Raw genomic sequence first — 72089 nt, forward strand, 5'->3', positions numbered from 1 at the left:
GTGATTCCATTTAAAAAATCACATCTTCAGTTTATTACTTACCCCCAAATGAAAGGTGGGTGTGGTGTGGTTGAGGAATGCTTATTTACATGCCTTCAACAATTTCATCTTCAGCATGAAGAATATATTCAACATATGCATAATGAGTATGTGTTTTCATTACTTACACATCTTGATAGCATACTAATTTTCCTATTTTAATTAGGTAAGGCAATAAATATTTTTTATATGGGAAGAAAGTGAGCTTTGTTTAGCTACTTTCCCAAGGTATGAAAGATAGCACTGCATTTTTTGTTGTTGTTGTTGAGATTTCAAATGGCTATGTTGCTGTGTTTCTTATTCTGAAACTCTTTAAACCCCCAGATACAAGTGGAACAATATAGAAGCATAAATTTTCCTCATGAAATATGTTAACATATATTTATTTAAAAACCTCTCCCCTCCCCTCACTTTTTGGTACTGTGACTGTTTTCTGGTCTTAATTTCAATTTCTACCTTTGCAATATAGTCAGACCTGTTCTCAAAATGTAAATGTGATCATGTTATTTCTTTACTTAAAAATCCTACAATGGTTTATCATTGCCAAATTAAATTCATACTCCCTCTGTCTTAAGGCATTCACATCCATTTTTTCATCATCTGCTCTTCCCATTTACTACTTAGTTTGAGGTATTAAGTGTCTCACAGTCCCCCAATCAAGGGTTTATTGGGATTATTTCCTTTACCCAACAAAGATTTTAGGACCACCTTTGCTTCACCACATAAGCAATAAATAAAAAATAAAATTACCCCTTTTATTTTTTATTTATTTTAAAAATAAATTAATTTATTGAATCACCGTGAGAACAGTTATAAAGCATTCGGGTTTAAGTCTGTCATATAATGATGAAACAGCTGTCCCTTCACCAGTGCACATTTTCCACCACCAAAACCCCCACTATATCCCCATCCCACACCCTTCCCTTACATGTGTGGCAAATGATTTCCACATTATTCTCTCTACTTTGATTACATTCAATATTTTGACACCAGATCCATCTTATTTCCCCCCAACACTCAGACCTGCTGAAAAGGCAACATTAGACAATTTGTTTTCTATTGCTGATCATGAATAGCATATACCGAGCACGGCCGCATGATTTTGGAATTCTGAAATTTTAATAATTAAACCTAGGGGGATTTCTACGAAAAGCCGCAGGGTTCCGAGATCCATGCGTGTGTCTCTGGGATCATGGCCATTAAGCAGCTTAATCAGTACCTGGAGGGGCCCTTCCTGGGCAGTGACTCGGGCGGCTGCTGGGGTGGTAGAGGACAAGGGCGGGGCCTCTGGAAGAGGGCGCTCCCGAGCAGCCAGGGGGAATAGGTGTACTCCTTTTATTTTTTGTGGCCACATTTCAAATTTGTTGTTTGTGTCGCTGTACTGAACTTGTGTTTATTCCTGTATCCGCGGCCCAGCCTCACCTCTCAGTAAGGCATACCTCAACGTACACGATGTATCAAGCCTCCTACTCAGTCAACGAATGCAGTGACCTGAGGCTGCTGAAGCACAGGAAGGAATGGAAAGCTAAAGAGGACGCTCTTTTGATACTGTCTGCATAGTCCGGGACGTATGAATGGCAGGACGTGAGGGAGCGTCTTAGCCGCAGGCGCACACCTCCTGGGAAGACCCAACAAGCATGCCTGACCTTCTGAGGTAATAACATTATCTGGTGGGGAAGGCTCCTGAGGGGACAGTGTTAAATTTGGAAGCCAAGGCAGTTTCCCGCTGGGGGAGGACCTATGAACGTGTCTCGCAGGCTTTCAAGCAATTCTATCTCGACACCTATCCTCTGGCATCGCCTTCACCGTGGACAGAGAAACCGGCTGTGAGAATTCCGCATGCTCAACTTCACGAACCATTATTCAAGTCGGCTCCAGCCGCCTTCGAAGCTCGTCCTTACCGCGCCTCCGCGCCGCAGCTTCTGAGGCTTCCCCAGCGAGTGTGCGCAGTGCGCCGGCGCGGCCGCGGGCTCCCGGCTCAGGGGCTTGTTCCCGGCAGCTTACTGGCCGGTTGCACGGCGGTGGGCGGAGCGTAGAGAGGCAGGGGGCGGGTCCGATTCGCGGCGGTGGGTGGAGCGGGGAGAGGAAGGGGCGGACCCGGGCTGAATAGCGGTGGGCGGAGCGGGGAGAAGAGGTCGGGGCCGGCCGCGGCAGTGGGCGGAGTGGGAAGAAGGGGGCGGGTCCGTTTAGCGGCGGTGGGCGGAGCGGGGAGAGGAAGGGGCGGGCCCGGCCTGCGTGTGGTGGGCGGAGTGGGGGGGGAGAAGAGGTCGGGGCCGGCCGCGGCAGTGGGCGGAGCGGGGAGAAGGAGGCGTGGCCGGTTCGTGGCGGTGGGCGGAGCGGGGGAGGAAGGGGCGGGCCCGGGCTGCTTGGCGGTGGGCGGGGCGGGGAGAGGGGGCGGGGCTGGCTGCGGCGGTGGGCGGAGCGGGGAGCGGAAGGGGCGGGCCCGGCGGCGGACGAGGAGGATCCTGCTGCACCCGCGGTCGCGCGTTAGCTCTACCTCCGGTTCGCCCGGGCGGCCCTGGCGGGCGCCGCGGCGTTCCGGAGCAGGGGCGATGCGGCGCTATCTTCGCCTCGTGGTGTTGTGTCTCGCCTGCGGCTTCTGCTCGCTCCTCTATGCCTTCAGCCAACTCGTCGTGTCCCCGGAGGAAGGGGCGGACGGCGGCGGCGGGAAGCCGCAGGCCGCACAAGCTTCCTGGCTCCCGGGCGCCGGACGCGGCGCCGCGAGAGGGGCGGACGCCCTGAGCCCCGCGTCGCCTCCCGGCCTCTCCCACAGGTACGGGCAGTTCCAGCGGGGAGCTCGCCGCCACCCTCGCGCCCCCGCCGCGCCCCCGCGCGCCCCGCGCCGCCTCCTCACGCCCCCTCACGCCGGCCGCCGGGTTCCCCTGTCTCCCGCGGCCTGAGCGCACCCCCAGCCTCCGCTTTTGTGCTGCTTCTCCGGGCGGCCCCTGTTCGCTCGCTTTCACACTTGTAGCTTCATCTGCTGCTTGGCTGGGCAGCGTTGGTGATTAGCGGCGACCGCGGAAGGTGTCCCGCGGTCTCTGTGGGGACGTCCTGTCTCCGTGAGCCCAGGAGAGAGACTTGACTTTGTCAGATTGGCACCCTAGTTCCGTTTCCTTCTGCCCCCTGAATGGGTACAAACGACTTTTTTTCATTATTAGTCAGGTGATTAAATCCGAGCAGAACAGGTACGAGGGGTGTGAATTCTTATTTTTGGAACAGTCCGTTCTAAAACTTACAGAAGTTAAGGAAAACGAGCGGCATTTAACATGCTCATGTTCTCTGTGAGTGAGGATGGTCATTAATACGAAACGACCCAGCATACTGACAGTACCCTGACACGGATCACTGCCCGGATTGTCATCAACGTTAGGTTTAACTGGCAAAAAGAATTCAGGGCATTAATAATGAATGCTGAACAAAATCGGAGAGTGTTTCCCAGGTCTTTTTGAAAATTAGGCTCTTCTCTTTGTGGGTGTTTCTAGGAACAGCTAGCTGTTGGGTAACGTTGGTAAGGAAAAAGTAGCGTCAGGAGGAGTAGGGAATGTGGGTAAAATGTAGGCTGGATAATGAGCCTTTTGAGAGTTGCTGGTCATTCCCCAAATGCCCAAATGCGGAGGGAACCTTTACAAAGGGAGCTGCATGGGGAAGCCAGGTCTGTCTGTCTTCAAGGAGATGATTTTTTTTTTTTTCCCTCCTGCTTTTTGGGTCACACTGGACAATGCACAGGGGTTACTCCTGGTTCATGCACTCAGGAATTGCTCTTGGCGGTGCTTGGGGGACTATATGGGATGCTGGGAATGGAACCCGGGTCAGCCTTGTGCAAGGCAAACGCCCTACCTGCTGTACTATCCCTCCAGCCCCTCACAAGATGATTTGATTACAGTAGGAAAAGTGCTCTGATATCATACTATAGAAGAACGAATTTCAGAGCTAGATTTGTCACTTCTGGAAGAGGTCATGACTGAACAGCCAGAACGAAACTGTTAGTGACCTACTGTGTCATGTGATTAAAGTTATGGCAAATACTTTTTTGTATTGGATAGAATTATAAAGAATTTTAATCAAATTGTAAGATTTTAATCAGAATGTTGGAAGACTGGTTATACTTTTCAGTTGTATAGAGTAACATCCACTTTAAGTGTTTTTGTCTCAGGTACTTTGTTTTTGACAGATTTTTATAGATTGTATTTTCTTACCCAGCTAACTTTAGCAAAATTGTGTCATTTGAAAATGTGTTCATTCTCCTCCACCCCCCCCCCCCCCCCCCCGCTGGAACAAATAGCACAGTGGGTAGGGTGTTCGCCTTGCACGCACCCAACCCGGGTTCGATTCCCAGCATCCCATATGATTCCCTGAGCACCACCAGAAGTAATTCCTGAGTGCAAAGCCAGGGGTAATCCCTGTGCATCGCTGGGTGTGACCCAAAAAGAAAAAAAAGAAAATGCGTCCATTTTTAATATTTCATAGTTATTTCAGAAATTTTTAGATGTGTCAGGTCAATTAAAAATATTTGTATATTACAGGTCTACAGGTCTTTAGAGTATCATAACTTCTCATTTAATTTTGCTTTATATACTATTTCTTTTTTAGTAGGGGTGAACCCAGCAGTAATTGTGGGCTTAGGGGTCACTTTGATGGTGCTCGGAGGGCAGGGTCATCAGGAATGCTGCAAGGAGGGAAACATGGTATTAGAAATGAGCTCTATCACATGCAAAGTATGTGCTCCAACCCCTTATTCTAAATGAAGAATGTATCTAAGTTAAACTGAAATTCTTTGTGAAAATGTGTTGGAATTTTATGGTATGTGCTTCTATAAGAAATCTGGGCAGAAGAGTTACATGGAAAAACCAGAGTATTACACATACCATATCATTTTATTTAAGGAGATTAAGACATTAGGACTATTATACTCAGGTAAGTATAATCTTAAGAGATCTCAGGTTATACTCAGTGGGTTCCATTGATCTTTTTTTTTTTTTTTTTTTGCTTTTTGGGTCACACCTGGCGATGCACAGGGGTTACTCCTGGCTCTGTACTCAGGAATTACCCCTGGCGGTGCTCAGGGAACCATATGGGATGCTGGGAATCGAACCCGGGTCGACTGTGTGCAAGGCAAACGTCCTACCCGCTGTGCTATTGCTCCAGCCCCTGATCATTTTTTTTTTTTAATATTCACCGTATGGAACTCCATGGCCCAAAATATTTTGAAAGAAATCTTTTAATTTATTTTTTTTCTTTTACTTAAAACAATTTTTTAAATTATATATCAGTGAGATAGACCATTACAAGACTGTTCATAATTCGATTTCAGTCATACAGTGATCCAGCTCCCATCTCTCCACCAGTGTACGTTTCCCACCACTATTCCCCAACCCCCCACCCCCTACCCCCAGCCTCCCTCTATGGGAGGCACTTTCCTTCTTGCTCTCTCTCTCCATTTCCTTTTATGCATTATGGCTTGCAATACAGGTGCTAAGAGGTCATGGTATTTGTTCAGGGCATTCGGTATTTTTATCGGGATGGTAAGGCTGGAGTAGCTTTTCAATTGGGTGGCAGCTTTGGGGTGTGGAATGACTGCCAAGGCTTCTAGAGGTACAGGGAGGTGCGGGGAGGTAGTCCATCCAAACCTGAGAAAGCTTGGAGATTTCAGTTACAAAATCCGCATACCTGAAATTTTCAGCAGATTATATTTTGGTAAGGTTTGTCCTGAGACGGTGGAGTCAGGCCAGGAGTTTGACAGCGATTTTGGATTGTGGAAGCAAGTGGCTGCCAGAGGCTCTGCTCGGGTGGGCACAGGCCAACCTGCCTCCCCTCTGATTTACCCTGGTCTGTCCAGCCATGTATGGGTCTGAGCTTAACTGCAGCTTTTTATCTCTTAAGAGGTTTATTTATGGGTCGTTGAAGCAAGGCCAGTAGTAGAGCTTATAGGGTGGTGCTAGAGTTGGTTTGTGGGGGTGACTGCCAGTGCTTCTGTGAGTATTGGGAAGCGGGAGGGAGGTAGCGCACCTTTAACTCTGAGAAAACCTGGCGATTTCAGTTACAAAACCCGCATACCAGAATTTTCAGCAGATTATATCTTGATGAGGTCTGTCCTGAGACAGTGGAGTCAGGCCGGGAGTATGGCGGCAACTTTGGATTGTGAAAACAAGTGGCTGCTGGGGGGTGTCTGCGTGGGCAGACCACCAGACCAGTCTGCCCCTCACCGATTTACGCCAATCTGTTTAGCCATGTGCTGGCCCAAGATTAACTGGCTTTTGATTTCTTTCAAGTTTTATCTATGGGTCTTTGAAATAAGGTCAATAAATGAAATTGTATAGCTGAGCCAGAGGTGATTTGTGGGCATGACTCTCACATACCTAACTTTTGGCTATTTAATTTCTTGGTAAACTTGGTCCCAAGTTGTTGGGTCTGGCCAAACGCACAGCTGCAATTTTGGGGTTTCAGGAAGCCTGAAGGCACCATTAGGCTGCTGATGTAGTTGCCTCACAGGTACAGGTTGACATGTTGGCGGCATCATACCCCCATTTTAATAGTTTCAAAGTAAAAAACTCTTATAAGTTCTCTTATGTTGAATACATTAGGTATTTAGAAAATGCTTAGGGTGGTTTTTTTGTTTTTGTTTTTGGCCACTCCTGGCAGTGCTCAGTGATTATACCTGACTCTGTACTCAGGGATCACTCCTTGTAATGCTTGGGGGATCATATGGGATGCCAGGATTCGAACCTGGTTGGGGGGGAGGCGGGATGGCTGCGTGCAAAGGCAAGCTGCTTGTTTGCTGTACTATTTCAGCCATCCAGAATTGCACAGGTTTTTGTGTCAAACAAATCTGTGTTTTCATTCAGGCTCTGCTGTAAAATCCTGCCCACCTCTCCGCTTGTTTCCTCAGCTGTCAGATATACATCATTAGCTAACTTCTCTAGTTGCCAGTGATTACAGTCTATCGATACTGATAATTAGCAGGGGCTGTAGAGATGACTCAGTGATGTGCTGGGACCTGGGTTTGAACCCTGGCATCACATTTCTCACCACCCTCCCCAACCCCAACATCACTAGGGTTAGCCCTGGAGGCCCCCAATCACTGGGTGCCACAAAAGCTCAAACCCTAGTATTGACCTGGCTGCCACCTGGCCAGGGACTGCTGGTCCTTCCTGAGGACTGCTTGGGAATTATCCCTTCCTCAAGACAAACAAACAAACCTAACTTGAACAAAATGGATATTTACAGGCTATAATTAGCAGAATTAATTAGAATTCTGAGTGAAGAAAGTTGAGAAAACATGCTCAGGAAATTTCCAGGGATCATGAGTACTGCATAGTCATTCACTGTAGACCGGTTTTGTTCTTGGGGTCTTCCGGCTATTCACAGAGTGTTGTTTCCTCTTGATCTCAAATAGGAAATTCTTGAGAAAAGCCCTTGTGAAATTGCTTTGTCCATCCTTGGAATGGAGGCCTTTGTTGTGTCTGCTTTTGAATCACTTGCACTTTCATAATGTAGAATAACAGTGATTGCTGTGGAAGAAGAGGAATGCCGCAGAGGAGAGGAATGCCAGGTGGGCTGTTGGTATCCACAAAGTCTCTCAAGCTATTCAGTATGGAAGGACTCTTTCAGGGTAGTGGGTATGAAGCAGTTGTTACCAGACATCAGTTTTGTTTTTTTTTTCTGTAGAAAGAGTTCCACCTTTCTATGATGTTAGCTATTCATTATGATAAAACTGACATAACTTACCTTGAATATTAATAGTGATTATTAGGTTTTGATCTTTGTGGCTATCTAGTAGTGTCAATGTATAATTAACTCAAGGGGTTGCTTGGCTTGCATATGACTGACCCAGATTTGATCCCTGGCACCCCCTATGGTCATGTGGTCCCTCAAGCACTGCCAGGAGTGATCTCTGAGCACAGAGCTGAGTAAACCCTGTGCATCACCAGATTTGGCTCCAAAACCATAAAAAGAAAGAACTCAAGTTTAAAGAGTGGAAAGAGAATGCCTTTTGGTGACACTGCCTTTAATTTTGTCTGCATTATCTGTTCAATCCCTTCTTGCTTCTTTCCTGCCCTCTGCTTTTCTCTCCTTGCCACAGCTGGCAGTGTTCGGGGGCTTCTCCTGGCTCAGTGCTGAGGATTGTTGTGCATGGAATTGAATTCAGACCTCTCACCTGCACATCATGCACTTGTCTCTCTGACCCCGTTAAAGCTTTTTGTTTTGTTTTTCATGTAGCTTTTTATTTAAGTTCATAAGTACAGAAAAATTTATGCATTAAGTAAATAGTACAACGCATTTTCACAGTGTGAGCTGCTTCTAAAGCAATACCGCAATACGCTGATCAGCAAGGGCGCCATCTCTTCGTTACCTGTCATGCTCCCTTACCACATTGGAAATGACTAGCCTGACTTCTAACTCCATTGATTTTTTTTTTGTATTTTTTTTATTGAATCAGTGTGAGAAAAGTTACAAAGCTTTAAGTCTCAGTCATACAATGATCAAACACCCATCCCTTCACCAGTGCCATGTTCGACCACCAAGAATCCCAGTACACCCCCCAACCCCCGACACCCTGTCTGTGTGGCAGATTATTTTCCCACTGATTAATACAGAAGTTTAAATTTATGTCAATAGCAGTTAATTTCTTTAAGATTAATACAATTTTGGGAGGCCACAGATAGCCATGCTGGGGACTACTTATGGCTTGTGGGTGCTTGGGAGAATATGCACTGCAACAGATCACACCCAGGGATCCTATATGCAAAGCAGGTACTCTAGCCCTTGAAACCATCTCCCAGCCTTCAAGTGAAATAAACCGATAAACCTCTGGGAGAGGCTTTGATTATTAATTTTTTTTAAATTTTTTAAATGTTTTATTGCTATTGTAGTTGAGATCATATGTTTACAATAGTGTTAACATTTATGGTCTTGATGTACAGTTACTGCATATTTAATTATTATTGTAGTTCATGCAATCTGTTATCATTTTTATTTGGATTTTCTCAGTTTTCATTGAGATTTCTGAATTTACATATTACCTCAAACAGCTTTGAGAATTAGTATGGCTTAATTAGGGGAATCAATTAAAATGTCAGACAAGCATAGGTTCAAATCTTAACTCAGGTCACTTGTTAAGTGAATTAAGTCTCTTAGAAACACAATATCCTCATTATTTACTAATTACAATGATATCTGCTTCACCAGTAAGCTGAAATTATTAAAAGAGTTACTCAATGCCAAATGTGTGAGTGAGACACAGGATATTATTACTCTTTTCTCTGTCTCTACTGTCACTGCATCTGCCACCCACTTACCCCTGCTTCTACACGGATTATTCTTTCAAGGTGTTTCCGTATAGTTTCAAAGAATATATTTTCTCATTTCAGAGCTTTGTATCCATAGAGGCCAATTATCAAGTTTCTCCGAAGAACTGATCTTTATCTTGTTGGCAAGCACTAAATTATATTCCTTGTCATTGATGTCAAATCCACCAGATCCCATGAGTTCACTTTGTGCTTACACAAGCAATTGGGAAACATACTTGAAAGAAATAGCTTTGCGTTAGTCACTTATTTTACTATTTTGTGTGCTCCACAATTTTTTTAAATTTTTATTTATTTATTTTTTAAACTCTTTTATTAATTCACCATGTGGAAAGTTACAAAGCTTTCAGGTTAAAGTCTCAGTTATACAATGCTCAAACACCCATCCCTTCACCAGTGCACATATTCCACCACCAAGAATCTCGATATACCTCCCCCCTTCCCCCCACCTCCCCAGCCCCCCATCCCGCATGTGTAACTGGTAAATTTCACTTTACTTTCACTTTACTTTGATTACATTCAATATTTAAACAAAAAAAAATCACTATTATTGATTTGGAGTTTCTCCCCCCTAAAGTCGTTCTGCTGAAAAGAAAGCATTTGGTAATTTGTTTTCCATTGCTGAGATTGAAGAGATATGAGGTCAGGAGGCCACACTAGCAGCAGCATAGTTTTGGATTTCTGTATTTTAGTATTTTAGTAACTAAGTCCAGAGAAATGTCTGCCAGGAATCGCAACATTGTAAGCTTGTACCTCTCAGCTACTTTATATTCCACATATGAGTGCAATCTTTCTATGTCTCTTTCTTTCTGACTCATTTCACTCAGCATGATACTTTCCATATTGATCCACTTATATGCAAATTTCATGACTTCATGTTTTCTGACAGCTACGTAGTATTCCATTGTGCAAATATACCAGAGTTTCTTTAGCCAATCATCTGTTTTTGGGCACTCTTTTTTTCCATATTGTGGCTATTGTAAACAGAGCGGCAATGAACATGGAAATGCAGATGTCATCTCTACTATACCTTTTTGCCTCTCCGGGATATATTCCCAGGAGTGGTATTGCTGGGTCAAATGGGAGCTCAATCCACAATTTTTCTTTCAGATGTCTTATACAAGTTTTCTTCTAGTAGGATTCTTGGAGGTCCTTTGATTTGTCTGTGTGCTTTTTGCTTGGTTACATAGAATGATTTGAGCTTCTCTTTTGCTTCCTAGGACAGAGCAAAGTTACTTTTGTGACAAGTATAGTTTGCCAAGCTATTGTAAGGGAAGATAATTGCTAAAGATTGGATATCTAGATGATGCAATTTGATTATTAATTTGATAGTTAAAAAAGAAAGCCAGTACAAAAGCAACCCAGTGTAAAAGATGAGAAAACTAACATCATTACATTTCTCTCCAAATAAAGATAATAATAAAATGCTGAATCTTTTTACTGGGGGTGGAGTACACCCTGTGGTACTCAGGGTTTACTTCCTTGCTTGGTGCTCAGGAATAACTTCTGGGGAATGAACTAGGGTCAGTCAGGTACATTCAAGGTGACTGGGTTACCGTGTACTCTCTGGTGTCTAAGATACTAAATCTTCAATGTGATGATAATGGCTATCAGATTAAAAGATACAGTCCTAAATTACAGTAAGAACTTTCTGGAGTGGGGGAATTTGGGCTACACTGGGTGGTGTTCAGGGCTTCTGGGTGCTCTGGGAGGAATGTACTGGGTGCTGGGGATTGAACGGACATTGGCCACTTGCAGGAGAAATGCTTTTCCCACTGCACTTGTTCTCTCTGCCTCAGTAAAAACATCTTAAGGAGAATCTACATCACCATTGAAAAGAGGGTAATATTTAACTCCTACTCCTGTTTCTTCAAGAGGATTGAAATAGAATAAGAGACCAAATAGAATATATAAGATATCTGGAATACAATCCAGAATTACTCAGCAGAAGAAAAATGAGAACAACATGAACAACTAGTGCAGCGGGAAGGCACACTTCGCACACACTCTGCTGTCCTGGATGGCTCCCTGAGTACTGCCAGGAGTAATTCCAGAGTGTAGAAGCAGGAGCGAGCATTGTGAAGTGTGACCCCCCTCCAAAAAAAAAAAACCAACCCAAACCAAAACCAAACCAAAACACTTCCTTCCTACAATTTCATCTGCATTGATTGTTTTTGTTAAGGAGACACCTTCATCATAGTCATGAGCTCAAGATAATTGAAAACATTTGTTCATAGAAATAATGTACATAAATATTTGCAGTAGTACTATTAATAATAGCCAGAAAATACTAATCAGTTCCACATGTTCATCATCCGTCCATAAAATAGAATAATTGTTGGTCATTAAAAGCAGTGATATGGGGACCTGAGCGTGAGTACAGCAGGGACGGCTTTTGCCTTGCACACGGCTGATATGGGTCCTGTCCCCAGCATCTCATATAGTCCTCTAAGCACTGCCAGGAGTAATTCCTGTGTAGAACCAGTAATAATCCCTGAGCATCATTGAGTGTGACCGAAAAAGCCCATCTCCTGCCCCCCCCCTCAAAAAAAAAAAAAGAGCAGGGAAGGGGTTAGAGATGTGACCTGGGTACCATTCTTCTTCACCTGAGTGAAGCATCTCCTATTGAGATCCCACATTGTAGTAAGAGCAAATTTTTTTTAATAATTTATTTATTTTTAATTAGTGAATCAACGTGAGGGTACAGTTACAGATTTATACATTTTTGCGCTCATATTTCCCCCATACAAAGTTCGAGAACCATCCCTTCACCAGTGCCCATTCTCCACCACCAGTAAACCCAGCATCCCTCCCACCCTCCCCAGTCCCATCTCCCCCCACCCAACATTGCCACTGTGGCAGGGTATTCCCTTTTGATCAGTAAGAGCAAATTTTAAAAAATGGAAAGAAAAAGGGAAAAACAAAGTATACTGATAAATGTACAGTGGAGGAAACTTGAAAATACCATGCTCAGGACCAGAGAGTACAGTGAGTAAGGCACTTGCCTTACATGTGCCTTACCTGGGTTCAGTCCCTAGCACCTTATATGTCCCCTGAGCCCAGAACCTGGAGTAAGCCTTGAGCACTGCCAGATATGGCTCTCCCTCACCCCAAAGAAGGAAAGAAACATGCTAGAAAAAATAAATCAAACTTGATTCCATTTATATGAAATGCAAATAATTGGGCAAATCTGTGAGAAAAGAAAATACACTATGAAAATACATAAAGAAAATACATTATGGTGGACTGAAGTATTGAGAAGTTTGAGTTGAGATGGAAAGTGTTATGTTTACAGAAAAATTGAATTAGGGAATCATTTTCTTTGAGTCTTCATTTGCATTTCAATTTTACACTGTTGTAAGATTTGATGAGGGAAGGGATACCATTATTGTTTCCCTAGAACAAAAATGTTCATTGTAAATTGTGTATTTGTAGAAAGAGCTTTGATAATGTCTGTATCTGAAAGATGGATATGTGTTGTCTGAACTGGTTTGTTATGAGGCTTTACATGGAAGGGAAAATGTTTAATAGGAAAAGAACTGTTGTTAATCACTTTGACTGAATCTAATTCTCTTAAGATAACTTAATCTAATTCTTAATCTAATTCTCTTAAGTATTAACTATATCTAGGATGGGTTTTACTGGTCTGCACACATGCCCCCCCCTCCTTTATCCTCCCCAGTCTATCATCCAAAATTACGATATGTATTTTTTTATGTTATGCTTAAAAATGTTTTTTAAAAGGAAAATCAAGTTACAGTGTTTACAATTATTTAAAAATCAAATATAGGGGCTAGAGCTATAGCACAGTGGGTAGGGCATTTGCCTTGCATGTGGCCGACCCATGTTCGATTCCCAGCCTCCCATATGATCCCCTGAGCACCACCAGGGGTAATTCCTGAGTGCACAGCCAGAAGTAACCCCTGTGCATTGCCGAGTGTGACCCAAAAAGCAAAAAAAAAAAAAAAAAAAATCAAATGTAGTACTTTTAATATAGTGGTATCACTAATTAGTGTTTAAGAATCTGCCACACCTTATGCTATCTCAAAAATTCTCATTTAATAGATTTTGGGTTAATTCATTCTGTAATTTGGGATTAAGAAACTCCTATATTGGGGGCTGGAGCGATAGCACAGCGGGTGGGGCGTTTGCCTTGCATGCTGCCAACCCAGGTTCGAATCCCAGCATCCCATGTGGTCCCATGAGCACCGCCAGGGATAACTCCTGAGTGCAAAGTCAGGAGTAACCCCTGAGCATCGCTGGGTGTGACCCAAAAAGCTAAATAAAAAAAAATTAAAAAAAAAAAAGAAACTCCTATAACCTTCACCCCTGCTTTAGGCTGTTGACAGTTGTGTGGTGTGATCAGAAATTTCAGCCTTTACTGTAGAAACAGTAACTCATAATTGAATTTATGTAAGGCAGAAACATTATCAGATACTTGTGACCTGGTTTTGTGACTCCCCATTACTTCATACTTGCTGACTTACCACGAGTCTACTTGGTGAAATTCAAAAATTTAAAAAGGAATAACGATAAAAAGAATTTTTTCTGTAAGAGATCATGTGGTTTTACTTATTTTTATAGCCTCCGATCTACAATCTTAGAAGAAAGACCACACTTAACCTTCAGCTTTAACTTGTATGACATAATGAAACTGAGAAATGGAATTAATGAAATTGAGCCATAAACCTTAACATGTTTTCTTTTTTTTTTTTTTTGTTTCTTGATTTATTTTATTTTATTTATTTATTTTTTTAAATTTTATTGAATCACCATGTGGAGGGTTACATAGTTCTCAGGATTATGTCGGTTATACAATTCTCAAACACCCTTCCCTTCACCAGTGCCCATCTTCCATTACCAACCCCCCCAGTATACCTGCCGCCCCCTCCCACCTCCCCAGTCCCCACCCTTGTACATGATAAGTTTCACTTCGTTTATGCCTTATCTCGATTACATTCCATGTTTCAACACACAACTCACTACCGTTGTTGGGGTTTCCCCCAAAAAAGGAAAGCAGTCCTATTGCCAAGGAGGCATTTGATAGTTCTCCACTGCTAAGAATATAGAGATATTAAGTCCCGCTGTTTGTTACATAACTTTTCTTTTTCCCCCTTGCCCCGCGCCACCGAGTTCATGCCTGTTTAGTAATCGCCACGCTGCCTGACAAGGGAAAAAAAACCGAGAAGGATGGTTATTTCCCGTCATCGGCAGGTGTGGGGCTCTGGCTTAGTTGATAGACTAGTAGAGTGTCTGCAAGCAGTTTCTGGAACCGAAGGGTTTGCGCTGGTATCGGCTCCGGCTCGAGATTCCACCAGCGTCCCACTGTTCCATGTACATAATTTTTCTCCTTATATCCCATTCCCACGCCACCAGGTCTGTTTGCTTAATGGACATCACACTGTAGTTGACGACACGCCGCGTTTCTTCCCGAGAAAGAAGAAAATTTCTTCTCAGCCGGCGTGGGGATATAGCTTAGTTCAGTCTAGAGAGATGGCTACCACTTTGATTGCCTTCAATATTTCAGCAACAGACTTACTATTCTTGTTAGGATCTCCCACAAAAGTCCGACCCATTAAAAAGGGACATATTACATATTGCTGATGCTAAGATGACATTAGGTCGCGCGGCCGCTGTGGTTTTGGGTTTCTGTATAAAGTCCAGGGAAAGTACAACCAGAAATAACATCACTACAAACTTTTACCCTTTTATGGTGCTCATAAGATGGAGAAGCCTAGAGAGAGGCTCGGCGTCTCCATTTTGCGCTCAGGAAAACTGCGAATCCTGCGCTGTGCTCAGGAGGGAGGAGTGGAGAGAGAGAGAGGTTAAAAGAATTGGGGGATGCCCGGTTCCCACTGTTTCAGCGCACCGTGGGGTCTCTGGTCCCATGCCGGAATTAGTTCAGTGGGCTGTTTGGAGTCCAAGGGCGCTTCCTTGGGCTCTTCCATCATGCTCGCTCCACAGCAGGGTCCAAAGGGAAGTACCTTAACATGTTTTCTTATTCTCCAATTTAAAACACTAATTAGCTTGTTTTGAACATTGATTTAAAAGATACTTTGTTTTAAAGATTGATTTAAAAAGATTTTTTTTGTACTGTATAAGTAAATATTTTTGTTTGACTAAAACGGATTTTATTGTAGGGGAAAATGCATAGTCTATAAAGGAAAAGTTTGTTACTCTCATTTTGTTCGTAATCTGAGGAGGGAACTTTATCAGGCTTATTTATCTACTTATTTGGATTTTGTTTTTAGGAATTACTCCTGTGCTCAGGGATCACTTCGGGTGATACTTAGTAATCATTTGTGGGGATCATATTCTGGTGACAGGGATTGAACAGGTAAGCCACGTGCAAGGCAGGCATCTAGCCTCAGAATTGTCTTTCTGGTCCTGCCTAAAAATTTAAAAGTTACCTTTGGGGGACCAGAGAGATAATACAGTAGGTAAGATGCTTGGCTTGCATCTGACCAACCCAGGTTCAAACCCTGTCCCCCCATATATCACCTAAGCCTCACCAGGAGTGATTGCTGAGCACGAAGCCAGGAGAAAGTCCTCAGCACCTGTAGGTCTGGCCCAGTAACCAACACAAATATTGCTATCTCTGGGATTCAGTGGCAGAGTGTTTTCCATGCATGTGTTTAGTTTGATCCCTTGTGTGTATGTGTGCATAAACACACATGCGCACAATTTTTATAAGTGTTGGTAGCCCCTAAGTAAGGAAGAAATAATTTTTCAGAAATCTTCAAGTTACAGCAGTTGGATCTGAGAAATTAGATTTGCATTATTGTTGCTGTAAAGTTGAACAGTAAGTTATGTTATTAAATAAATTATTTGTTCTGAACCAAAAAACTCATATAGGACTCTTTCTTACTGTTAGGTGTAAAGATTTCTCTCTGTGTTACTGGAATTCATATTGGATGCTGCCCTCTGATGTTTGTGGAATGAACTGCTTTTGGGAAGCGGCTTTTAGGTAGGCATTTAATACTTAATTGGTAGATCAGTGTAGGTAAGAGTAGATAGTAGATAATACATTTTTGGATGTAACAGAATGCAAAAATGTGTTTTTTAACATAATTTAATGTTATATATATAGTTTATCTTCTAATTGGATTTACCATTTCTTTTTTCTATGTGTAGTTACCACTAATTTTTGCTATATGGATATTTACAATTCTTTAGATGTCTTTAAGATAGGAAGTGCTATTAGAATTTATGATCTAATTTTAAGTTACAGTTGATAAAGTGAGAAATGCCAAAAAGTTATCTACTGATACATTACAGACACATATACAACATTTGTCTAGCTTAAAGTTGTATACTGAAAAAAGTGCTACAGTTAACTAGGGGAAACTGGGAAACTTAAATTGGTTATTAATAGAGACACTGAATGTTGGGGAATAGGAGGGTAAAGATAAGTATTCTGTGAAGGAGCAAATGACATGGCATTTAAATGAACTTTAAATGATCTTTAAAGTTATTGAGTATTGGGAACAGAAAGATAATATAGGGGTTGAGGCTTGCCCCCAGGAATCACTCCTGAACAGAGTCAGGACTAATCCCTAAGCACCTCCTGATGTGGAATAAGAAGAGGAGGAAGTAAAATTGCTGAATAGTTTGACTTCGTTTACTTCTCTAGGTAATGAGGATATTAGATTGATTTGTCCTCTCAACAGGGTCTGTTCCTTTCTATGAAACAAATGTTGGCAATAGGATAACAGAGTGTATTTTTGAGATAGTGGCAGGGGAGTATGACACAATAGTTTAAGATACCTTTCCCAGGAGTAAAGTTTTTAAAGTCGCCTGTTTTATCTGTTTCTTTTTGATTCATCTCTCTATTAATTCTCCTCATTACGTTGCCCGGACACAGTGTTAGCTTCAAAAACCAGAATCAAAAACCAGAGTTGTATTAACATTTTATTATCCTTCTGAGACTTTCGTTCTGACAGTTTTCATGCTAGTAAGCCTGAGAATGTAGTTGATAGTGAAAAGTGCAGTTATCAGTTAGGATCATCTTAAGACCTCAAGGATGACTTCGTAGAGAAAGTGACTTCATGATTAATAGGAAATCAGGCAGATTTAAGGACAGGAAGTGAATGTTGTGAGAAACTGCGTTTTAATATGTATTAGTATGTATATTTTTTAATTTTTGTGTTCTCAGTATGTTATGCATCTCATGAACCAACAAGGTAGGTTTACTATCTGTGGAAAAGATTTTGGTGGTTAAGAATTATGTCAGTTCAGTCAGGATTACTTAGACTCTAAGAAACAAACCTTCCTTCTTTTGTGTGAAAGGGGCTTCCAAGCAGTGCCCAGCAGGCCCAGAGACCCACTGGTGAGTCTTAACTAGCCAGGCTATTGGTTCGCTGCAAATGCCTGAGAATGAGATGTTGCTCAGAGCCCTGTGGTGTTGATGGTGTTGGGGGCCTTCACGGCCACTTCAGGCAGTGCTTGGGAACCTCTGAGGCCTCACTAAGTGATGCTGGGGGGGAAGATACAGTGCCAGGAATCATACCCAGCTCAAATGGCATGCAGATGTTGTAATATCGCTTGCCCCCCTAAATGAACCTTAAAATGACAAGTTTACCCTTCAGCTTGTTTATAATTTTGGAGAATTTCAACTTTACTTTTTTGGGGCGGAGGGGAGGGCTCATACCTGGCAGCACTCAGGGCTTACTTCTAGCTCTGTGCTAAGGGATCGCTCCTGGTGGGCTTAGGGGATTGTATGGGGTGCCGAAGTTTGAACTTACGTCCGCAGAATGCAAGGCAAAAGCCTACCTACTGTATTGTCTCTCCGGCCCCAAATAATTTCCTTTTTCTTTTCTTTCTTCCTTTTCTTTGGCTTTTGGGCCACACCTGGCGATGCTCAGGGGTTACTCCTGGTTCACTCAGGAATTTAACTCCAGTGGTGCTTGGGGGATCATATGGGATGCTGGGGATTGAACCCAGTACATTTTTCTTTCTTGTCAAAGTTTGCTAATGAGGAGAGTATTGGTAAGCACCGCTTTTCTATTTATGTCTTGTAATATAAATCTACTTCTGAAAGCAGGGTAAACCTGAAAATGTATACTACAATTTATAAAACCTGGCCTTTTACATAGATAAAATAATGTTTATCTATGTAAAACCTTTATCATTAATAACTTTTGAACCTTGAACCTTCTAGACTGCCAGAGTACCCGAGGAAACTAGGGAAGCAGGTTTTTATTTTCTGAAATCCTGGAAACCTCTCCTGATTACTCCTTCTGTTTTAATTTCAGTTCGTTATTTCTCTAATTTTCTGAGGTACTCCTGTGGATAGACACACAGTGTTATAAACACTTGTGCTTATTACAGTCCTGAATTTGAGATTTCTATAAGTTGCACTTTTCTGTTGTTTTCTTTAGAAGTTATACTGTATTCCTTTTTGTAATATGTATATCATTTCATAAGAACTGTCAAACTAAGTTATTTAGATTTTAAAATCTTGTATGTTTTATGATTTTATTCCAACATGTAGACAAGGCAGAATCGCATAAAATCGGCTTGCCATTCTCATTCTCCATTTAATAATTTAGTGCTTTATTTTTGCCTGAGGGCTGGAGTGATAGCACAGCTGGTAGGGCGTTTGCCTTGCATTCGGCTGACCCAGGTTCGAGTCCTCCACCCCTCTCAGAGAGCTGGGCAAGCTACCAAGAGTATCTCGCCTGCATGGCAGAGCCTGGCAAGCTACCCATGGCATATTTCATATGTCAAAAACAGTAACTAAGTCTCACAAATGGAGACGTTATTGGTGCCCGCTCAAGCAAATCGATGAGCAACGGGATCAGTGATACAATGATTTTTGCCTGATATTAAGAGCTTATCTGCCAACCTGATTAAGCATCTTAGAAATTCCCCTTTATAATCCACCTTGGGTCTCACGTTTTACCTGGCACTGTTTAACCCTTTCATTGTCCATTAGGACAGCCCCATCATTCTGAATTTTTTTTTTCTTTTTGGTTCACACCCAGCGATGCATAGGGGTCACTCCTGGCTCTGCACTCAGGAATTACCCCTGGTGGTGCTCAGGGGACCATATGGATTCTGGGAATCGAACCTGGGTTGGCCGCGTGCAAGGCAAACGCCCTACTGCTGTGCTATTGCTCTAGCCCCAACCACCTATGCCCTCTGAATTGGTTTTCAGGGACCTGATCATTCTTGTTTCATTCTATGGACACTGACAATTACAGGCGACTCTTTCAGCCTAAGCTCTTTGATTTCTCTGTACCTAGATCCAGGTGTCCTTAGGACTTTTAACTCCCCACTATGTGATAGTTGCAGAATACTCTCTTTAACTGATACTTCAATCTAAAATTCTACTTTGAGCTTTATAACTCTGTTTCCAGCAGTAACAAAAAGTTGCATCTGGGGCTCCACCTTTCTATCTATCATGCCAGTGTCACTAGGGTAGGGATGAGGGAAGAATCTCCCACTTTGGGAAAGACTGGTCTAATATATGTACATATGTGTGTATTCAAACTTATTTTATATTCTGTTAATAATATATGCTTAATGTTGAAACATTAAGAAGTTTGACTTCAGTATTCAAATATATTTTAATAGTTTCTATTTAATGTTATTTAAAATGATTTTATTTTCTGATATCCTGTACTAGATGTGCTAGACTAAAATTTCTGTTCTAGGTTAAATCTAACATTCAGATGAAGTAACCTATAATCTAAGGAATATAGCTTCAATAAATTAAATGGTAACTATAAGATAAATGATTAATCACTTACTCTTGATATTTCTTAATTTCAGAGAATTAACCATTAACATTAAATGTTATAATTTCTAATTTTTATACTTCTTACATAAAAGATTCCTATAAGCAGTAATTGAACTATTAAGTTTATTTTTTGTTCAGAATTTATAATTTTGTAGCCATTGTTAGGTATCTTTCATGTTTTCTTTCATTTTTACATTCCTTTTAGTTCCCAAAAGACGGTTTATTCTATAAGTGAGATCTACTTTTTTTCTCCCCATCTTATTAAAGTGAGATCTTTATTTTATAAATAATATATTAGTGGCTGCATGGGCTGGAACGATAGCACAGTGGGTAGGGTGTTCGCCTTGCACGAGGCCAACCCAGGTTCGATTCCTTTACCCCTCTCGGAGAGCCCGGCAAACTACCAAGAGTATCGTGCCCGCACAGCAGAGCCTGGCAAGCTACCCGTGGTATATTCGGTATGCCAAAAAATAGTAATGATAAGTCACAGTGAGAGACGTTACTGGTGCCTGCTCAAGCAAATCAATGAGCAACGAGATGACAGTGACAGTAGCTGCATAGTCATTTATGTTCTACTCTTTGTGTGCCAGTGGGTTATTATTAAGGTTCAGAGTATTAACATATTCAAAAGTTCCAGAATGTCCCAAGTGCAAGAGGCGCTGTATACATAAATATATGAGGCTGCTGCTCTGGATTAGAAATTGGGTCTGATATATCAAGTCCAGGTGTTCTTAACCTTTAGCTACTTGTAACTCCTTTTCATCCAAGAAATTTGCACGCAACCTTGGGTATATGAAGTAGGTGAAACTCAAACATTCACTGATAATAAATAATTTAAAATAAAATTTTTGCTGCCCTCACATTCAGTTATATGATGCTATATTGGAGTTTCACCCCTCAGTTTAGGAAACTAAAAATCAAGCCATAACTTGGTTTTAGGTAAACTTTCCCAAAAAAGCATGTTAGGGTTTGCCTAGTAGGTTTTAGATCGTCTCAGAATTTATTTTTTGGTGGGGTGGGAGAGGGATAGAGAGGAAGCTTGAGGACTACCAGTGCAGTATTCAGGGATTGTGGCCCTCCTGGCAGTGTGTGCCTAGTAATGGGGACTGATCTGCCCTCAGTGTGCAGTGTCTGTGAGGAGCTTCTGGGTTAGCGCCCTAGCCCCCGTCTCAGATTTTACCTCTTACTAATTATATGGTAAATGCCACTGAAGAGTGTTATCGGGAGGAAAGTTTGTCTTATAAACAGATGGCTTAATTCTGATTATTATATATAAATGTAATACCAAAATGTTTATGGATAGCTGAAGTAGTGTTTTCCCCCCCCAGAATTATTCGTTAGTGGAAGGGGATGTAGGTGAAGAATTTTAGATGAAACAAGAATAGATACTTTTTGTAGCTGGAAGATAGGTAATTGGGATTTGTTTTTCATCTCTTGTTTTTATTTTTGTTTCTTAACTGGAAAGTAAATCAGTAATTCTTTTTTCAATTGGGGAGCTCTTTGGGACAATTAAGTCCTGATGCTTGAGTGCATAATAATTTCTTTCTTATGCTTCAGGAGTGGTCCTAATGATAACACCATTCCTGGGAGAAATAAAAAAAAAATTGGGGGTCATGTGGTTCTTAGTGTGGGAATTTGGCTTAGATGGGCTGGATGAGTAGTATATTCAGCTTTTCATAATTTGATGTTTCTTTTTTTGTTAAAAATGTCCCAAACTTTGTCTTCGACCATCATCAAATAATCTTAAGCATGTTATCCTTCACTGAAACTGTTGGAAAATGTGACTTTCTTTTATTATTAGGTATAGTGTGAAAATGCAGCCTGTTGAGAGAATGCACCTAGCTGTGGTTGCCTGTGGTGAAAGAGTGGAAGAAACTCTAACCATGTTGAAGTCAGCTATCATATTCAGCCTCAGACCTCTACAATTCCATATTTTTGCTGAGGATCAGCTGCATGATAGTTTTAAAGGCACTGTGAGTATTTTAAACTTAAGTTGAGACTGTATAGTTGATTATGTGGTATAATAGACTGCTATTTTATTTTTTTTTGAGACAAGAAAAGAATATGTTTAATACATTTTTATCTATAGGTAATTTGCAAAAATATACAGACATTATGTGTGACCCTCCATTTGTGCTGTTACATCAGACATTGCAAAAAATGGCTCCACTTGATAATTCAGATTGCCTTGTACCAAGCCCATGTTATGCCTGAAATCATGCAGTATTATTATTTACTGCCACACTGGTGTTCTTCAGAGTATCCCAGTTTGAGCTAATAATTGATCTGGTCCCCCAGCCAACTTAACAGACACAAATGTTAGTGATAACCAGTAGGAGCTTAGTCCAGAACAGTGACAGCTGGCTCTACCCTTTGTTGGCTGTGAGATATAGACTTTCTAAGTCACAGTTTCTTCACAGGAAGTTTGCTGATCATGGAGAGGGTACACACTGTCCACTTGGGTTTCTCTAGAGCTGTTTCCCAACTAGGGATCATATCTCTGTGCACCTCAGGGTATTTCAAGGGGGCGCATGGTTTAAAATGACATAAATGGTGGGCTTTCATGGCATGAGACGAGGAGCTCTTTGGTAGGGTGAGGTTAGGGCCCAGGAAGGAAACCAAGGTTGAAAAGTGCTCTTCTAGAGAACAATACCAGAAAGTGAACAAATGTTGAGTGCTAAGTTAAGGAGGTTCCAATTAGATGGAAAAAGAAATATGTCTTTCCCACAGATACAAAATAAGCATAAAATATATAAGTATAACTATAAACAAAAGAAGCTCTTGAAATATCCTTAGTACCTCAGAGTTTCCAGTGAAGGGGGACAGGAGAGTCGAGCAGTTTCTTCTCCTGTGTCCAGTTTGTTATTTCTAATAATCACTTCTGTAACATCACTGCCAGGAGATGCAAACATGAGGAGGCTTGAGAATGTGTATTCAATAAATAAATATGAAGCCAAGGTGCTCTCATGCCACCTGCTTTCATTGGTCTGGGGCTGCTTTCCTCACCCCTGACGGCTGATGGCAATGGGCAGACGAAGGAGGAAACAAGGGCCAAGCTGGTTAGTGATCAGGTGCAGTTTATTCCAATCTTGTCTCTCTCTGTTTCCTTCTAGTTTCACCCACTCCCTTATTCCTCCTCTCTGTGCCCACTCTTCCAGCCTTAGTTGTAGAGCAAGTCATGAAGGGTTGGGGGTAGCAGTTACACATAGGTGTGGTTATATGATCAACAGATGTAAAATTTCTCCGTCAGGGGAAGCTTCTTTCAGGACAAATTCTTACCTAGCAAGGTGATCCGCCTAAGGGCAAAATACCATCTAAGGGTGCATTTCTCCTTTCCTTAGTCCAATAACCATTTAAACATTCATCTTAATTCTGCTTCTTAACAATAGTCATTTTGTTTAGTCACAGTAAGTGATATATTAAGCTTCTAGGGTGACTGTCCTGGAGACATCTCACTATAGATCTAGATTATAGTTCTCAGACCAGATTAGTCCTTCCTAACCCAGCAGGGTCATTGTCCAGTTGTTTCTTTTTTGGATCATGACAGAATTTGTCCATGACCGTGCTCTTAACTTAAAGTTAAGTATTATGGCCTCTCCGGTTTTGATGCCATCGTACCTTAGCACTTGCTCTGGCTCCATCCGCTCCCTTTGTCAGGACTCTGCTTTTGGTGTGCTAGGAACTAAGGGCAACTGAGGCTTAAGTCGAGTAAATACGAGAGATGCCCAGGAGTAAATATTATCTGGAGTCAATTAACTCCCAAGTTACAAAAGCATAGCATTAACTGTTTTCCTGTGTCTATACAAAAGGGATGTTGCTCTAAAGTAAACTATGTGAAGGACATAAGGAAAAAAGAAAAGCAATATTTCACTTACAAATACAAAATTCAGAGTCCTTAGAAGGATCTAACCTTACAAGTCACAGGTTCTGGTTAGTGGAAATGAGAGATTAATGAGAGAAAGCAGAGCACAGAGACGTTAAAGATGATTACCAAGGAAATGGGAGTGCTTTGGGAGCATTGTGATGGGTATAACCCAATAAACCTAAGCTCCTTGTGGCAGAGGAGAAAGGAAAAATCAGTGTTATCCTACATTGAATAGGTGAGGTCATTATGGACCAGTTATCTTGACCTTCTTTGGTGTTTTAATTTTGATCTTGTTTCTCCTGGATCTTGAACTGCTTTATACAAATATGAAGATGTCAGTGTCACCATCCTTTGGTGACTGGGGTCTCCTGGTGCATTTGGGGTGATTATCGTCCCCCCAGGTGATGGATGAAGGAATCGGTCCACAGACTGGTAACCAGTGGCCACTTTATTTATTTTTTTAATTTTTAATTTTTAAATTTTTCTTTATGGATCACACCCAGTGATGCACAGGGGTTACTTCTGCTCTACACTCAGGAATTACTTCTGGCTGTGCTTGGGGGACCATATGGGATGCTGGGAATCGAAACCAGGTTGGCTGCATGCAAGGCAAACACCCTACCTGCTATGCTATCGTTCCAGCCCCCTGGCCACTTTATTTTAATCAGTCAGAGTTGTTATAGAGAAATCGTGGAGTGTTCTGGGTAGGGAGGGACAGCAATTACGGGTATGTGTGGTTGAACATTAACATAAACAAGTTTCGTATTGATAGGACTATGAATATAAATATTTTCTATTTAAATTGTGGTAATGTAAGTTCTTCAGAAAGAACTTAATGTTTTCTAAATTTAGTTATTTTTTTGTTTAGGGATTAAAAGAATATTTTTTTCTTTTAGTTTTTATTGAATCACTGTGAGATAGACCCTTACAAAGCTGTTCATGATTAGATTTCAGTCATACAGTATTCCAATGTCCATCCCTCCCCCAGTGTACAATTCCAAGCACCAGTGTCCCCAGGTTCCCTTTCATCACCCTCTACCCGCCCGCTATCTACCTCTTTGTTTTTGTCTTGTTTTTGTTTTTGGCTTTTTGGGTCACACCCGGCAATGCACAGGGGTTACTCCTGGCTTTACTCTCAGGAATTACTCCTGGCGGTGCTCTGGGGACCATATGCTGGGAATCGAACCTGGGTCGGCTGCGTGAAAGGCAAACACCCTATTCTCTGTACTATCACTCCAGCCTCCCTGCCTGTGCTTTTCCTCTCTCCCTCCTTTACTCCCTTTCTCTCTCTTCTCCTGTCCCTCTCTCCCACCCTCCCTCTTCTCTTGTCCCTCTCTCCCTCCCTCCCTCCTTCTCTTGCTTCACTCTCCACCGCCCATTTCAGGCTGAAAAAGATTAGAACTGACATTGAGGGCCGTTTTCTAATAATCAAGGGATTATATATATATATATATGTATATGTGTGTATATACATATATATATACATATACATATATACACACAAACATTTGGAAGAAATCACACTCCTAAACATACACACCAAATGAGGGGCCTGCAAAATACTTAAAACAACTGCTAATAGACTTCAAGGAGGACATTGGTAGCAACACAATAGTAGTTGAGGACTTCAATGCCGCCTTATCACCTCTTGATAGATCAGTAAGACTAAAACTTAGCAAAGAAGAACCATAATGTACATTGGTTTTTTTCATGAAGAACTTGTAAGACTAAGTTCTCTAATTTTGCATTATAGCCTTATAACTTGCACTGTGTGTCAGGACTTAAGGTGGAGTCTTTTTGAAATGATATTTGAATTTTATGATTTTTTAAAATGAAAACAGGTGGTAAGAAGTATCTGAGTTTATTTTTATATTATAATTAAATACAATGTAAAACATACACTTCTTAATTTTTATCTTTTATGCTTGTAATTTCACAGATTGTAATTTCACAGTGAAAATGAAACAATTCTAAACAGTTTCTATTTTTAAAAAATGTTTTTCAGCTTGACAGCTGGTCATTTCTACAAGCGTTTAATTATTCATTATACCCAATAACTTTTCCAAGTGAGAATGCAGCAGAATGGAAAAAGCTCTTTAAGCCATGTGCTTCCCAGAGATTGTTTTTGCCGGTAAGTTTTATTCCTCATTGTTTCTTTTGTCCTTTTTTTCACTCAAGTCTTGCTTTTACATACATATGGATTCAGTTAAATAGGCATACAGGTAATACGTATGATTTTTCTTTTGGACATTAGGGAAATGATTTATCATAGAACATATAGAAGCTATCATAAACTCTATGTTGAAATGAAACAATAGAAGCACTTTTAAAAAATAATTTTATTGAATCACTGTGAGATAGTTACAAGTTTTCATGTTTGGATTACAGTCACACTGATCAAATACCCATCCTTCCACCAGTATACATTTTCCACCACCAATATCCCCGGTATAACCCCCCTTTCCCACCCTCCCCCTGCCTCCATGGCAGACAATATTCCCCACACTCTCTCTCTGCTTTTGGGCATTATGGTTTGCAATTCAGATACTGAGAAGTTATCAGGTTTAGTCCTTTATCAACTTTCAGCACACATCTCCCATCCTGTCTGATTCCTCTAGCCATCATTTTCTTAGTGATCCCTTTTCTATTCCGTCTGCCTTCTCCCCTCCACTCATGAAGCAGGCTTCTGCTATGGGGCAGTTCTCCTGACCCTTGTATCTACTGTCCTTGGGGCACAGAGAGAGAGACAGAAGAAGAAGACAAGGGAGATAGAAGAAGATCCAGAGAAGTTCCCAGACTCAGAAGAAGCTGCCTAGCCAGTAGTTTTGTTGCTGTGCATAAAAAACTTAAATCCTAGGATATTTTTCGTTCATCTCTTCCTTATAAAATCAACGAATCATAATTCAGTAATTGCAAGAGGGGAAAATTCTAACTTTTAGACTTGTAAGCCTTGTAAGTTAAAAAATTTTAATGTTGAATCATTGCGGTGTCACACTCATTTGAGTACTTGTCTTCTGCCAAACAAATTTATATTCAAGTTCATACTAAACTTCTAGGTACGTGAAGTGAAAGGAGCAGATATGTTTCTTGTTTTCAAAGAGTTTAATGTCTGATATAGGAGTTAGAAATTAAACATGATAGATATTAAACATGTTACTGGGGGGAAAAGTTAAAGAAAGCATGAGATGAGTAGTTCCTTTTTCTGCACTATTGAGTTTAATAATGTAGTGTGAAATTTATTGGATCACTTCCTGGCAAGATCTGATTAAGTTCATAGATAAAGTTCATGAATCACGAATGACAAAATCCCGTTAATCACCTATTTCTCGGGCGGGCTCAGTAACCTCTCATTTCATCCTTTCCCTGAGATCTTAGAAGTCTATCTCGACTTGGCCCTCCCAGCGCTGTCGCACTGGGGGCTCTTTCAGGGTCAGGGGAATTAGATCCAGCTTGTTACTGGCTTTAGCATGTGAATACACCATGGAAAGCTTGCAAGGCTGTCCCATATGGACAGGAAACTCTCAGAAGATTGACAGTTTCTCCCAGAGGGAGAAGTAGGCTAGGCTACAAGAAGGGCTTCTGAGAGCTTGCGCTTCTTCATGAAAGCAAAGCAAAGATAAAGTTGTAAATACTAAATTAAATATTTGAAACCTGTCCTGTTTTCCTCATACTCCAGTTTAATTCTGCATCTTTTGAACCAAATTTAATTAAATTTTATGCTTCATTTAAACTTTCTCAGTTTTTATTTAAAAAATAAGAAGAGTTAAAGTGAATGGTATAGATTTCTTCCTCTAAAATAAACTAGAAAAATACTGCTGTAGTTATTATTAACCTTCCGTCTCATGATCAGTTGGCAGTGGCTTCCAATAGTAAACTTACAGCTTTGTGTAATATCTGGCTAGTCTGCTAATAGGATAGTAATAAACACATGTAATATCATGATATAGAAGCAGAATTTTGATATTAGAAACAACTCCCCTCTTGTCCCCATGAAAAGAGAGAAGCACATGTAGACGTACACAGATACTCTCTTTATTAATCTCAGAGCACGTGAACCTTCCCTGTTCGGACTCTGTGGTCAGCTGTCAGATTTCCTTTACCAGACTGGAATTCAGTCAGTTCAGTATGGTTGGGGGAATGTGAAGGAGATGGGTAGTTTCAGCTTCTCCTTTAGGCGTTGTCATGATTGAGTTTGGAAAGGTGCAGAACTAGTATCAAGCTTTGTTACCTGCTCTGAGATAAGTAACCTAAAGTTGCAGGAGTCAGATTTGAAAATCTGTAATAAGGCAGAAACGAAAGATTAATCGCATGTAAATTCCAACAGAGGGCGGGGCTGGAGCGATAACACAGCGGGTAGGGCGTTTGCCTTGCACGCGGCCGACCCGGGTTCAAATCCCAGCATCCCATATGGTCCCCTGAGCACGGCCAGGGGTAATTCCTGAGTGCAAAGCCAGGAGTAACCCCTGTGCATCGCCAGGTGTGACCCAAAAAGCAAAAAAAAAAAACAAACAAAAAAAACCAACAGAGGGCAAATGTTGGAGATTTAACATTTCAGAAAGGAATATACCTTTTAGACTTTTAGAAAGGAATTTGTTTTTCAGAAAGGAAAAATCTGCGCCTGTTAGATGTACAATTTTTAAAAATACTGCTTTTTTTGTTTTCTTGAACAAATGTAAATGACATTAAAAATTCTTGATAAATTTCAATATAAGTGTGTATTTTTCTTTTCTTTTTTTCTTTCCTTTCCTTTTTTTTTTTTTTTTTTTGCAGACTGCACAGAATAAGAGCATGGACTCCATAGGGAGTTGGTTTGGATAGACTGTACCATTAGTTAAGAACAAAAGGTTGTAAAAGTGCCGGTCATTAATGTTCTGAACTAAGGAAAAGTGTTAAGATCTTCATTTGTATGGGTTTTTTTATTTATCTCGGGTAATTAGGACTTGTGATATTAATTTATGTATTTACAGTTATCTTCTATGATAAGGCATTTTTTACTAATCATTGAAGATGATGCTTTTTGTTTTTATTTCAATTATTAGTAATTGAGTTATTGTTCTTTTTATTACTTCGCTAAAAGTTAATATAATCATAGAATCTATATTGTTGTAAAAAATAAGACATTTAGGGAAAATACGGTATTAGAAAATACATAAATTTGCTTATCTCTTATGTATATTTTTCATCCTCAAAGTCCTTTATAGTTTATGTTAAATATACTGAATTGAAGTTGAAGATTAAAATCTCTCTCCTCATAGTTAATCCTGAAGGAAGTTGACTCGCTATTGTATGTCGACACTGACATCCTTTTTTTACGGCCTGTTGATGATATTTGGTCCTTCTTGAAGAAGTTTAATTCCACACAAATTGCTGCAATGGCACCAGAGCATGAAGAACCTCGAATTGGATGGTATAATCGCTTTGCCAGACATCCGTACTATGGGAAAACTGGAGTGAACTCTGGAGTTATGTTGATGAATATGACTCGAATGAGAAGAAAGTATTTCAAGGTAAGAATGATAAAGGTTGACATGGTTCTATCCTAAAAATTATTAGATTTCCCTTTTAGTTTTGTGTTACTAAAAAGTAGGTTAAACTGTTCAGATTTTTCCCACTTAATCTAGAAGAATAGAAGAAAGGTATTTTCTTAAAACTTACTTATTAGAGCATTGTGGTAAATCAAATGAGGTGGAATTACAATGAAATAAAATAATGCACTAACGACATCTTTTTTTCTAGCTTGTTATTCCAAGCAGCAGTTGTTATTTTATGCATGCAGGTATAGAATACTTGAATCCAAAATGTGCTTTGCCTTGGGAAAGCATAGGTTCTAGGACCTGATGATACCCTGGTTCACATCCTAGACGTTACTTAGTATTCTGGAACCTTGAGCATCTTTTGAGTTTTATTTTTCCCATCTGTAAAATGAGGATCATATCTAACAATCCTGAAACGAGACGGCTTTTATGGAGTAAATGAATTGCGAGTTATCAGTAACACACAAATATTGGATATTTTGGTGCTGTGTTCTGTTTTGGGAAAACACATGGTGGTGCTCAGGGCTCTGTGCTCAGAGATCACGCCAGGTGGGGCTCCGGGAGTAGATGATCTCTGTGTTCAGAGCCAGAGTAGGCCCTAAGATGTGATTTCAGGGAACTGTTGCTTTTGTACAATTTTAAAAGTTCCTGCATGTGGGACTAGAGAGATGGCACAGGGATCAGAACAAGACCTGAGTTCCAGTCCAGCACCTCCCCAGCACCTTCTAGGGTCACTGGTCTGAGCGTCGGGCCCTCAGTCTAGTGTTAGTGCTGCTCAAAGTCACTTTCTGCACCTCCTGGTCAGTGGCTAGAGGCCCACAATAAAAAAAGTCTTTGCAGGTTTCATCCCTTTGAAAATGGGAATCAATGAGTCAAGATACTTAAATTCTCTGATTGCATATACATATGCATATATATACACACACATATAGACACACAATTCTCTTGACATGTGTATGTACAGTATGTATAAAATTTTTATATTAATGTATATATACACAATTCTCTAAGTGTGTTATATATACTATTTACCAGTGTCCATGAGTTATATTTGCTGACTAAGTAACTATAGGTTCTATTGGAGTCAAACTATTTGCTTTTCTTTAATTTATAATTTGTGCACTTTTTAGGCACTACCCAGTTAATTTAATTTTCAACAATTTTAATTGTCAAGAAGCAAAATAGAGATAATAGAAAAAGATAATAAATAGTCTCATTTATAAACGAAATCTGTTTAAAGTACAGGTACAGTGCTTAACATGAGGCACTTAAATGTTAACTAAAATAGTGATTTTCGAAGTTCACATGCATATAGACTTAGTATTTATTCTTTTGCATCTAATTAGGACTAAATTAAGAATTAAGGGCTATTTTTATGATATGAATATATCTTTCTATTCAGTTATATTTGTCAGATATTTTTCTTCTAGCTTCTGATAAAGCAGAATTTGCTAATACGTTTAAAATTACCTGAAATAGATAAATTCTGCAGATTTGCAATTTATTACGAATGAGGAGTGGAGAATTAAAATATAATTTAGGGGGTTGAGAGATAGTATACTGTGTTGTTGTTGGGGGACCATACGCTTCTGTGCTCAGAGCTTATTCCAGGCAGTACTTGGGGTACTGACCATGTGGTGCCAGAAGTCAGAGCTGGGTCAGCCATGTGCAGTGCAAGCAATTTACTGAGCTACAACTGTAGTCCCTGAGCACAGCCAGGCCACTTGCCTGCACATAGTTGGTCCAGGTTCAATCTCAGCACTCCAGGTGGTTCCCTGAGCCAGGAGTGACCTCTGAGTCAGAGCCATAATAGGCCCTAAGAACCACAGGGCATGGCCTCGCAGCAAAACAAAATTAAAAAAAAAAACAAAAGAATAAAAAAAATTCCCTCCCCTGAAATGTATGGGGCCAGAGAAGTAGTTGAGTGAGTAAGTTGCTTGCATTGCGCATAGCTGACCCAGCTCTGATCTCTCGCACCACACGGTCAGTGCCCCGAGCGCTGCCAAGAGTAAGCTCTGAGCACAGCAGTGTGGTCCCCCAACAGCAAAAATAAATGAACAACAATTTGAAAGACAATTTTGCAAAATGGAGTTTGGCTTGTCTTTTATAGAATCTCCTTTATTCTTTTTTTACAAAACAGTTTTCAGGGCTATGAATTTTCTAAGCTGTTGACTGTCTATGTATTTCAGTTTTTGAGCCTTTTTGAAATCTTAACTTCAATTAGTTTTGTCTCCCATGATTGATTGTATTAATGAAGCCACTTTGCTATTGTGTCCTATTGCTTCTTCTTTCCTGATTGTTAGACTTCAAGCACAGAAACATACCAGAAGATGGTGCTATAAGATTATCTGCTAAGGTTTGAAACTCATATAGTTATGGGAAGTTTAGTATTAACAAAGAATAAGTTTAGTACTGCAAAGAGATAGTTTAACATCCTTGGTTTGTAAAAGAAATTCAAGATAGAACTATCATTCATATCTGTGATTATATTTTACTTGTTTAAATATATCTTCAATGCTTTGTTTCTCCCCGTCTTTTTAAATTTTGCCTGTGACATATTCTCAACAGCCAGAGATATTTCATACATATTTGTGCATCTTGCCCTGTGGTTCTTACCAGATGGTTAGACGCTATTATACACTATCCATTTAGGAACATGACTATGTTTAATTTTTAATATGCATTGTTATTACTGAGATTGCCATTATTCATGACATTTAGGTTCAATATAATGTATTATCATTTTGCTTCTCATAATGCTTCATAGTGATTAAGACGCTGATTAAGTTACTGCCTCGTATTTTGTTGGTGATTGATTTTGCAGCGTTGAACACCTACTAGGATATTTTTTGAGGTTTGTCTAGTGGAGAAAAGCACAGGAATAGGAATAAGGCATTTTGAGAATGCTTTTCTATTCATTGTCCTCTCTTCATGTCCCCCTTTCCATTGTTTTTGTAAAGTAAATTTTGTCTGTTTTCTCAAACCTCTTGAGGGCAAGGTGAATCTGTGTAAAATTTTATAGTCAATGTATTTGTGAGTTCAAAATGCGGGGTGCATGGTGTGTGTGGTAGGTGGCCCAGAGCCACCTCCCCTGGCCTCCCCAGCAGAGGAACTAAGACACACAGGACTCACGGTAGATGGTAAAGATGGCCCAGCTTTAATGAAGAGCTGTTAGAGAATCTCTTACAAGAAACTTGAAGATAAAGAACCATGTAGTTTGAGGGTGGGGAATAGCTCAAAGGGCTAGTGTACAGCTTTGCATGTGGGTGCCCCTATTTGATCACCATCCTGGGGTTGAGCCCCAGCTGCATCATCCACTTTAGCATACTGGGGGTGGTCGATGAGCACAGCTAGGTGTCACGCCTGAAGAAAAACAGCCAATAATAATAATAATAATACATGATTAATTTGACTGGGTTGAAAGTTGAAATAGAGAAGTAACTACTTTTTGAAGGAAAAATAAACTAGTTTTCCTGCAACCCTGGTGTTCTTTCTGTAATAGTAGCACATCAGACCTCTAGCTGAAGACAGTATTGGTAGGCAGCCTTCCCTGTTGGCTGGGATTCAGGACTGCATAAATTCTAGACCAGTTGATAATCTGTGGTAGCAAAGGTTAGAATCTTCAAGATGGGTTAGATGAATATCCCCATCCTTTTAAATCTAAAGGCATCAAGAAATGAAGATCTGTTTCCTGGAATTCAGTCTTCAGTACATTCAACCAAATTTACCAACCTAATTATCCCCTCCAAGGGATGATGAAAGTTGTAGGCATTCCATATATATCACTAGGTGGAACCTGGTTATTTTCCTTAACAGATATTCTTTGACTCGGTCATTTATGTTCTTCGTTGCAAAGTTCTTTTTCTTGAATTTTTTAATGTACAAGTAACAGCACTTTAGAAAAAAGAAAGGTCTCAGTTAAATTAAGGGTAAAATGGGCAGTATACCTAACAGTTAATCTAAGATTGCAAATTAAATAAAGAAAACTTTAATATGTTAATGAGGAAACAAGTGAATATTTTACAGATATTTCACATGTTCTTGATCATGTTCTTGATCAATCTGTGATAAAGAGGCCAATTTTGCATGAAAATTATACAATAGCTTTCTATGTCTCATTTCTTTCCTGCATAATTTTCAAACATATTTTTTGCTTTATCTATATATATTTGTGTGTTTTTACTTAACAGCATCAAATGATCCCTGAAATTTCGATTATGAAGATCAGCAAATCAGTCTATGAAATAATTAGTGATAATGACAATAATTGCTAATACTGAGTGTATTTTGTGCTAACTACCATTTCAAATACTTTTAGTTATTTAGCTTTATATTAACAGGCATAATCCTCAGCAACTCTGTTACTTACACACAGGTACTATGTGTACATACTAGAGACAGAGACAAAATTCTGTATTTTTAGATGATGTCACAGTTATAGTACTAGGTATATGGTTATCTCTTAGTCTTCTCAACTGAAGGTTGATTACATGTCATTTGGTTTTGTAACCTTCCTCCTTATTGGTCCTTGGTAATTGGTAAGGGAAGAATGAGGGACTATCACTGTATGCTCACATTTTAAATGTGGGAATCTGAAGATCATTTAAATATATTTACCCACAGAATGATATGACAACTGTACGACTACGATGGGGAGATATACTTATGCCCTTGCTTAAAAAATACAAACTAAACATCACTTGGGGTGATCAAGATCTCTTGAATATCATATTTTTTCATAATCCAGGTAAATATTTATATTTTCTTTACTATTTGGAGTTGTTTTTTAAAGAACACTTATAGATCATATTGAATAAAAAAGGTTTGATTTTAACTTGTATTAATTACTGATGTTTATGTTTAAGGCAATAAAACTTGGAGGCCAGAGCAAATAGTACAATATGTATAAGGTGTTTGCCTTGAATGCGCTAGACTTGGGTTTGATCCCCAGCATCCCAAGTGGTCCTCCAAGTAATTCCTGAGTGCAGGCCCAGGAGTGACCCTTGAGCATTTCTGGGTGTGACCGCAAAAAAAGAAACAGAATGAAACTGCTTAAATATTTAATTGGAAAAGATTTTGGAAAGTAAAAAGTTATGGAAAACATTTTTTCATTAATTTAAATCTTACCTTGTTCTATATATGCTTTTAACTTTTCTAAAAGTTTATTTTGTGGAATTAGTGTTTAATTGTTTTGTCTTTCTTTACAGAGAGCCTTTTTGTTTTTCCCTGTCAGTGGAATTACCGACCAGATCATTGCATATATGGAAGCAATTGCCTAGAAGCAGAAAAAGAAGGAATCTTTATTCTTCATGGAAACAGGGGTGTTTACCATGATGATAAACAACCAGCGTTTAGAGCTATTTATGAGGCACTGAGAAATGTAAGCACTTGTTTTAGGGCGGGGTGCACGGGCTACACTCATCAGTGCTCAGAGCTTATTCCTAGCTCTGCACTCAGGGACCATTCCTGGTGGGTATGTGCCTTACCCACTGTACTGTGTCACCTTCTTTATGCCTTCCCTGCTCCTAAAATTAGCTCTCAAAGAAGCTGTGGCTTTTCTTAGTGGACTCTGGGTGCAAGGCATGTTTACTGATACCAGGATATCTTTGCTTCTGAGCTCTTGCAGTGCCAAAACTGGGAAGTGTAAACAGACACACACATGGTCACCTTGTTTACACTTCCTCATCCATTATCATTCCTAATCTTATATTTCAGAGAGTTTCATCATATAAATGGAACATTACCTCCATTCCTCTCCCTATTTAAAAGGCAAACTAGTAAAAGAATTTCAAGTTTAGAATTTCTCTTTCTCGTTTTCCTTTTTCTCCCCTGCCCCAGACCAGAGTATATTTTTAATACTGTTTAGAAGTTACTTAGATTAGTTATCCCCTCACCCACCCTTTTACTTTGTTCTTTTTTTTCTTTCGGGCCACACTCATTAATGCTCAGATGTTACTCCTGGCTCTGTGCTCAGGAATCACTCCTGACAGTGGGGGACCATATGGGATGCCAGGGATTGAACCTGGGTCAGCCATGTGCAGGGCAAATGCCCTCCTTGCTGTACTATTGCTCTGGCCCTATCTTTCATTTCTTTTAATAAGTGAATATTTATTAAAAATATCCTTGCTTTCCTTTTGTTGCTCTTGCCACTATGCTGGGTATGCATGTGACTGGTTGTCCTGCCACTCGCTCTCCAGGGTTAGCACGCACTCAGTTGCAGTACTGCTGCACATTCTGGCCAGAGTACTACTGGGCTTGCCATGGTACTCACACACTTAACTTGCTCTGGGGAGTGAGCTCATGGACTTAAGCTTGCAGCTTTAGGTGCTTTTTGAGGCTCTGCGGTATTTCTTTTGTTCTCCTTTTCAGTGTGGTTACCATTTGAAACATGTGGATCTTTTGTTTCAGTACTTTTCCCCTCTGTTTTAGGGTTCCACTTTCTCTCTACCCTTCAAACTTGAGATTTGTTTTATAGTCTAAAATTTCATTATATTTGTACTCAGTTTATGTTTTTTATGTCCATAGATCACATATAAATGGAATCGTGGTGTTTGTCTTTCTGACTTATTTCATAGTACCTGCTTATTTCACCTGTCACCTGTTCTGATAACAGTAGTATTTTCTTTACCTACTGCATTCTTTTTTTTTTCTTTTCACTGTTACTGTCATCCTATTGTTCATCAGTTCACTTGAGTGGGCACTAGTAATCTCTCCATTCCTCCCAGCCCTGAGATTTTAGCAGCTTCTTCTTACCTTCTTTCCCCAAAATTGGAGGCTCTTTCAGGATCAGAGAAATGAGACCTATTGTTACTATTTTTGGCATATTGAATACGCCACGGGGAGCTTGCCAGGCTCTGCCCATGCGGGTGAGACACTCTCAGTAGCTTGCTGGGCTCTCCGAGAGGTGTGTGTGTGTGTATGTATATATATATATATATATATATATATATATATATATATTACTCTCTATGATTTGTTGCCTACTGTCTGGACTCCATCAAATATGGTGTGGTAATTATGGAAAATGGGTAGGAAGTGTCTTATAATGTGTCATGAGGCCACGCGGTCCGGAAAGCAGCCTGGAGCGTGGCAGTGGTTGGTAGTGGGGCTGGGTCCCATGGGGCGGGGAGGGTTCTCACCTGCCCCCTCTGGGGCACCCCAAGTGAAAACAGCCTGGCGTGGAGTTCATTAATATAATAAGTATATTATATATTTTATATTTATATTTTTATTTTGTAGAAATATAATATGAACAATAAATCTTATTATATAGTATTATATATCTTATTTTTATTGATGCATGCATATTTTATATATTTATTTATATACATATAAAACCCTTATCTTCTGTAATTGCACTCGAAGATCCATGGCAGGATCCCTCTGTGATCTGCTTCACAAAAACAGGCTCCTGAGTTGGAGCACAGGCCTGGCGCGAGGAGACCCTCGGTGCTGGCGCTGCCTGCCCAGCCCACACAGCTAGGGTGGGGATTGGCAGGAGCAGCCCCCAGCAGAGTCCGGGGGACACCCCCCCCCCCCCCGTGGGGAGGCTGGAGCAGAGGAGAACAGAGTCCTCCCGAGGGTGGGAGGGTGGGGGCCAGCAGTGGCCCTGGAGATTTGTACCCCTTCATGCCATCTGCGCCCGACTGAAGTCTTCCGGGATTAAGAAAAGCCACCAGGATGAGCAGAGGCAGCCGCTGCTCCACGTGCCTCCAGCTCGGGCCCTCTGGAAGTCGCCATCGTTCCTATAGCCCACTAAGCTCCTGCTCCCCGGTGCTAGGATGGTGACAGCCATCTTCCCTGCCCATGGGGTGCTCGAACAGGCCTCCCCCAGATGCTTCCCGCACACTGCTGCTGGCTTACGTCTGCACCGTCCCAGCCCAAGTCGTGGGGTCCAGGTGCTGTGACTGTGCTTCTGTCCCTTCTCAGCACCCTGTCCGTTCTTCCTTCTGGGACTCAGGCTGCCCTGGAGAGCCTTGTCAGCCTCTCACCTGTGTTCTTGGGTGAGTCATGTCACAGCGTGCCCCTGCCGTCCCTGTCAGGGTTCTGGGGCCCGGTGACCAGCACCAGCACCGTGCTGACATGGGCCTGCCTCACCTGGAGCTGCAGCCTGGCGTGCCTGCTCATGTTTCCCTGGTGCTCTTGGGTCCCCTCTTTTTCTTCTATGTTTATTTATGTATTGCTTTTTGGGTCACACCTGACGATGCACAGTAATTACTCCTGGCTCATGCACTCAGGAATCACTCCTGGTGGTGCTGAGGGGACCGTACGGGATGCCACGGGATGCCTCATGCGAGGCCAAGGCCCTACCCGCTGTGCTATCCTCCGCCTCCACCTACTGCATTCTTAATCCACTAGTCAGCGGGCAGATTGAGTGGGTTTTTTTTTTTTTCATTTTATTGTAAATTATGTAGTAAGTAAACATAGAAGTACATATATCTCTCTGAATTGGGGTTTTTATGTCTAGGAATGTATACCTGTATGTGGAATAACTGAGTCATAGGGAGGTTTTTTTTATTAGTGAATTGCTGTAAGGTACAGTTACAGGCTTATAAACTTTTGTGCTTGTGTTCCAGTCATACAGTGGTGGAGCACCCATCCCTCCACCAGTGCCCATTTTCCACCACCAGTGATCCCAGCATCCCTCCCTCCACCACCCTGTCCCCTCCACCCCACCCTGTCCCCTTCACCCCACCCCACCTCTGTGGCAGGGCATTCCCTTTGCTCTCTCTCTTTGGGTGTTGTGGTTTGCAATAGAGGTATTAAGTGGCCATCATGTTTGGTCAATGGTCTACTTTTGGCCCGCATCTCCCATCTCATAGGGAACTTTTATTTTCAATATTTTGAAGAATCTTCATAATTGTTTCCGTAACGGCTATGCCAGTTTACATGCCCATCGATAAGGGTTCCCTTCTCTAACACTTGTTTCTTGAATGTCATTCTCATATTTGATTTGATTTTGATTTTGATTTGTGTCTCCCTGATAACAAAAGATGGTGAGTATATTTTTACGTGTTCTAATCCTTTCTCTCTTGCCTCATTTGTTCTTTGTTTGGATCCATATTTCTTTCACTTTGCAGAAGCTTAAATTTAGTATATAGTCCTGGTGGTCTTGTTTTTGTTCTCTGTTCTGTTCTAAGTCCCCAGGAAGTGGACTCAGTGTTGGTAAGCATATTTACTGCCTATATCTTCTTTTCATCCTCTTATTTTAGGTCTTACATCCAAGTTTGAATTAATTTTTCTGTGTTGTGTTATATAATTGGCTAGTTTCTATTTTTTTTTGCATCTGTTCATTTTTTCCCAATATTATTTACTAATTTTTTTTCCATTGTGATATTTTCATTCCTTTGTCCTAGATTAATTGTTTGTTGTAGTTTTTTTTGTTCTGGGTTCTCAATTCTGTTTCATGGATCTGTTTTTATCTTAGTACTTTGGTGTTTTAGTATCATGTTGTAGTTTGAAGTCAAGGAGCACAAAACCCCGGTTGTTTTCCTCATGAATAACTTTGGTATTTGATTTCTTTAAATTCCAAATAAATTTTATGATTTTCTCCTTTTTTTCTGTGAAGAAGTGCTATTAGGAGTTTGACTAGGATTACAGTGAGTCTGTATATTACTGTAGGTTAGTATAGTCATTTTAGGATCGTGAATTTTCCAATCTCTGAGCACAATATTTCCATCACCTTCTGTTGTTTGTGGCAATGCTTGAGAGTGTTCACTGCTCACTCCTGGCTCTCTGCTCAGGAGTTACTCCTGGCAATGCTCAGGGATCGAACTGGGGGGTGGTGCGTGCAAAGCAAATACCTTAATCCGTCCACTGTCACTTTGTATCTTCTAATTTATTTCAGCCATGTCATACTTTTCTCTGTCTACTTGTGATTAAATTTACCTCAGGATATTTCATTATACTATAAATGGGATGGTTTTTCTGATTTCTCTTTTGGCTAAATATTATTTGCTTATACAAATGCAATATGTTAATTTAGTGCCTGGCATTTTCTTATTTTTACTTGGAGTCTTTAGTATTTTTTTTTCTAGGTATATTGTCATGTCATTAGCAAATAAAGACAGTATTACCTTTTTGGATTTTTTTTTATATCTTTCCATTGTCTAATTACTATTTGGGGTTTTTAGTACTGTTTTGAACAGTAATTAATGTGTGCAGGCATTCTCGTCTTGTTTCTGATCTTAGGAAAAAGGCTTTTCAGGTTTTCACTATTGAGCATGGTGTTGAATACTGGTTTCTCTCTCTTTTTTTAAAAAATTTTATTGAATCACTGTGACATAGTTACAAGCTTTCATGTTTGGGTTACAATTACACAATGATCAAACACCCATCCCTCCACCAGTGCACATTTCCCACCACCAATATCCTGGATATCCATCATTCTGATTATGATATGTCTTCGAGTCTTTTTTATTAGGGTTTCTTTTAGCTGGTACCCTTTGGGCTTCTTGGATCTGGATCTGAATTCCTGCATTCTCCAGCTCTGGGAACTTCTCAGCAATGATATATTTATTTGTTTGTTTGTTTGTTTATTTATTTATTTATTTATTTTGGGTCACACCCGGAGATACACAGGGCACTCAGGAATTATTCTTGGGATTATATGGCATGCTGGGAATCGAACCTGGATTGGCTGCGTGCAAGGCAAGTGCCCTACTGGCTGAGCTATCACTGCAGCCTCACAGCAGTAATATCTTTAACTGTTGCTTTTTTATTTGGTTTGCCTCCCTGTCCTTCTGGTACTCTGATAATTCTTAAGTTATTTCTCTTGAGTTCATCCTCTAGGTCTCTGACTCATCCTAGAGCTATTTTGAGATCTTTTCCCATTGTATGTTGTTCCCTGTAAGCTTTCCGTAGCTCATCTTTATAACTGGTTCTGTCTTAGGCTGTAGTCATTCTCCTATTGAGGGCACCCACTCCTATTGAGGGCACCCACTGAGTGTTTCATCTACTGAATCCTTTATTAGTGACACTTCTGTTTGTAGTTTTCTTATTTCTGCTTTCATTTCTTCCTGTATTTTCTTGGCTGTCCGTTCCACTGTTTCTTTTATGTCCTCCTTTAATTTACTGGTTGTATACTCTACTGTTTCTTTGAGTTCATTCAAAATCCTCAGCATTTCATCTCTAAATTCTTTATTGGAGAGATCGTATTTGTGGGTAAGCCCTGTTGAGGGTTGTGGACTCTTTTCTTCATCCTCTCCTTGTAGCGTGGATTTGAGCTATTTCTTCCTGTTGTGGTTTTATGGAGATGGGACCTTCCAGTTCACTGGGTTTTCCCTCTTATTGTCAGAAAGGATTCTGGATGAGCTTAGTCGATGGTGATCACCTTTTTCCCCTTCTAGAATACATCCTTTCTCTCAGGTGTTTCTCTGTGATGTATGTGTGGCCTCTAGTGAAGGTTCAGAGGATGTGTTCTTTTTAATTGGGCTTGTACAGCTTCTTGTGTTCATTGGTATTTTGGTAAAGTTGGAATAGACTTGTGTTCACCGGTATTTTGCTGCAATTGAAATAGGCTAGTGGCTTATTGGCCTATTGTGTTTGAGACAGCCAGGGAGTTCTCCACAGAGTTAGGTACTGGGGATTGAGATCTGAGTCCAGAGTGTTGGGAGAGGGGAAAATGGGGGAAATGACTGCGGCCTCACCCTCTTCTGCGGAGGCCACGCCCACTACTGCATATGCTATGCCCCCTGCTGGCCCCCCGGATGCTGGGACCAGTTGGGTCCAGTAGCCAGGCTGGGCGCATTTGTGGGGGCTTGGGGCACTTGGTCAGGGAAGTTGGCACACCTGGGAGAGGAAGGTGGAGGCGCTGGAAGGAGGTGGCTAGGGGCAGGATGCACAGCCCGTGGGATGCTGGGATGAGTTTTGGCCATTTTCTGGCCATATTTAATGTTTAAAGTTTTATTTCAAGTCTTTAACTTTTTTTTATATATATTTTATAAATTTATGGAGACATTATATATTACAATTATCAGTCATTTAAAGTGTGTGTTTTAGCATTCTTGCAGGGGTACCACAAAAGACTTGAGTAGATTTGCTGTCTGTTATATAAGATATGCCTTATTGTTTCTTCTTTGGGGGGGGGGGAGTGATGTTGGTCATGAGAGGGCTCTGTCATACCTGGTGGTGCTCAGGGATTGTTCCTGGCTCTGTGCTTGGGTTCTCTCTTGAGAGTCCTCTGTGTTCATCAATGTCAGGGTCCTGGCCATTAGACCCCGGCAAACTGGAGTATGATCCCCCAGCCACCGGACTTACTCCCTATAGGAGAGGGAGTGGGAAGGAATAAGCCTCTGCCCTGCCCCCCTGCGCACCGCGGCCACCCTACCGCCGCCATCGAGAAAGAACCACGCAAAGAGGGGAGAGTTGGAGGTCAAGTAACTCTCATTTTATTGAGCTCACATACCAATATTTAAAGAAGAAATTTTAGGGAGGAGTGGGTGGGATGGACACCTGGTTATCAGCTCTGAAGAAAACATTTTGCTAGGCCCTTTACAGATGTTAATTGATGATCTATGTTCCCTCCTCCCAAGGCCCGGTATGCTTAGCTCAGACAAGCGGTGACTTTCAAGTTTTATCCCACTATCTCCTCGACCAGGGAGCCCTTCTGGGCGGAGTGCTGGCACAGGGCCTTGGGGCCCTGTTTGAAGAGAGCCTGTTTCTGTCTCTAAGGGCAGGGGATTTGGCCAGGGTCTCAGACTGGCTGCTGAGACCCCAACACATCAGACCATTTAAATACCATGCCTGGTGTCAAACCAGGGTTGGCTGTAAGTAAAGCAAGCACCTCAAGCCAGGTGCTATATCTTCCTCCCCCTGATTATGCTTAATCTTAAATGGTCATGAAGATGAAAGTAAATGAGGAGTGCTTTTTTGCTTAAATGTTGGGGTCAGATGAAGAGCTATGGCTTCTCTTCACTAGATTCTCATTTGCTAATGACTGAAAACCTTTGATTATAGCTTCATAACTCACATAGGAATGAGAATATAATTCTCATAATTCAATAGGAATAAGAATTAAAATGACAGAGACTGCCAAAACTATGGAAGAGTTGTAATAGTTTTGTATAGAAGGGTCACAAAGATGTCACTGAATTGGAAGTGGACCTTGAAGAATAAGTAAGAATGTCTAGATTAATAGGTATTTCTCTGGGTAAAAAAATGCCTGGGGTAGGGTTGGGGGTGAGGCTTAAGAGTTCCTAGATATTGGGCTCTAGCTAGACTGGAGTGATGGCTGGTGGTGGGGGAAGGATTTGGGCAGGCCTGCATGTTGCAGATGGCACGCTGTGTTATAGTGATGGGTATGAATAGAAATTAGAATTTTCTCTTGGAATCACTGTTTCTCAGTGGTGCTAACAGCACTGTATACTGTATTATTTACTATATTTCTTGCTTTCTAAACCTGGCAGATTCTGAATAATTGTAATATTTTGTAAGTAAAGCTTTATCATTTACAAAATATGAAATTTAGAGTTGATATACATTTTCATGTAGCAGACCTTGTATGCCTGTGAAAACTAATATTTCATTTAAAATTTTTCCATGAATGTCACAAAGTGATAAAATTGAATAAAGGTACTTTTGGCATTCTGTAACTTTGCAGGGTAGGAAAAAAATGCACTCATAAAAATGTAGTTTGTTTCCTTTCAGCATTTAAAAATTCGTTATTAAATTAAATCTGCCTAGTTTTATCTCACATTTTGTTTGGTTTATATATTCTTTTTAATATATTCCTTTCAGTAATTTTTAAGCTTATATCTAATGCTTGATTTTTAAAAAAATCTCATTTTAAAAATAATTTTAAATACCAAGTGATTTTTGTGTGTTAACTGTAGTTTATATCCGTTTTTCAATTTAATGAAGTTAATTAGTCTTTTATAGTATCACTGGTGTTTTTAATTCAGTAAGAAATACAAACTATAAAAATTGCATCCCTACAAAGATATTTGTGCAAGTTTCAAACAGAATTTTTTCATAGCCAGTTGGAAAATATGAATTTAAAATATAAGTGTCTGGCTATGTCTGTCAGCAAATCAGTTTTTATAGTCTATAAATATTTGATAATCTTAGTTGAGTGAATAGAAACTAATACAAAATCACAAGTTCAAAATTTTATTGCTCTATCAGGTGTGGAGTATTTCATTCTCAATATGTTTCTTGGTGTTTTTGTATATTTCACACCTTGTATTTGCATAATTATCTCCTCATGGTTCTCTGAAATGCTTCCTTCTTACATTACTTGTTTGGTATGTAGTTGGATTCAGCCCCTGTTGGCTTGAACTGCCATTCAGCTATATTTTTAAAAACTGATTCTTTTCTCTAGAAGTGACTCAAATGATCTAATTGTGATTGCTACAGCTTTTTAAACTACAGCCTTATATATAAAAAGTGGCATTTTTAAAAAGTGTGCGTAATGAGTACTGTGCTGGTGAAGAGTTAGTACTGTCAGGAAAGGTCAGAGGAGCTAAACCTTGTACTGCGCTCTCTGCAGAGAGCCACCAGAAGGTGCAGCCTGCAGTGTGGGAGAAGACCTGTGGTTAGGTGATGGTGCACAAGTTCTTCGGTGCACACTCCACAGACATTGCATATTATATGAATCGCGGGATGCATTGACTTCAGGCTTTTATGTAAGTGACAGTTTGGGTGGTTTATTGTCATATTCCTTCTTAATGCTCTTGTTTGACGGGGTGATTAAAAGAGCTCCAGGGACTCAAAAGATAATCCAGATAGTATGGTGCTTGCCTTGCATGTGGCTGACGAAGATTTGATCCCTTTGGATAAATTACTTGAAAATGAACTGATCTCAAATATTTTCACAGGGCGGTTGGTCCATACCCTGCAGTGCTCAGGAATCTCTCCTAGGGGGCTTCAGAGATCATATGGAATGCTGAGAATGGAATTTGGGTCAGTTGTGTGCAAGCAAGCATCTTAACTGCTTTTCCCCCTATGCTTGAGAGCAAACTCAGAGCCTAGTTTTTTTGAAATACATGCCCTGCCCTTAGCTGTATTACCTGCATTAGAAATCTAACCCATTGCCAACTTTCCATTTTATTGTTAACGGTCGGTATGTCAAGAACACAATTTGTCTTGTCAATCTCTCAGTACTTGCCCAACTTTGAATAGCATCATTTTGTTCAACCTTGTTTAACTTGGCATTGATGACAAAAAGAAATACAAGATGATAATTGAGAATCTCCTTTCACTAATTGGTTTTCATTTTGCTTAGAGTCAAACTTTCCAAGAATCCAGCAACATCAATACATTAATCTTACATTTTTTTGTACATCTTGAAGTGCAGTATATTACTCTGAAGGTCAGTTTTGATAAAGACTATCTTCAACTTGGCTCCCATTTTTAACTGGGGCAAATACTGTATTATTCAGATATACTTGTATATCTGAAAAGCACATCATTTTTCAGTTTTCAACTTTTTGACAGGATATATGTAGTAGTACAGTTTCGTTTGCTTTTTCTGGATGAATAGCGATGAGTGCTGGTTGAGTTCTTAAACTCTCAGAGCTAGGCAGCTGGGCCAGAATTTTGGTTTATATCTTTAGTAGCTTTGTAAGAACAACTAAATGATTTCACCTTATCTTTGTTGTTTCTTTGTAAATGAGGATATAACATACATAATATGAAATATAATATCTTTCATAAAGTCACTTTTAGCAAGCTCACAATGCTTGGATGTGAGACTCTTCCCTTGGTACCTGCCTGCTTGGCATGAAGTAGATTCTCTTTTCAAATACTTGCTCTGACTTGGACTGACTTGGACCTCTATAGTCTCTTCTTTGCAAAGCTTCCTCTCCTTAATTTCCCCTAAACATCTTCTACGACTTTCTCTTTATGAGATCATAGTTCTGTTTAATTTGCTTAAAGTAATTGCTGAGGAGCTGGGGAGATAGTGGAGAGAATGGTTCAGGTGCCTGCTTGTACAAAGCTTCTCTGATTCTCTCCCCTAACCTACAGACTGTTCCCTGAGCTTCCAGTGGAGTGATCCTTGAGCACAAAGCCAGCAGTAATCCCTGAGCACCACCAAGTGTGGCCCCCAAACTGAAATAAATATTAAAATTATTATTATTTTTTAACTTTTTGTGAATCACCGTGAGGGTATAGTTACAGATTTACACATTTTCGTGCTTGTGTTTCCGTCATACAAGGTTTGAGAACCTATCCCTCCACCAGTGCCCATTCTCCATCACGGATGAACCCAGTATCCCTCTCATCCCCCCAATCCCATCCCCCCCACCCCACCCCGCCTCTGTGGCAGGGCATTTCCTTTTGTTCTCTCTCTACTAAAATTATTTTTTTAGTGTTATTTGGTGAATAGGTACTTCTACTTTGTATGAAACTTTAAGTGGAGATTGTCAGCATAGATTGAAAAAGTTGTTTGGAGTTAATTTATCTGTTTAAATTTCACTGTTTTTATTTTCTTTCTCTAGTGTTCTTTTGAAGATGACAACATCAATTCCTTATTAAAGCCTTTAGAATTGGAACTACAAAAGACAGTACATACATACTGTGGGAAAATTTACAAAATATTCCTCAAGCAGCTTACAAAAAGTGTAAAAGAACATTACAGACCACCAAAGGGAAGGTGATTCATGGTGACCAGTAATCAAGTGAATTAAAACAACAAAGTATCAGAATTTGTTTGAATCAACAGTCTTTGATGAAGTGTTTAGGAAGAAAATTTTCACCTTCAGAATATTTTTTTCCCTAAACTTTAAATGAGTAATGTTCATATAATGAGGATTGTTTGCTTTTAACTCCCAACAAAGACATTTTTACTCCTGATATTTTTTGTTACTTGCTACCTTTCCATCATTGAAAATGTTACCAAATGGTTGTAGCTTACAGACTTTGGTTGATGCTCAGTCTCAAACGTGTAAGCACAGTGGGGGTATACAGATGGCAAAGATGTACCTCATATACAATGAAAACACTCAAGCTGTGAGTCTAGCAATAATTTTATGTCAGCACTAATCTCACTTTAAATATGTGAGAAAAAGTTGTTTACAGGAGCAGAAAAGGTTCTGTTTCTAAACAAAATGTGATGTAACTGTTATACATTGACAATCTGTATGTGCCTATATACATTTCATCTCTGTTATAAATTTTTTGGTGACAATCATGTTTAAGATTATTTTTAGGTAATAAATAAGCTGCATGTTTGAAGTTGAACTATAAGAGAAAGGGAAAACTAAAAATTTTGGAGTAAATTTTTTAGGTCATTTAAAAAATGGAGTAGCTATTTTGGGATTTTTTAAATTTAAATGAAAAACTTTAGCTTTACTGGGCATTCTGGAAGCAAAAAAATAGTGCTGATCACAAAGTTAAAACCTAACCTACATAAAGTCATAGTATCCGTGATAGCCAAAATTTTGATGGGACAAAAATGCATAAGCTCTATACTTCTATAAACACTTACTTTGGTTACAGGGGAGCAGGAAAACAATCCATTTAAGTCCTTATTCTTCTACCTCAAAATGGCTTTGCAACATATTTTTGAAGAAGTAAATACTTCCTAAGGAGCCTTGCCTTACTATGTGAAAGTTGGACAGTGTTCATGAATGATTTAGATGAAGAAGATTGTTACATCTGATTGTAGACAGTTAATTATTAAGATGTATCAATTTAGCATCACTTTATACATGTAAAAAAAGTTGATGATAAGAAAAATATGCTTTTAGTATCCTGATCACTAATAGACTAGTATTTTGAGCGTGTGACACAGAACATTTAATCATACTTTTTGTTCTCAAAAATGTTTTTTCTATTTTTGATAATTTAATACCAAATTTTGATATTTTGATATTTAATTTTAATAGTTTAATACTAGATGGAAAAGATATAGCCATGAAGAAAAATATTTCACATGAAAATTGACTTTAAAAACATGCAATGTCCTCTAGAGAATAGGTAGAAAGAGATGATATTATAGATGTATCTTTTGCAGTTCAATCAAGACACATAGAAAGTCACATTACAAATTGCTCTCCAGAACCCAGCACCCTTAGATGACCTTAAAGACCATTCTGTACTTCCTTGACAAAATACCCTGGCAATTTTGTGAAATTTTGCCCTGGAAAATTTGTGTTCCCTGGAAAATTTATGTTGGAATTAAGTTTGCTCAGTGGAAACTGAGAAGCCTCGAAATTTGTAGTTTGGAGGGTTTATCTTAGAGATAATTCCTAATGTTTCTTTAAATGAGACCATTGCTTGCCAATAATAAGGGAATTATTGTACTCCCTTACAATAATAAGACCTATTATTGTAAGGGAACTTCGTGAGAATAGATTGAATCCATCGGAGACTCAAAACATACTGTTTCTAGCAAAATTGGTGAAAAGATCTAGAAATTACACAAAAATTGATGAAATCGTACAATGGTGTTTGTAGTCTAGATTATTTGTTAACATTGTATCTTATTCAATCATTTTTCCCTTTTCTACCTGGATTATCTTAAAGTCATTCAGACATTATATAATTTCATTGCTATGAACATTTTTATCACGATAATTACTTAACTTAATATCCAGACCTTAAGCAAATTATCCTGATATCTTCACTGTCAGAATCAGGGTACAAAATAAATCATCTGAATTTCTAAAAGTATTCAGTGATTTTGATGTCCTCTAGTTTGGAAACTACTGGAAATTATTTTGCCAACGAAGCTTGAATTAGGATATCGCGATCTTTGGGAAAGTTGTTAAAATAGTTTTTTAACTGCTTCAATAATGGAGTTGTTAACAAGCTGTGAAATTTATATTATTATAAATTCTCTAGATTTAATCTCCTTACAAAGAATATAAACTTTATGTGTTCTAAAATAATTTGTATTGGGGCTAGAGCGATAGTACAGCAGGTGGGGCGTTTGCCTTGCACATGGCCGACCCAGGTTCCATCCCCGGCATCTCATACGGTCTCCCAGCACCACCAGGAGTAGTTCCTGAGTGCAGAGCCAGGAGTAATCCTTGAGTATGGCTGGGTGTGACCCAAAAAGCAAAATTCTAAAAAAATAATAAAGTAATTAGTACTGTGAAGTCATGTTTAATCTAAAAAATGTATATTGTGATTAGATCTTGAGTAAATGCATAGCTGTTATTCCCTATGAAGAGTAGTTCCTGATGTATAAGATAACCAAGTTATCTAAATACTTTAGAGCTCTCTCAATCTTGCTTCCAATCAGGTATAACACGTTATTATTGTTTTTGTGAATAAAAGAATCAGGTTAAACTAGATCAGCATTCTTCAAACGCTGGGCCATAGGTGAAAATGGCCAAAAACCACTGGTCTGCTCTCTAGGTTGCAACCGCCAGTTCGTGGACAGGTAAGCAAGCAGGTGCAGGTTTGCAGGCTTAAGAGGATTGAAGAAGGCTGAGCTAGATAATTTTCTTATTTAGAGACAGACGATATCATTTAGTCTTCTCTTGTGCCTTAGATTTATAAAAATCAGCAGGCTTTTCCGACCTCACAAGAAGATGAGACTCAGAGGAGAGTCATGAGTTTGAAAGCACTGTATGCAGCTTATGCCATGGTTATGCCATACCAACGTTAGTGTTGAAGTTCTGTTTTGCCTTTTTCTTGTACATTCAGTTCCCTTCAGCCGAATGTTTTCTCACATGTTTTAGTACCTCCAATATGAAGGAAGAGGTGCTTTTTTTTCTTGAATGGAGTGGTACCCTAGAAATTGAACCTAGGGCATCTTTCTTGTAAAGTATATACTTTGCCTCTGAGTTACACATCTCTGGCCAGTAGGAAAGAGTTTTTATGGAAGTAAAAGCAGAGAAGAAGGATATGAATGAATGATATAAAGGGAAGGAAAAGAGAGGAAGTGAGAAAAGTGAAGGGTGAGAAAGGAAAGAGTGAGAATGGTAAAAGATAGGAAAAGAAAAGATGGAATGAGTGAAAAAATCAAGAAGTGCAGATGAAAAGAAATGGTGTGGAAATAGTCATTTTTGGATTGTCGCCCTCCCCTCTGTGCCTGTGTGTGCTGACCTTTCTCTCAGGTGAGTCTGTGAGGGTCTTCAGATATAAGGAAAGGTTTTTGCTTTCATGGAAAGGAGAACAATTTTTATTTGTTGATACTAGAATAGTTTCTTAGTCTAGTTACCGATCATTTAGTGAAGATCATTTAAAAAAACTGGATCCCAGTTATAAGCTAAGAACTGAGGAAGTACCAGGACAGGTATCTTCCATCTTAACATTATCCTTTTAATTTCTTCAGGTTTTGACTAAGTAAGACTTACCACATAGGTTCACAGGACAAATTGTGGAGGGTGGGGTTATTTTCATATTACCTTTAAGGTGACCCTGGGACATACCACAGTAGGCAATTTTCCTAGGTGCCTGCTGGGATACCAGGCTTAGGGACCCTCCACTCCCTTAAATTGACAGCTTACAAATGGACTTACCCCCCACTGATTTCTCAGTAGGCATACTTTCAGTTGAACTATTATGAATTATTATTGTGAATTGTTAAGAGAACAGAAGACAACAAAAGCATGTTAAAGGAAAAATGCTTCAAAGATTGAATTTACTGTCTTCTGTTTTCAAAGTTCATATTGTAAGAAATAGCTATCTTAGGTAGAAATTGGAACTGTACTGAGGTGTTTTTCGAGACTACTAACCACTTTTTAAAATACCTTTTTTTAATTCCTTAGAGAAGAGATATAGGAAGGAAGTATACCAAATATAGGGCCATATTAATCCATTTCTTAAATGTAGTTTGGTATCTTAAATAACTTCCTTATGTTTTAATATTTAATACAGCTAGATAGAATAATGATTAGTACTAAACAGGCATCCATTTATACATTGCCAAAACAGCCATGCTTTTCCTTTTGCCTATGACATCTGGCAAAACTGAGTTCTGATGTTTCATTTCCCACCCCCCATGCCCCATGTCATTGAGAATCAAACCCAGTACCTTAAAGTGTATGTCTGCTACACTGAACTGTGTTTGGTTCCTTAATAGCTGTTGTGTCTCGTATAAACTTAAGTCTAAGTGATTGCATAAGACATATTGAGAAGAACATGTATAACATATTGGACTTGGAAATTCAAAAGTATTGTAAAATTAGACATATTTAAATGAAATAGATTTTTTACTTCAGCTCTACAAATATTCAATTGGATTCCTTATAGTTTTCTAGAAATTATCAAGCAAAAGTGAACCACTTACAGATTTTAAAAATCAGGTCTAATGCTGTAAATACTAATAGGATCCGTGGCCAGACAATTTAATAATCGTATTTACAAACTAAATATATAAGCTAATCTATTTACATATTGATTAGTTTATATATGTAGTCTGAATTTATGAACATATATACACTTAATAACATAATCAAGTTTTGCAAAATTTGTAGTGAATGCAGCAATGTATATTTTATTTTAGAAGTATGGGGGACAGAGAGAGCACAGCAGGGAGGAAGTTTGCTTTGTACACAGCAGATCATTGGCACTCAGTATTGTCCCCCAAGCACTGACAGGAGTGATCCCTGAGCACCACCAGGTGAGGCCCTAAAAAAACCCTAAAAAGTAGACTTTTGCTATAATAGGAAATAGCTATTTTTAACTTTTGCATAAAATCAAATGGGCCTATTGCTTCTGATGTCTGGTGTCATAGATCTTTGAAGGAAATGATGGTTTTTCTGTTACTGAAGTCAGAAGCTGGAAAAACTTGGAGTAACTTTAGTTTTTCAAATGGATTTTGCATAGAAATGGTTTAGAAGTTGTAGAAAGAAAGTACCTTGGTTTACTTTAATATGTAGAAATTACTGCCCTTAGATTGACTTTTTAACCTTGAAATATGAGTTTTAGGGTAATTTGGGTATCTGAGTATTTTTTCTATTTTGAATTTATTATTTTTTACATTTACTAAAGTGGATATATGATTATAGACTCCGATGTTAACAGAATAATATGAAAACTTGTTTGATTCTGTTTTGAGAAGTTAAACTTTTTCTCTAGAAAATGTTATGTTGCTAAATAAATACCTGCCCAATAAATGTTTATTTCTTCAAATGATGTGTCTGAATTCTAATTATCAAAAACAATTTTGGGATATTTAAAATTCCAAAATATCCTAAAAATAGGATACTTTGTACCTAATTATCAAAGGTCACTTCCTAACTTGTATCTGAAGCAGCGGGCAGTTCCTGGGCAGGCTGACTCAAGAGCCAGCGTCTTGAGGAGTGATTGTATTTGCTGTCCTGGCACCACTGTTCTCACCTAGTAAGCTTGGTTTCTTTTCATGGCTCCTTATGATTCAATATTCTAGGTTGTAATTGGTAATTGAGGAGCAGAAAAACATTTCTTACAGAGAAAATGTTTCATCTGCCTCTTTTCACTTGTCCCCTCCCCATTATTTTTCTAATTTCATCCAACCGTACTCCTGACTAGAAGATTATGCACTGTTTTTTTTTTCTTTCTCCAGAGATCTTTCATATACTCACCTCTATCAAGATTGTTTATCGTTCTCAGTGGAGTCTAGTAAATGAAAGAATTTTTGGAACCTTAGTTGAGAAAGCCCTATCTTATCCTTTTAAGAATGGTCTATTTAAGGCTCCTGAACGGCCATGATCCCGGAGGCACACAAACCAATTTTGTAACCCATCAGCTTCTTGCAGAAATGCCTCTAGACTGTGAACTAAGCTATGACCCTGTGCCGCCCCAGCAGGGAAAAGGTTTCTGTCCTTTTGGCGGCAGCAGCGTGGCGACCGCCATCTTTTAGAGCCATTGGATGGAGATAGCGAGCTTGCAGAGATGGGGGCGCACAGGAAATCTCGGGATGGGGGGGCGGTACAGGCGCTGCTCTCCGCCCAGCCGAAATCCTGAGCAGCCACCAATGAATGGCTCCTCCACTCCTGAACGGCCATAATCCCAGAAGCACACAAACCAATTTTGTAACCCAGTGGCTTCTGGAAGAAATTTCTCTAGACTTTCACTAAAATGCCAGAAATCCAAAACTGTGTGGCTGCATTGTGGCTGCACGATCTCATATGCTCTTCAATATCAGCAGTAGATAGCAAATTATCAAATGATGTCTTTTCGGCATGTCTGATTGTTTAGGGAAAATTACAAATAATAGTGAGTTTTCCATTGAAAGATTGAATATAATCAAAGTAAAGAGAGTAAAGTGGAAATCATCAGCCACACAGGCAGGGTGCGGGGTGGGATGGGGGTATACTGGAGTTCTTGGTGGTGGAACATGTGCACTGACCAAGGGATGGGTGTTTGATCGTTGTATGACTGAGACTTAAACCTGAAAACTTTGTAACTGTTCTCATGGTGATTCAATAATACATTTTTTTAAAAGAAGGTTGATAATTAGAACAGAACACAGTGGCAGGGTGGGGTGGGGTGGGGTGGGGAGAGATGGGATTGGGGAGGGTAGGAGGGATGCTGGGTTTACTGGTGGTGGAGAATGGGCACTGGTGAAGGGATGGGTTCTTGAACTTTGAATGAGGGAAACACGAGCACAAAAATGTATAAATCTATGTAACTGTACCCTCACGGTGATTCACTAAAAATAAATTAAAAAAAAAAAGGTTGAGGGCCAGAAGTCTTAACACGTTTTGGGTATGCTTCATGTCAGGAGGCCCAGGTTCAACCTCTGGGACTACATGTCCCGAGAGCACTGGCAGCAGAGACCACCAAGCACTGAGCTGTGAGTAGCTTCTGAGCCCATTCGGAGTATCCCAGAAACCACTACTAATAATAACATTGAAATGTGTCACTTTATAAAGCCTGTAAACCTGTAAAAATAAATAATCCATAATAACTAGATATTTTGAAGTAGAAATTTATAAAAATAATAATAGTTGCCCCTAAAAAATGGTCTATTTAAAAAATATTTTTTTTATTAAGTGTGAATTACAAAGCTATTCATGTTTAGGAACCGGAACTATAGTATCACGATAGTAGGGCATTTGCCTTGCAAGCGGCTCACCCGGTTTGATCCCAGGCATCTCCTATTGTCCCCTGTAAAAAATAACAAAGTGTGCGCATGCGGAGGGTATGATGATGATGTGTGTTTGCAGGCTCTAGGGTGGCGCGCGCTCTCCTCTCTCTCTCTCTCCTCTCTCTCTCCTCTCTCTCCTTTCCCTCTCTCTCACCACTTGTGTTCAGTGCTCTCGAGCCGCGTACATGACCCAGATTGGGATGGCTCCTTTGTGTTCTGCTTCTGTATGTGCCGCTGTGCTCTCTTCTGTCTATCTCTGAATCTGTCTCTGTCATCTCTCCTCTGGACTCTTTCGATCTCTCTACCGATCTCTTCTGCTTCTCTCTCTCTGGAGCCCTTCTGCTTCTCTCTCTGGAACCGCATTTGCTCTCACTTCTGACTTTGACCCCTACTTCTGACTCTAACCCATACTTCTGACTCTGAACCTTACTTCTGCCTCTGACTCCCTCCTTCGCTCTTACAGTCTGAGTTTATATAGCAATCACATAGGGTGGTGACAAGAAGGTGGGTTGAACATTAACAAATCAACAAAGACCACTCCTCAAGGAGATTAACTGAAGGATAAAAATCTCATCTAAGGAGATCACCCCAGATTACTAGGAGATCCACTGAAGGGCGGATTCCATCCAGGGTGTGTTGCTTTCTTTTCTCAGCTAGTAATCCTCTTAAATAGTTGTAGTAAATCTACTTCTAATGTTTCTAGCAATGTCGTTCTATATGAGCACGGTAAGAGATATCAAACTTCAAGTTTGGTTCTTCCTGAGGACATCTCACTATATATTCCAGATCATAGTCCTCAGGTCAGGTTAGTCTTTCTAACCCCAGCAGGGTCCTAGTCTCGTCGTTACTTTTGGATCAAGACAGCATTTGTCTATGACCATGCTCTCAACTTACAGTTGAGTATTGTGGCGCTTTGGCCTGGCCCATTTCGATGCCAGGGTAGCTCACAGCTTGTCCTGGGTCCATTCAGTCCCTCGTCGGGACCCTGCTTTTGGGGTGCTAGGAACTCAGGGCAACTAAGTCGAGAAAACGGATGCCCAGGAGTAAATATTACTCGGGTCTATCAACTCCCACGTTCATCAACATCATCATCCTGTTGATCGTCAAATTTCTCAAGCGGTCTCAGTAACGTCTCCATTCGTCCTAGCCCTGAGATTTTAGAAGCCTCTCTTTACTTGTTCCTCACAACGATGCCGCATTGGAGGCTCTTTCAGGGTCAGGGGAATGAGACCCAGCATTGTTACGGTTTTGACATATGAATACACCATGGGGAGTTTGTGAGGCTCTCCCATGTGGGCAGGAAACTCTCAGTAGCTTGCCAGGTTCTCCCAGAGGGGGAAGTAGGCTATAAGCTTCCAGGAGCTTGGTTTTATAGTCTGGATATTGGCCATTGGTGGGATTGCATGGCGCTGGGGGCAATCCCTGGGTGTGACCGCCTAGCTACTGGAAAATGGAAATCTGGGCGGAAGAGGCCCAGTCCCAATCTGAGCAGGCTTGGAGGTCTCAGCCCCGGGTCCCACATACCTGGGTTCCTCTGCCAGTACCTTCATGTGTGAGGCTCGTCAGAACGTGTGGAGAGGGGCCTTGAGCATGGCTATGGCTAAGCTCCGGAGGTCTTTGGCTGTGGGAGCTCTGCTCAGGGCAGGGAGGGAAGCTGGAGCCTAGCCCCACCGAGGGGCCCCGGGAAAGACAGCCAGGCATGGGGGCAAGAGATTCTGTGTCGCTCTCTTCCTGGAGCTTGGTTTTAAGTCTCTGGATGTTGGCCATTCGTGGGATTACATGGTGCCAGGGGCAGTCCCTGGGTGTGACTGCCTAGCTACTGGAAAATGGTAAATCTGGGTGGAAGAGATCTGGACCCAAAAGATGGTGAACTATGCCTGGGCAGGGCGAAGCCAGAGGAAACTCTGCTGGAGGTTTGTAGCGGTCCTGACATGAAAATCGGTTGTCCAACCTGGGTATAGGGGCGAAAGACTAATTGAACCATCTAGTAGCTGGTTCCCTCCGAAGTTTCCCTCAGGATAGCTGGCGCCCTTGCACGACCACCCACGCAATTTTATCCGGTAAAGCGAATGATTAGAGGTCTTGGGGCCGGAACTCCCAAGTTACAAAGCATAATATTAACTGTCTGCCTGTGTCCATACAGAAAGGACATTGATTTAAGGTAAACTAAGTTCCCTGCGGCAAGGCTCAAAGGACATACCCAATGTTATCCTACAGTCCCCTGAGCACTGCCAGGAATGATTCCTGAGTGCAGAGCTAGCACTAACAAAGTCATTCATGATTGGGTTTCAGGAATGCAATGTTTCCACACCTTCCCTGTTGTCCGCTTCCCTTCCCACCCTACCCAGTCCTGTTTGTTTCTTTGTGGACTGCAGAGTATGGCACTCTTAGCTTTGACACTAAAGAATTCCATCTTGGACTCAGAATCCTGATAATTTCCCCCAATATCTGATTTCTCTGCTGTGGAAATCACCTGGAGAACTTAGACTCTGGAGTGGAGAGTATCCCATCTGAATCCAGGCTTGAGTCAACCCTGCAAAGCACATGTGAAGTCGTGTGAAATATTCTTACATTGGATCCTCCAGCCCAACTCAGCCACGAGGTAAAAATCAAGTGAAGGTCAAGTCAGCGTCAGGTAGCTGAGAAAATACCCCCAAAATTCGACACATAAAAACATGTCATATTAAAGTGGTTGTTGACACAAGCCACTGAAGTCTGTAGTAACAATGTCTACACTGACCTCTATTGGAAACTGGTTTGTGCTCCCTTTGACCTTGGTACTTTTAGGTCTTGCCTTGTTTTCTGCCCCCATCCCCATTCCCCTATCAATATCTAACAGGTTATTTCTTTGCTGTGTTTATTGTTATTTATTTTTTCACTTATCCTCTTCCTCTAATTTTTTTTGAAGGGATAGAGTGATAGCACAGCCAGTAGGGCGTTTGCCTTGCACGCGGCCAACCCAGGTTCTATTCCTTCGCCCCTCTCGGAGAGCCTGGCAAGCTACCGAGAGTATCTCGACTGCATGGCAGAGCCTGGCAAGCTACCCGTGGCGTATTTGATATGCCAAAAACAGTAACAACAAGTCTCACAATGGAGATGTTACTGGTGCCCACTAGAACAAATTGATGAGCAATGGGATGACAGTGATACAATGATACAGTGATTTGAAGGGGTGGCATTTTTACCCTGCAGGGAAGGTGATGCAGTGCAGGCACTGAGCCCAGAACCTCTGCACTCAAAGAAAAAGTTCCAGACCATTGAATCATCTCACTAGCACTCCCCTCATTTCCACCCCCATTTTATTCACTGATTTATGGCTGGCACATGGACTTATTCAAGAAATTCTTAGACAACTGAGAAGCATCCATATATATAGAAGATTTCAATAGAGCTGTCCAAGAGTAAACAAGATATTAAAAATGACATGACAGTTATGTAGACTGGGGGAAAAATCCAGCAAAGAAAAAAACTATTTTAAGGAACAAGTATTAATACTATGGAACAACTTAATGAATTAATGAGTACGTTAAGATAAATCTCGAAATGATGAATGAAATGAAAAAGGAGAATATAGGCCTACGAGACAAAGGTCAGGATCACAATGATGCTATTACAATTTTGGCAGGGTGACTGGAGCACAGAAGATAAGGCTCTTACACATGGCAAAGCCAGCTTCTACCTCTGGCACCATAATGATCCCCAGAACAGAACCAGAAGTAAACCATGAGCACCATTGCATTGGCTGAACATAATAGAAATAAAATATGAGCACATGGAATGAAATCAAAGATATTTAGAGATAGAAACTTGGAATGAAAGATATTAAACAGTTTTTTAAAATACATTATTCCAGTAAACAATTTTTAACTAAAAAATTTATTGTACCATAATTTACAAAGTTATTCATAGTTGAGTTTCAGACATAAAATTTTCCAACACCAATCCCATCACCATTGTCAACTTCTCTCCACCAATATCACTAATTTTCTTCCTGTATCCCAGCTTCCCTCCTCAGCAGGTGCATTTTTAAGTTTTGTGGTTGTAGTTTGGATCTCGAGCTTTCAGTGTGGTTGGCTTTGTGGTTTAGATTGTATCTGAGGCCCCTTCCCCTGCTCCTTTATCCTTTTCACATCTTCCCTTGATTTCTTCTATCAATTCTATAATCTCAGGGTAATTTAGGTACTTTACTGCTTTGATACCTTGCTTTCTTTGTCTTGATACTCTGTCTAGCACAAATATATGAGATCATCTGGTATTTGTCTCCCTCCAGTTCCAGCCAAGTTGCAGTGAGCTGCATGATTCCATCAGTCCTTGCTATCATGTAGTACTCCACTGTGGACTTTCCTTTATATCTATTACTCATCTATTGTTGAGCACTTAAATTGATTTCATGGCCTAGCTATTGTGCTAATCTCTACAATGAATAATGGTGTTACGTATTCTTCAGAATGAGTGTTTTTTTTTGTTCTTGGGGGTAGATACCAAGGAGTGGAATTGCTGGGTCATATGGCAACTCTATTATTACTCTTCTAAGAATTCTCCATACTATATGGGTTGAATCTTATAGCCTGGTTGACATCTTATAGCCTACTTCTCCCTCTGGGAGAACCAGCAGGCCACTGAGAGTTTCCTGCCCACATGGGAGAGCCTCACAAACTCCCCATGGTGTATTCATATGCCCAAACCATAACAATGCTGGATCTCATTCCCCTGACCCTGAAAGAGCCTCCAATGTGGCATCGTTGGGAAGGATGAGTAAGGAGAGGCTTCTAAAATCTCAGGGGTAAGACGAATGGAGACGTTACTGAGACCACTTGAGATATTTGATGATCAATGGGATGATGATGACGATGCTGCTGCTCCTGCTGCTGCTGCTGCTGCTGCTGCTGCTGCTGCTGCTGCTGCTGATGATGATGATGATGATGATGATCATCTGGGTTGAACCAGATAACAGTTTAACCAGCAGTGTATGAGAGTTCCTTCCTCACCACATGCTAGCCAACAGATTGTCCCCAGGTTTTTTGAACGTGCCATTCTCACTGCTGTGAGATGATAGCTCATTGTTGTCTTAATTGATATATCCCTGATAATAGGTGATGGTGAGCATTTTTTCCATGTGTTCATTTGCTATTTGTCTTCAGAGAAGTGTCTGTTTATTTCCGCACCCCATCATTTGATAGTTTTTGTTGTTGGTGGTGATCTTTTTGAGTTCTTTATATATTTTGGATAATAACCCTTTATCTGATGTATTGAGTATGAATATTTTCTCCGATTTAGTTGGGTGTCTTTTACTTTAACTCATGTTTCTTTTGCTATGCAGAAACTCTTAGAATTTGTTGTAGTTTCATTTGTCTATTTTTGTTTTTGTTGTCTTTGCCAATGAAAAAGGAAACCTTTGAAGATACATTTGAGGTCAAATCTTGGAGCTTTCTGCTGATGTTTTTAGTGTGCTTTATGGATTTTAGTTTGATCTCATGGTCTTTGATTCACTTTGAATTGAATTTTGTGTAAGGTGCAAGATATAGATCCAGTTTCATTTTTTAAAACATTTATTGAAGAGACTCTTCACTCTATGTGCCAAGCTACTTTTGTCAAAAATTAGTTGGCCATATCTAGAGACTTTTCTTTGGGTATTCTATTCTAACCTATTGGTAAGAGAGTTTATCTTTATTTCAGTGTCATGATGTTTTAATCACGGTAGCTATATAGTTTTAAGTGAAGTAATGAAATAATCTCCCAAGGAAATTTTATTTCTTGAATACAAAGATGTACTCTAGTGGCTAAGTTTTAAAAATAAAAAAATTGAATATAATCTTTCAGAAAAAGAAAATAACATAAGTAAAAATTAAGAACTTAGAATTTTCTGTACAACAATATTCAATAGAAAGAGTATCTAAAAACTTTGAGTGAAAGAGAATGACTGAAATTTTATGACCAGACAAAATCTTATGACCAGACAAAATCTTATTCGAATATAAAATCTTATTCGAATAAAAAACCTTGGATATTTCAAATATGCATGAACTGAAAAAAACTAAACCTGGAGTCCTTTTTATTCTTTTTTTCTTTTTTTGCTTTTTTTGGGTCACACCCGGCAATGCACAAGGGTTACTCCTGGCTCGTGCATTCAGGAATTACTCCTGGTGGTGCTCAGGGGGACCATATGGGATGCTGGGAATCAAACCCGGGTTGGCTGCGTGCGAGGCAAATGCCCTACCCGCTGTGCTATCACTCCAGCCCCAAACCTGGGGTCCTTTTTGAGGTTTGAACTTATAAATGAAAGCAGTTAGTTAACTAAAAGATGATTTAAGGAGCTTAGCAGTAAGAATGACATGATTTAAATAATTTATGACTGACAACAGAGCCATTCAAGTATGAGTTAAATTGGAAATTCATTTGGATATAATAGTAGGGATATTATAACTATACACCAGAATCTAATATAATATCTTTTGTTTTTATTATTTTAGTTTAATGCTTCCAGTTTTATTTGTGATCTTTAATTACTTAATATATGAAGCATTTTGTAAAAGTATTTCTGTTTCTAGTTATATGTATGGCAGGAAAAATCTGCAAACTGTTTATGAGAGTTTTTCCAGGGCATACATGCTTGAGGTAATAATAATTTTACTAATTTCTTTTCTATCCCTTGATGTGAAATCAGACTTTCAGGTGGTTTCTGTGCACATTAAGCCTGGTCTTGGTGCAGAATTTGCTGTGATTATAGGAGAATTGAAACACGGGTTCTCTCTCTCTCTTTCTGTCTCTCTCTCTCACTCTTTCTCTCTCTCTGCTGGTTTTGAGCCACACCAGGTGGTGCTGAGGAACTATTCTTATGGGTTCTCAGAAGCTCACACAGTGCCAGGGATTGAACCCAGGCCTCTGCGTGCAGAACCTTTTGTTCCATTCCACTGAGCCCTCTCTCTGATCCTATTCTGTCATTTTTGTCCAACCTCCTTGATAATATTTGAAAGGGGATTCACATTTGCACTTTGTACCTGGTCCTGAAAATTATGTAGATCACCTTGACTGCACATTTGGTCCTGTAGCAATTATTTCATTGACACTCATGGACACCACCTACCTAGAATCATTACATACAATACTGAACCACACGGACATTTTACTGAAACTTGTTAACACCACAATCAGAGTATTATAACAACCATGCTCCTATCCTGAGAAGAAAATGCAGACAACGCAATTTAAATTTATATGAATTTTAGGGTGTTTCTGGATTTCTAAAGATCCTTCTATAGTCCCAGATTAAGAAACCTGCAATAACACCCGTTTAACAACAAAACACACTCTCTAGAAGTGGAAGAAGAAAGTTTCTTTCTTCTATATAGTTAAGAGATACTATCACTTTGAAAAATATTAATCTGAATTACTGTAATAATAGAAGACTATAAATGTTTATTGTTTCACTTGTATCACTTGTCATCTCGTTGTTCATCGATTTGTTCAAAGGGTGCCAGTAATGTTTCCATTTGTCCCTCTTGCATGGTAATGTAGCCCAATAGCATCTGCTCGTTCTACGAACACGAAGAGCCTCAAACCATTCATTCAGGGTTTTGTTTTATTTTATTTTATTTTATTTTACTTTTGAGTCACACCCAGCAATGCACAGGGGTTACTCCTGGCTCTGCACTCAGGAATTACTCCTGGCGGTGCTCAGGGAACCATATGGGATGCTGGGATTTGAACCCAGGTTGGCTGGTGCAAGGCAGACACCCTACCCGCTGTGCTATCACTCCAGCCCCTCATTCAGGGTCTTGAGATAGAAGTCTGATGATCTCGTAGGTGGGCAGCCACGCGGTCTTTTGATGGCCTGTGAAATCCAGTTGGTAACAGCTCTAGCCAGTGGTCATCTCTAAATCACATTACGTGTCTGGCCTATCTGGCAAATGAGACAGTGTCCCTGATTCTTGATTGTCGACGGAAGTCAGAACTCTGGATTCCTTCTCTCACTTGAGTGAAATGTGATATTCCAAGCATAGCTCTTTTGATTCCTCTTTGGGATACCTGAATAGCCTTCTTGTCCTGTTTTCATAGGGCCCAGGTCTCTGAGGCATATGTTAGTGCCGGAAGAACAGTGGAGTCGAAAGGTGTGCCCAAAGCCGGAGGTTCTTCATCTTCTTAACTACATCATCTTTTTTTTTTCCTCTTAACCACTTCTTCGACACTCTTGAAGGCGTTCCACACTGCTCTTTTCCTCCTGTGCAGTTCAGTTGCCAAGTCATTTGTCATGTTGAATTCTCGACCTAGGTATATTCCATTGAGGACAGATGGAACATCAGGAACGAACATTGTCTTTGTGAGATTCAGCTGCAGTCCGACCTTTCCACATGCAACAGTCGAAGTTGGCCAGCATTCATGCCGCTTGGCTGATATTTGATGTTATTAGGATGATGTCATCAGCGAAGCAGAGGTGGTGTAGTTGCTGACTGTCTATCTTCACTCTCACTCCTTCCCATTCCATGATGTTCTTGAGGGTGGCACTGACGAGGAATATGATTCACTGGTTCAGCACCTCCATGATTGTGTGATTGTGCGAGGAATGCAGAGAGAGAAAGCCACAAAATGTCACCTGTCTTCGGAAACTCTCAAGTTCATTCGCCAATGTGGTCTGGCGTGAGCCTCAGGCAATCACAAGCTAACGTCCAAGCTTGCAAAGTTGTGCAGAGCAGCTATAAAGGAAGACCTCAAAGAGAGAAGAGCAGCAGTGTTGGCCAATGTGGCAGAAGATGGGAAAAGTATTTGCAATGCCCGCCTGTCCTTCGCCAACTCTAAGACCAAGATAACTGCACTCCGACGTCCTGATGGATCAATCACATCTTCCAGAAGGGTAATGGAAAAGATTATCCAAGACTTCTACTTGGATCTATTTGATAGCCATGTCCACCAGCCCACATACCAAATTCTGCAGTATGGATATGTTGTTCCCAGCGTTCTCCCTCCCGAAGTCCGACATGCCATCTTGTTGGTAAAGAAGTGTACAGCACCCGGTCAGACCCGAACACCTGAAGAATCTGCCGCCAGTACTTGTCAATACACTGGCTCGGCTCTTCACACGCTACCTGTCTGAATTCAAGGTTCCATCATAATGGAAAACCAGCAGGACTGTCCTGTTGTACAAGAAGGGAGACATCCGTGACTCCTGTCCATCCATGATCGGCAACTATCGCCCAATCTGCCTGTGGTCTGTTGTCTACAAGTTATTCACTCGAGTCATCCTAAATAGGTTGGCAGAACACTAGACAAAGGACAAACATGTGAGTTGAGCAAGCCAGGTTCTGTAAAGGATTCAGCACGATCGACCATATCCACACAGTGACCAAGCTCATTGAGGTTTTGTGAGAGTTCAAGATGCCATTCTGTCTAACATTCATTGACTTAAAGAAGGCCTTTGATTCTGTTGAGACTGAAGCGGTCATCAAAGCCCTAACCAAACAGGGTATTCAAACTCAGTACATTAGGATCCTCTGTGGGCTGTATTATGGATTGACCACCAGGATCTCACCATTCTACAAGGAAGTGATCATCTATGTAAAGAGAGGGGTTCGGCAGGGCGACACCATTTCAACGAAAATGTTTATTGTAATAGAGAATATATTTCTGAGGGATGGTGAAACTTGGAAGGAAAGATACTTTGTGAGTAGAAACCTATAGTGTAGAGAATATATAGTAATTCTTGTTTGGGGTGACTCATCAGTACTCAGGGGTCACTCCCAGCTTGGTGCTCAGGAATCACTCTGTGATGCTGCCAAGGGATCAAACCCCAATTTCCTGCATGCAAAAAATATATATATTAGCTCTGGAATAAAGATAGTATAGCTGGTAGTGTGCTCATCTTACACATGGCCAACCTGAGTTGATCCCTGATATCCCATATGTGCCCCCTGATCCAGGAATAGTTCTGAGTATAGAGCCAGGAATAACCCCTGAGCATTGTTCAGTGTGTGCCTCCCTAACACTGCCCCCCACTATATATTCCAACTATATCCCCAAATAGTTTAGAGATGGTTGAGACTGGAGAATTGGAGTCACCAACACAGAGGCAAAATTTGAATTAACATTAATTCAACAAACATACTGAGCACTGACATATGCTGGATACTCTCTTAGGCATAGGGATAAAATGGTGAACATGTTACTAAGTTTAGAATTTATATAAATCAGGACCTCAGGGAGGGCAGTTAGAACAAGTAGAAGGGATACCCTAATACTAATTATTAAAAGGATACACTTGTTTTGGGAAGTACAATTAAAGTTTTAGAAATTAAAGTGTAATCCTGTCACTGACAATTGAAATTTATAAGTATCAATACAGTATTGATATTTTTGAATCTGAAATTCAAAAATATCAATACTGTATCTAAAAAGGTGTGGGTATATTTATTTTAAAATGTCATTTAAATTTATACATGAACTGAAAAATATTGAAAACAAGCCCTGTCATAATTTGACAGGTATAATCACATATCCTGTAGTGCAAATAGTAACTTAATAACAAGATGTTAATACCAACTTCATGCAGGTGTTGCTAATTATCCATTAGATTAGGCTGTATCAAATTCTACTCTTTACCTATGCATGTTCATATAAAATGTAAATGTAGGTTGTAAGCTGAAATATTTAAGTGAAGTCCATGATCCTGAGGTTGATTATGAACTAGAGAGAACTCTGAACTCTTTAAAGGACTGTAGGTTAATTGTAACTTAAAGTTAAGTCAGATTCCTTGTTCTTTATTTGGTGGTGCACCCTCATGAAGGAAGTGAATTAGGTATACAGCAAGATAACTACATGAGAAGACTAAAGCAGTCATCTATTTTTGAAGTCAAACTTTGCTGATTTACCATTGATTTGTAATACTGTAAAATTTCAAATGTCTGTATTCTATATATGTATGCCTCCCAGTAACTTCTTAATTTCTAGTGTTGCTGGTCTATGAAAAAGACCCACCAAGAGACTCACAAATGAATCTTGGAGTAGAGGTGTTTGCTGCAGAGGTGTCTCTGGACCTTGCGCCAGGCTGATTCATCAGAGTGCCTCAGATGGGAGCAGGTGTGAATCTCCATGGCTGCAAACCTCCAGAACCCAATTGCTGCCACCCTTATAGATGATATTCACAGGCTTGTCCCGAACCCCCCACATAAGAAAATGTATCCGCTGAAGAACCCAGGTATTCGGGACAGTGACTGAAAAATCCAGGCCTCAAGGAGCTGGGAATGGGCTGCCCCTTCTCATCTCCCCACCCCTCCAGGGGACCTGGTTGTCACACCTACGAACTGCCTCTGGGTGCCATTTAAGCGCATTAATAGCCACGACCCAGAGACTCACAAATGAATCTTGGAACAGAGCAGCTTGCTGCAGAGATGTCCCTGGATCCCAATTATTCAAAATTTTAGAATTCTAGGAGCACGCAGCCTCAAAAGCAGCTGTACAACATCTCATACCTCCATTTTTTTATTTTTTATTTTTTGAATCACTGTGAGAGAGACCCTTACAGATATCTCATATTATTCATAAAAAGCAATGCAAAATAAATTATTTAGCATCTGCCTCTGGGGCAGACTTGAATGGTGGTGGAAAAATTTTAAATCATGGTGGTGGGAAGGTGAAATGATAGTGGGGTTGGTGTTGAATACTAAATGTAATCAATTATTATGAACAACTTTATGAAAACAGAATTCAAAAAAATTAAGAAAAAAGATCCATCGACTTCTACACCTTTTTACTTTAGGTAAGCACAATAACTTTCAATCTAAAAATAAGATGAATTTTTTTTACCAGTTTGGTTTATTTTTCATCTGTGAGTGAAAACATCCAGTAATTATTATAATTTATGATTTATTTCAATTAACATTATCACTTCAAGTTCCATCGATTTTATTGAAAAATGGCACAATTTCATCTTTTTTAAAAAGAAACTAGTTGTAGTCCATTAAAGATATATGCCTTGACTCCTTTAAAATAATTTAATCTTTTAAAGATGTGATCCAAGCAGCTGCACATGTTCGGCCCCTCCGTTGCTGAATGCCCATGATCCCAGAGGCCGTCTAACTACTCTCGGCACCAGCAGCTTCTTGCAGAAATGCCTCCAGACTGTGAATTAAGCCATGACTCCATGCCATCCCAGGAGGGGAAACGTTTTTCTCTCTCGGCTTTTCATTTCGGGGGAGGGCGGCGTGGCGACCGCTATCTTATAAGGCCCACTAAACAGAGGTACGAGCTTGCAATAATGCAATTTTTGGCAGAAATTTCCTTGGACTTAGTTACCAAAATACAGAAATCCAAAACCGAATCCAAATCCAAATCCAAATGAAGAAATAACCAACCTCATATCTCTTCATTCTCAGCAAGGGAAAACAAATTTTCAAATGCTATCTTTTCAGCAGGTTCGATTTTGGGGGGAAAATTCCAAATAATAATAGTGAGTTTTATGTTGAAATATTGAATGTAATCAAAGTAAAGAGAAAGTGGAAATTATTAGCTGCACAGGCGGGGGTGGGGGTGGGGGTGAGGTGGGAGGTATACTGGGGTTCTTGATGGTAGGACATGGACACTGATGAAGGGATGGGTGTTTGATCATTGTATGACTGAGACTTAAGCCTGAAATCTTTGTAACTTTTCACATGTGATTCAATAAAAAATTAAAATAAAATAAAATAATGTAATCGTTTAAATAATCTTCATATATAATGCTGTAAATATCATTTACAGAATATAAAATTGAAATACTGTACCTACCATTTGGAGTATCAGGATTAATGCCTCTACCACTTTCTCTAGGTTCCTACTAGTATCCCTTTGCACATATTTAGAAAACTCAGTTCTATAGATACACTGTATTACATCTAATATATAATATCACAATTTATGTATACATTCACTTGTTGGGCACTTGTATTATTTTCAGTTAATGAATAACACTGCAATGAATAAAGCACAAATATATATTTTGGGTTAATGTTATTGTGCTCTTGGAGTAGATGCCAAGAAGAGGAATTTCTGGCTCTTACAGAAATGTTGTTATTAATTTTTGAGGAGTTTCCGATCTATTTTTTATAGAGACTTAACGAGGCAACATTTCCACCAACAGTGGATGCGGGTTGTGTTTTTTTTTTCTTTTTGAGTCACACCATGCCATGCACAGGGGTTACTCCTGGTTCTGCACTGAGGATGCACTCCCGAGGCTGAGTTATTTCCCAAGCCGGCCCCTCTTTTAGGGAAGATAACTGGGCTCCTCAGTGTGCTTCCCAGGAGATGCAAGCAGGATTTTTTGTTGTTGATTATTTGTTGTAGATTTTGCAGAAATGATGGGATAGTGCTGCATGAACTCTCCCTTTTCTGCCATCTTGTCCCCACCTCCTCTCCTTAGGGTTTTAAACAAGAAATCTCCATATTATTTCATAAATGAAATAATTTTTCTACCAGTAGTGTATTAGAGATTGTTTGTCCCCTCATATCTTTGTTTACACTAGTTAACACTATTTGATACAGGTCATTCTCACAGGTGTGATGTAGCATCTCATGATCACTTGTATCACTTGTCTTCCCGTTGATCTTTGATTTACTCGAGCGGGCGCCAGTAACATCTCCATTTGTCCCTGTTGCGTGCTAGTGTAGCCCAATGATATCTGCTCACTCCAGGACTGGAAGTGCCTCAAACTGTTCATTCAGGGTTTTGACGAAGAAGTCTGACCATCTCGTTGGTGGGTGGCACGCGGTCTTTGACGTCCCATGGAATCCAGTCAGCAACAGCTTTAGTCCAGTGGTCATCTCTGAATCACATTACATGTCCGGCCCATCTGATTTTTGATGCCTTGGCAAACGAGACAGCGTCCCTGATTCTACACCGTCGACAAAGGTCAGAACTCCGGATTCTTTCTCTCACTTGAGTGAGACGTGATACTCCTAGCATAGCCTTTCGATTCCTCTTTGGGATACCCGAATAGCATTCTCATCCTGTTTGCATAGGGCCCAGGTCTCTGAGGCATATGTTAGTGCAGGAAGAACGGTGGAATCGAAAAGATGTGCCTGAAGTTGGAGATCCTTCGTCCTCTTAACCACTTCTTCGATGCTCTTGAAGAGCGTTGAAGCATCTCATGATATTGAAAAAAATATTTACTTTGTTCCCATGTGTAGCAATTGGAACATTTAGAATGAATAATGGTAATTATCAGTATAACTAAATTATTTATTCACAAATATATAAAATATATACATATACTAGATGCTTACTAAATCCTTACACTCAGCATGTAATAAGATCAAATATTTATTGAATAAAATCTATGAGCTATAAAAGTTTTCCAGAAATAATTTGGAAACTGAACGTACTTGGGAAGTGGCTCTCAAGTAGCTTTGTGGTTGCCCAAGAGGTTCAGGGCCCCTCCCAGTGATTCTCAATCAACTTGGCTAGTAATTCAATGCATAGGCTGGTGTTGTGCATACCCTACGGTGATGGGAATTACTCAGGCCACCGCATCTGTGTTTGGGTGCCTCTAGGACTGCAACTGATGATGCTTGGGGTACCATGGTGTTCTTGGGTTTGATCTGGGAAAGGTTACATGAACGATTTCATCCTTATCTCCTGTACTACCTCTATGGTCCCTGGACCTACTTTTAGTGGGGAAAAATTCCTATTTGTGAGATAAGTATGTAGAAGAGTCATTCATAACTTTTATCATTCAATTTTCCTGTATTTTCAAACTTGGATTTAGTTGGGAGGGAGTAAATATTAGTTCCAGCTAATAAAATAGCAGCCCACTCCTGGGCTGAGAATTGAAAAGCCCTGATGAAGGACAAAGGTTACATTTTCTGGGTGATGTAATAGGGAGTGGATAGGATTGTATGGGGCAAAAGTTAATTTTTTTTTATTTTTTAAATGGAGATTCAGTGGTGTACAATGCAATTAATTGTAATTTCTCATACACATTTCAGCACCGAACCCATCACCAGTGTACCCAACTCCTTTAACCAAGGACCTCAGGCTCCCTCCCTCCCTGTCCACCAACTCAGTTGTGGCTCAGTTCTCTGATTATGTTGCCTTTAGGCCTTTGTTGCCACCTTGCTGTGTATCCTATGTCCCACATATGAGAGAGATAATTTTGTATCTGTCTCTTTCAGTCAGCATAATATCATCTAGTCTCATCCATGTTGCTAAAAATTGCATGATTTGTTCTTTCTTAGTGGCACACTGTATTTCATTGTATATACGACAACTTCTTGATCCATCCCTCTGTAATTGGGCACTTAGTAAAATATCTTGACTATTCTAAGTGTGGCTATGAACATAGGGGTGAATATATCCTTTCAAATTAATGTTTTTGTGTTTGGGGGATAGAAGTCAAGAAATGGTATTGCTAGATCACGTGGCAGTTCTATTTCTATTGTTTGATAGATATCCAAATTACTTCCAGTAAAGGCTGAACCAGATGACTTTCCAACCAACAGGGGATGAGGGTTTCTTTCTCACCACAACTCTGCCAACAGTGGCCGTTTCCAGACTTGTATATATGCCATTCTCACAGGCATGAAATGATATTTCACTATTATTTTTTTTTGACATTACAAAAATTTATTTAACAAAAACATTCATGAAAATGTACACTATCCAATTTTATATTAGTAAAAAGATGCAATGACGGGAACGTTCACATGAAAACACTTGACTTCTGAACAACCTCTGTCTATACTCGTTCCAAGGCTTCTAACATGATGATACTATTTCCTCGTATTACCACCATTCCAATATTATTCTGTTGCCCACTTGTTGCCATCTCCACACATTCATCTATCACAAGATTCATAAAGGGATCAAATCCTCGAAGTATTCCTTGGACATGTCTGTGCCATTCAATTTCAATGATAACTTCTTGTCCATAAACTTTTTCAGCTCCGGGGGGTGAGCTTTGCTCATGGTGTCTCCGCGGCGGGGTCACAGATGCCTCTAAGACCTTCACTATTATTTTTGCATTTTCATTGTTGTTTAATTTTCCCAATCATGAGTGAGGATGAGCACTTTTTCTTATGCCTGATGGCCATTCATATGTCTTCTTTGGGGAAGGGCCTGTTCATCTCATTGTCCCATTTATGCATGGGGTCATTGGACTTTTGGTTATTGAGTTGGGTAAGTGATTTATAGATTTTGAATATCAACCCTTTGTCTGATGTATTGTGTGCAAATATTTTCTCTTATTCAGTAAGGTGCCTTTTTTATTAAATATTAAGTTATTTTTGCTGTGAAAAAGTCACTTTAATTTTATATAGTCCCACTTGCTTATTTTTGTTTTTGTTGCCTTTGCCACTGTGGTCATGTTCCTGGAATATTCTGCCAACATACTTTATGTATTCTAATGTTGAGATCTTTAATCCACTTTGAGTTTGATTCTGTGAAGGATGTGAGGTAAAGTTCTAACTTCACTTTTCCATGTATGGTTATCCAGTTCTTCCAGCACCATTTATTGAAGAGATTTTCTTTGCTCTAATTCACATGTTTACTAGAGAAGAAGTTCTTGTTGACACTTGCAGGGCTTGTTGCATGAAAAAGAGATAAACTCCTGTTGTGTTCAGAGAATTTAAAGCTTTTCTTTCTTTTTGAGCGGAGACAGGGCATGGGTGGATTGGGAGGAGGGCACACTTGGTTGTGCTCAGGCCTTATTCTTGGCTCTGTAATCAAGGACCATGATGGTGCTTGTCCAACACTTGGGTGGGGTGTGGGGCACCATATGTGTTTAAGACAGTGCTTAAAGGACCATATGTGGTGCTGGGGATCAGCTTGGGGTCAGCTGCATGCAAAGCAAGCAAGCACCTTACTTTCTGTACTGCCTTTTCAGTTCCTTTTAATATTGTGCTTCTCAGTCTCTCCCAATTAGTGCAACAACGATTGTGTGATGAGTACTGAATACCAAAACTTTAATTTTAAGGCCAAGAAATGCTATAGCTGTAAAATATCATCATTCATCCTGGATGCAGAATGGGGGCCCGCTAAGAGATGCAAGCCGTATTATTTCCCAGCCATCCACTATGGGGAGACAAACTTTTGCAATGACCCTTCCAGGATCTTTCAACATATGTCTGTGTTCTCTTGAGGATGACCTAGATAGATTCTGGCTTGCAGCATCTCATCTCAACAAAATACTTACCAATAGTATGCAGAGAGCATATGAATGATAAGAAGAGGTTACACAGGCCCGTGTAACATTTTGAGACCCAAGTCACATACATGACATTCTGGAGTTGGGATAGGGGCACATCCGAAACAGGGTACGTATTGGTGGAAGGAAGTAGACACTGGTGAAGGGATTGCTGTTGGAACATATGAATAACTTTGTAACTCTGTAATTCAGGGTGACTCAATAAAAACAATTTTTTTTTTAAAAAGAACAACACTGGGTCTTTCACTCTTAGGAGTAAAGGTTAGGTTGTCCCTTTGCAAGCTTCTTCTTTCCCTAATAAAATTTCCTCCCTATAATCCTGTTCATGATTTCCTCCACAAATCTCAGCACCATCTTGCTAGTCCCAAAATTTGTGTACTATATGTTATATAGATTTTGTTGTTGCATAATTGTCTTTTATAATTAGACATTGGAGACAATTATTTGATCTTTCTAAAAGGTAACTTAGATAAATGAAAGTATCCTATGCTATCAAGTGGCATTAAAAATATGTGCTAAGTTAAGATATGTTGTTATGAGAAGAGACTGCAGAATATTGTTCATGGGTTTCATTAGTTTATAAAAAAGGAGGCTCTAACTATCTATATCTATCTACATATAGATATACTAAAATAAACATAGTTGGTCTTTTGCTATTATAAAATATATAACAAAATAAAAAATACTGGTTTTTAGATCAGCATCTATAGTTTCTAATTTATTTCTCTTGTCTGAATGCAAGGTTCCATCTTAGTGGAAAACCAGTAGGACCGTTCTGTTATACAAGAAGGGAGACATCCACGACAACAGCAACTATCTGCCTGCTGTCTGTCGTCTACAAGTTGTTCACTCATGTCATCCTGAATAGAATAGGCAGAACACTAGACGAAGGACAACCATCCGAGCAAGCTGGATTCTGAAGGGGATTCAGTACGATAGACCATATCCCCACAGTGACCAAACTCATTGAAGTTTTGAGAGAGTTCAAGATGCCGCTCTGTCTAACGTTCATTGACTTAAAGAAGGCCTTCTATTCTGTTGAGATTGAAGCGGTCATCGAAGCCCTAGCCAAACAGGGCGTTCAAACTCGCATATCAAAATCCTCCACGAGCTGTATTGTGGATTCACCACCAGGATCTCACCATTCTATAAGGAAGTGATCATTGATGTAAAGAGAGGGGTGCGGCAGGGTGATACTATTTCACCGAAACTCTTCAGTGCCACCCTCAAGAACATCATGCGACAACTGGAATGGGAAGGAATGGGAGTAAAGATAGACGGTGGGCAACTACACCACCTCTGCTATGCTGATGACATCATTCTAATAACACTAAACATTAGCCACGGGGCATGAATGTTGGCTTATTTTGACCGTGAGTGTGGAAAGGTCGGACTGCAGCTGAATCTCACCAAAACAATGTTCATAAAAAATGGACTAGTTCCTGACATTCCATTTGCTCTCAATGGAA

General features: G+C 40.1%; 1 protein-coding gene and 1 pseudogene across 3 annotated transcripts; one reads left to right on the forward strand and one right to left on the reverse strand.

Annotated features, from left to right (window-relative positions):
* Positions 1 to 2480: 2480 nt before the first annotated feature.
* On the forward strand, positions 2481 to 51510 carry GXYLT1 (glucoside xylosyltransferase 1). 3 transcript variants are annotated; one of them, XM_055142708.1, is made up of 8 exons: positions 2481 to 2812; positions 16219 to 16311; positions 21890 to 22061; positions 25959 to 26084; positions 29209 to 29460; positions 34111 to 34234; positions 34695 to 34867; positions 45927 to 51510. In XM_055142708.1, the coding sequence occupies exons 1-8, from the start codon at positions 2592 to 2594 to the stop codon at positions 46083 to 46085; spliced, it is 1320 nt and encodes a 439-aa protein (XP_054998683.1). In that variant the 5' UTR covers positions 2481 to 2591; the 3' UTR covers positions 46086 to 51510. The 3 variants fall into 3 exon arrangements, with proteins under 3 accessions (XP_054998683.1, XP_054998684.1, XP_054998685.1); XM_055142710.1 differs by lacking the exon at positions 2481 to 2812 and adding an exon at positions 7460 to 7588; XM_055142709.1 differs by lacking the exon at positions 16219 to 16311.
* A 17519-nt stretch (positions 51511 to 69029) lies between these two features.
* Positions 69030 to 69383, reverse strand: LOC129405742 (small nuclear ribonucleoprotein G-like; annotated as a pseudogene).
* Between the last annotated feature and the right edge of the window lie 2706 nt (positions 69384 to 72089).

This window comes from Sorex araneus, chromosome 6, assembly GCF_027595985.1.
Source record: "Sorex araneus isolate mSorAra2 chromosome 6, mSorAra2.pri, whole genome shotgun sequence".
Lineage (NCBI taxonomy): Eukaryota > Metazoa > Chordata > Mammalia > Eulipotyphla > Soricidae > Sorex > Sorex araneus.

Excerpts from the sequence above, each read along its gene's own strand:
- GXYLT1 (XM_055142708.1), top strand. The coding sequence starts at position 2,592 with ATGCGGCGCTATCTTCGCCTCGTGGTGTTGTGTCTCGCCTGCGGCTTC. Across the intron at positions 29,461-34,110 it reads TGAGAAGAAAGTATTTCAAG|AATGATATGACAACTGTACG; the intron begins GTAAGAATGATA and ends ATTTACCCACAG. Across the intron at positions 34,235-34,694 it reads CATATTTTTTCATAATCCAG|AGAGCCTTTTTGTTTTTCCC; the intron begins GTAAATATTTAT and ends CTTTCTTTACAG.